The 72,089-nt window shown below is 40.1% G+C and overlaps 1 protein-coding gene and 1 pseudogene across 2 annotated transcripts; one reads left to right on the top strand and one right to left on the bottom strand.

Moving 5' to 3' along the window:
* Positions 1-16,494: 16,494 nt before the first annotated feature.
* On the top strand, positions 16,495-70,917 carry NDFIP1 (Nedd4 family interacting protein 1). The gene is made up of 8 exons (XM_080804197.1): positions 16,495-16,779; positions 48,237-48,324; positions 52,333-52,463; positions 55,937-56,024; positions 56,946-57,070; positions 59,822-59,888; positions 62,743-62,848; positions 69,840-70,917. Exons 1-7 carry the CDS (start codon positions 16,717-16,719, stop codon positions 62,844-62,846), a joined length of 666 nt encoding a protein of 221 aa, XP_080660323.1. The 5' UTR covers positions 16,495-16,716; the 3' UTR covers positions 62,847-62,848; positions 69,840-70,917.
* On the bottom strand, positions 40,253-45,448 carry LOC308342609 (tubulin beta-4B chain-like; annotated as a pseudogene). Its single transcript has 2 exons — positions 45,424-45,448; positions 40,253-41,481 (listed from the first exon to the last, which is right to left on the bottom strand). The product of its transcript is annotated as a tubulin beta-4B chain-like (transcript).
* Positions 70,918-72,089: the final 1,172 nt, after the last annotated feature.

Below are 72,089 nucleotides of genomic sequence, written 5' to 3'. Positions count from 1 at the left end.
TTTTGCCATGAATAGGGTACTGATTAAATAAATTATGGCACCTCCCGATATTGAAAACCCATGTGCTGATAAAAGGAACAAGGTGTATCAGGGAAGAATGGCAAGATGTATTATGTGGTAAGAAGAAAAGAAAGCAAGGTGCGGAACATGATGTAGAGCATGACCTCACTTTCTTTTCTTGGTAAATTTTTTTTCTGGTGAATTTTATTTTATTTATGTTTTTAAAAGATCATTTATTGGAGGGAGTGGAGGGGCAGAAGGAAAAGCAGAGAGAGTCTCAAGTAGACCCCATGCTCAGTGTGGGAGACCAACATGGGGCTCTATCTCACAACCCATCAAGATCATGACGTAAGCTGAAACCAAGAGTCGGATGCTTAACTGACTGAGCCACAAGGCACCCCTTTTTTCGTAAAATATATATATACATAGATATATACTTTTTCTGGGAGGACCCGTAAAAAACTATTAATAAATAGTAGTTGTTACCATTCAGAAGGGCAGGAACAGAAGTTATCACTTGTTATTTGATACTTTAATGATTAAAATTTTGAACTTTATTCATGTACTACTATTCTAATGTTAAATTATCTAATATTGATGGGAACCATCTGGGCAATGAGAACATGAGCCATTAAATGTTTTCTTCTCTGTACTTCTCCATGCTTTAAAAACATTAAAATTTATTTTTAAAAAGATGTTTTCAGAGAGAGTCCCTTCCTCCTTATAAAGAACAAGGGGTCCTCTCACCTTATAGACTTTTGGTGCTAACATAGCCCTCTGTGTACTGGGAACATGATCTGGGCAACAGTATAACTGAATCCAGTTTGGGGACAGATTTATTTCTTCTTTTTCAATTATCGTAATAAATCAGGCAGGACTACCAAATAGCACCAATTAAGTTCAGTTGGTGATGTCTGCCCAGACTGCTCTTGAGAAGAGCCAGGAGGCTGTTTCTGGGTTTAGCTGCAATTGGCGAGCCATGGCTGCCCCAGTGTGAGGTGAGGGAGGCTGGGGAGCAGGCTCCATGTGGGCTGGTGTCACCAAGGGACAAGTTCCCGCCAAGTCAGCCCTAGCCTCCCTGCAACCCCCGGCATGTCAACACATGGCAATACGCTATTCACAATGTTCCAGCATCCCAGAGGGGGAAACAAGGTTTAATGCAAACACAAAAGGAAACACATCCTGATGGTGCATGAAATTAACAGCAAACACTGGGAAACATAAGTCACAGCTCTGTTTGTTCTGGGACAGGATGGAAATCACAACCATTTCATCAGAGTAGAAGATAAAACCAGGGGGGAAAAATGAAAAGACTAACCAACTGATCAAAAGAACCAGCACCACCACCTTTTCAGATGGTGGCTCTGCCCCCTCCTCATCCTTAGTGAGCTTCTGTAGCTAAGGAGAGAGAACTGGGGCACTGTGTGGGCTGAGACTGATAGCAGCTTCATCTCTAGGGCCTCAAGGTCTCTGTGAAGGGCTAGGGTAGTCCCCTCTGGGGCGGTGACATCTAAACTGATTATTGAGTAATACCAAGGAGCCAACTGTAGGCATGTCTGCAAATAGCTGTTTCTGGTCAGGCCTGAGTTTCTCCAAGCCCCGTGGAATTTTCTAGGCACTTCTAGGTAAAATATGTCACCTGTGGTGTGGCATGTCTAGCAAGGTTGAAGTAAGGAGAAGCAAAGAGGCCTTTGCCTGAAAGGGGCTTATTGGACATCCCTGCTGTTTGCCATCCACGTGTCTGGCAGAGTCCATGGCTGCCTGGGCCATGAAGGGGCTTCTTGCTCAATGTGGGCTATCAGCATGGGCTACCTGGACTTGGTGCTGAAAATAGCTGCATTGAAAGGTCTGCTTATTCTGTTTGTCCCCAAGCTGCAATGAAACTCCACAGAGGGGTCAGGAGGGAGCCCTGTGAGGAGGGCGTGAGGCTTACATCGCAAGGTCTGTTCGCTTCCACAGCCCCCTTTCAGATTTGGTCAAGCCAGTGTGATTTAGTATTTAAATTCTTTTCTGTGTTTTCATTTTTGTTTTCTGGTACGAAGTCCACAAAGTAGGAAGAAATTTCTGTCCTTTCAAAATTGGCAGATAAAGGATATAACCAAACAGGATCCATCTGGTTTTCTAGTTGATGTGGCCCCTTCCCTTCCTCAAAAATGCTAAAAACAGTCTTGAAACCATGCCTGCCTTAGGTAAATCCTGCTATGTCCCTTAGAACTGGGTGAAGCCCGGATCTCTGAGGGAGCATAAACAGCAGAGTGGGAGCAGGTGGGTGGGGCAAGGGCTAGAAATCTCATTCTGGATACCCCTTCCCTCACTCCTATACTAAACAAATACAGTATATTTATGGTGTGCCTACCATAAACAAAGATGCAGTCTTTGTTCTCAAGAATTTAGAGTCTAGCTGGGGGGTAGGATCTGTTAATCTGTGTCTGTTTGTTTTGCTTTGATTTATTTCACTGAAACTTGTCAGTGGTAAACCTGCTAATGGCAGGATTAACAGAGAAAATTTATTGAATGTTTAAGCTAGTTTAAAAACTGAACCTTGGAGCGCCTGGGTGGCTCAGTCAGTTAAATGACAGACTCTTGATTTCGGCTCAGGTCATGATCTCTGGATGGTGGAATTGAGCCCCACATGGGGCTCCTGCTCAGCCTGGAGTTGGCTCCAGGTTCTCTCTCTTCCTCTGCCCCTCCCCCCTTCCCTAAAATAAATAAATGGGATCTTTATTTTTTTTAAAGATTTTATTTATTCCTTTGTCAGACAGAGAGAGAGAGAGAGAGAGAGCACAAGCAGGGGGAGCAACAGGCAGAGGGAGAAGCAGTCTCCCTGCTGAGCAAGGAGCCTGATATAGGACTCGATTCCAGAACTGGGGTCATGACCTGAGCCAAAGGCAGATGCTTAACCAACTGAGCCATCCAGGCATCCCATAAATAGGATTTAAAAAAGAATAAAAATTGAGGGGCGCCTGGGTGGCTCAGTCCTTGAGGATTTGCCTTCGGCTCGGGTCATGATCCCAGGGTCCTGGGATCGAGCCCCACATCAGGTTCTCTGCTCGGCGGGAAGCCTGCTCTCCCTCTCCCACTCCCCCTCCTTGTGTTCCTGCTCTCGCTGTCTGTCAAATAAATTAATTAAATGTTTTAAAAAAAAGAATAAAAATTGAACATCTAGGTCATGAGTAAATGAATTAAATTATCTGGATCCTATTCTTTCCAAGAAAATAATGTTATTTAAAAATATTTTTATTTTATTATTTATGTAAATATTTAATTTATTTATTTTAGGGAGAGGACAGAGAGTGAGATAGCATAAGCAGGGGGAGGGACAGAGGGAGAGGCAGAGAATCCCAGACTCCCTTCTGAATGCAGAGCCCCACATGGGGCTTGATCCTATGACCCCGAGCTCATGACCTGAGCTGAAACCAAGAGTTGTACACTTAACTGCCTGGCCACCCAGGCATCCCTATTATTTATTTAAGTAAACTCTACCCCCCAATGTAAGATTTGAATACACGACTCTGAGATCCAGAGTTGTACACTCTACCAGCCTGAGCCAGCTAAGCACCCCGTAAAGAGAAGAACTTTAAAAAGTGATATTAGTGATTTTGTACATTTTGCTTCAGCAACACCTCCATCTTTATCACTGGATGCTTTGCAGCACCCACCAGTCGTGTTCTTTACTGGACTGGAGTTTTCTTAATGGATTTTTCCATTAATTTGACTTCATGGTGGTTCAAATTAGTATAGACTGACAGGATGAAGGCCTCCACAAGTAAAATTACATTTGGCTCTAAAGAAATAAGAGTATAAGGAAAGAAACTTTTTAATCATCCTAAAAAGGTGGCTCACAGGTCTAGTCTTGCAAAGAAGTATATGACTTTAGGCAAAAGATAATGCTCCTTTTTATCTTATTTTATTTTCTTTTTAAAAAAGATTTATTTATTTATTTATTTATTTGACAGACAGAGATCACAAGTAGGCAGAGAGGCAGGCAGAGAGAGAGAGGGGGAAGCAGGCTCCCTGCTAAGCAGGGAGCCTGATGCGGGGCTCGATCCCAGGACCCGGGATCACAACCCGAGCCGAAGGCAGAGGCCTCAACCCACTGAGCCACCCAGGCGCCCTTATTTTATTTTTTTAAGATAATGCTCCTCTTAAAAGGAGTGTATAATCCACATAAAAACTTGTACATGAGTGTTCACAATGATATTATTCATAATAGGCAAAACGTGGAAATGACCAAAATATCCATCACTTGGTAAATGGTTACACGTATATACATGGCATAGTACATCTATACCATGGATTATTCAACAATAGAAAGAGATGAAGTATAGATATACAGGCTATTATATAGCTGAACTTTGAAAAAATTCTGCCAGGTGAAAGAAGCCAGACATAAAAGGTCACACACTGTATGATTCTATTTATATGAAATGACCCGGCTAGGCAAATCTGTAGGGACAGAAAGTTGGTTAGTGGTTGCCAGGGACTGGCAGGGTCCCCAGTTGGGAGGAAACGAGGAATGACTACAAATGGATACAGGGTTTCTTTTTGGGGTGAGGAAGGTGTTCTAAAATTGATTGTGGCACATTGCAAATATACAGAAAAACTATTGAATTGTGCATTTTAAATGGATTACTTGTATAGAATGAAAGTTATATGTCAATAAACCTGTTATATATAAAAAGTATGCAAGGGCGCCCTAAGTGGGTCTGTCTGTTGAGCGCCCAACTCTTGATTTTGACTCAGGTCCTAATCTTGGGGTTGGGGAATAGAGCCCCAGGTTGGGCTCTGCAGCAAACATGAAGCCTGCTTAAGATTCTCTCTCGCTCTCCGTCCCTCCCAACATGCGTGCACACACTCTGTCTCTCTTTCTCTTTAAAAAGGTGTGTATGTGTGTGTATAAATACATACATATTTAAGCTCTTGAAATTGAGTCATTTCAAGACAGTTAGGGCAGCAGCCTGGAGAATTCCATTTCTTTAGATTGAATTTGTATGTGAGAATTTTGTGAATTGAGTTTTCTAAAAAGCAAGGACTCACAATAGATGAGTGACAATGAATCAGAGTTCCAGAAATAAGCTCATATATGTAAGGGGATTTTGTATATGATGGACACTTCTTAAATGATTATTCCGCAAATGGTATGAGATCTATCTACCCATTAAAAAAAAAAAAAAACCACAACCCTTGATTCCTACCATATTCCTTACCCCAAAATAAACTGAACTTGATCAAATATGTCCATGTAAGAAAAAAAAGTACTAGGAGAAAATGTAGGTAAATGTTTTCATGATCTTGGGGATGAGGAGGGTCTTTGTAATTTATAGGGAAGAGTCATTACAAAAAAGAAGAAGGGAGACATAGATTTGACTACACTTTTTTAAACTGCACAAAACTTCAGCACAGCAAACATTCTTCCTCTCTCCTTTTCCCTATGTGCCCACTCTACCCATTTTTGATGGATCCTACAGGATAAAGCTAAAGTTGCCTTCCTCTATGGCATCTTTCCCATCTACTCCTGCACCTATGACCATTTCTTCCTTTCCTGAACTTCTCTTGAACTTGGTAAAAAATACACAGATGGAAAGAGGAGGTAGATGGATTAGAATTTACCTGCTAGCTCCAGACACATGGCAGTGACTTCTCAGAGCCCTGTGTTAGAATTCTTACCAGCATCGGGATGTATGGGTGGCTCAGTCAGTTAAATGTCTGTCTCCAGCTCAGGTCATGATCCCAGGTATCTGGGATCAAGTTCCGCATCAGGCTCCTTGCTCAGTGGAGAGGCTGTTTCTCCCTTTGCCCGCTTCTCCCTCTGCCTGCCGCTCCCCTGCTTGTGTTCTCTCTCTATCTGACAAATAAATAGATAAAATCTTAAAAGAAAAAAAAAAGAAGAATTCTTACTTGCATCTGACCTCAGTGGGAGTGTTGTGATAGATTACTGCTCTCTAGATATTTGCAAACGACATATCAGATAAAGGGCTAGTATCCAAAATCTATAAAGAGCTTAGCAAACTCAACACCCAAAGAACAAATAATCCAGTCAAGAAATGGGCAGAGGACATGAACAGACATTTCTGCAAAGAAGACATCCAGATGGCCAACAGACACATGAAAAAATGCTCCACATCACTCAGCATCAGGGAAATACAAGTCAAAACCACAATGAGATACCACCTCACACCAGTCAGAATGGCTAAAATTAACAAGTCAAGAAATGACAGATGCTGGCGAGGATGCGGAGAGAGGGGAACCCTCCTACACTGCTGGTGGGAATGCAAGCTGGTGCAACCACTGTGGAAAACAGTGTGGAGGTTCCTCAAAAAACTGAAAATAGAGCTACCCTATGACCCAGCAATGGCACTACTGGGAATATATCCTAAAGATACAAACGTGGTGCTCCGAAGGGGCACGTGCACCCGAATGTTTATAGCAGCAATGTCCACAATAGCCAAACTGTGGAAAGAACCTAGATGTCCATCAACAGATGAATGGATAAAGAAGATGTGGTATATATATATAATGGAATACTATGCAGCCATCAAAAGAAATGAAATCTTGCCATTTGTGATGACATGGATGGAACTAGAGGGTATCATGCTTAGCGAAATAAGTCAATCGGAGAAAGGCAACTATCATATGATCTCTTTGATATGAGGAAGTGGAGATGCAATGTGGGGGGGTTGGGGGGAGGTAGGAAAAGAAAAAATGAAAAGATGGGATTGGGAGGGAGACAAACCATAAAAGACTCAATCTCAAAAAACAGACTGAGGTTTGCTGGGGGGAGGGGGGACGGGGGAGGGTGGTGGGGATATGGACATTGGGGAGGGTATGTGCTATGATGAGTGCTGTGAAATGTGTAAACCTGGCAATTCACAGGCCTGTACCCCTGGGGATAAAAATACATTATATGTTTATTAAAATAAAAAAATAAAAAATAAAAATAAAGGAATTAAAACTTAACAATCAAAAAAAAAAAAGATTACTGCTCTCTGTTCTGCACATGGGAAAGGTAGCATGAGTCAGACGCATCTCCCCTGCCTTTGGACATCCCATTATAAACACCCAAAGCCCTGAAATGAGTGCTTTCCAGGAGCACAATAGTTCCCAGGAACAGACAGTATCCTAAAAGCGACCTCTAGTTTATGGTGTGGGGCGTGGAGATGGCAGGGAGTGGATGCAATGGGAAAATGGCCCTTCTTTACTTTTCTTCTTTAAATAAAACATATTTACCTACAAGTTATACTCACTATATACTTTACATGGGCTTTACATGTGGGCAGAAAACAGGAGTTTTTGTTTTTTGTTTTTTGTTTTTAAACAGAAAGCTGCCTGTAGAGTAAGAATTAAATATGCATTTACTGAATGAGTGATTGCATGAATAAAATCAAAGACCTGCTAACACCTCTGTTCCATGACAAGATGTTCCACGGAGCTCAAGTAGCTTATGCACCCGGTAAGAAGCTAGTAAACATTCTTCGTATTAAGACAAGCTCCAGGTCAACACAGTGGCAGAGAATCAACTGGGAGATCCTCTCACAGTCAGAAGAGGCTGTCTCCCTGTTTCCTCAGTTCTGCTGACCGATTGCAACTCTTCCTGCCTCATTCATGCACCCAGCACCCTCCTGGAGCCCGCATGAACCCAGCCTCAGAGCGGCTTTTACAGTCATCCTAATCTCACATCAGCACACAAGGAGTTATCCACAGAAAGCCCTGCCCAGGAAAACTTCCTGGTTCTCTGTGGCTGGAAAATCTGTGTCACCAGGGGGATCACTAGATAGTTCATCCATTCCACTTCCTCAATTTTGAAGATCCAGGGAACACATGCAAAGGCATGTGGTATTCGCAGTTTACAAAGTACTTTTACCTGCATTGTCCCAATTAGTTGGTCTTCAGGAGGTAAGAGACCAGACTTTTTGCTTGAAATCAATCTGCCTCAGAAGAGCAATTGTTTCCCAAGAACTTATGAAAGGTCTTTTTTTCCTACTGACAATTGGCATTTCTCTCCACTCCCTAAGAAGTAAGTCTAGTTTGCAGGTGGGAGGAAAGCTTATCCTAGGGTAGCTGCCAGGTTGGGAAGGAAGGGCTAAGCCCCAGGCAGTGATGTCTGCTTTGAAAGGGAGAGGGAGTGACATTTTTAGGCGGCAAGTCTCTTCTGGGAGAGCTGGAGACAGATCTATTTTTGGATGTGTTCTGTGCCACCCACGAAACACTCGGAAGGTAACCAAGAACCTGGTGGGTTTCCTGTGGGGAAAGTTGTGAAGGGCCAAGAGCTTCAGCATGTTCTGAGTCATGTAGCTTGACTTCATCATCTATTGGTAGCAGAGAGAGCACAATACCGCCTCTCCCCTTTCTTCTGAACCCTAGTTTGGTTGCATGAGGACAGCACATTGGGGATGGAAAAAATCCTCGAATCACAAAAGCTTGGGCCATATGCTCTCAGAGTATAGGAGGCCAAGGTGATGTGTGTTAACCCAAAGTGGTAGATTGTCTGGTTCAGGGATGGAAGGAACCTTATGTTCCATAGCAGCTCCACCACGTCCTGGCTGTGTGATTACAGGCATATGACTTAACCTCTCTGAGCTCAGTTTCCTCATCTGTCAAATGAAGGATCAAACCAAATGATCTCAAAAACCCTTATAGCTCTTGTCTTCTATGACACACACACACATAGGCAAGATAATTATCATCATGCAACTTGTTCTCTCATTCAGAGGACAGGCATAAAATAGATTCTACCTCATGTGTTTCTTATGAACAACAGAAAAGATGAAAAATGTAAATTGCTTGGTTCAGTTCCTGGCATAAAGTAAGTGCTCAGTATGTGTGATAATTAAAGTAGTGGTCTTGGGGGCAGTGATATCAGATGCACCTTTTTTAGGACAGTGAATGATAACAAAATGCGTCTTTAAATGTTTGCGGTGAGAAACATCAGTGGCAATTTAAGCCAATGTTCTGGAAGACCTGTAGACTAGTATGTTGGCCATGTCTACTTACAGAGTGACACTGGCTTAACAGGTAAAGGAAAGTCGAGGCAAGAGAATGATGTTTCAAAAGTGAAGAACACAACTTCCATTTAGCCCCTGAGCCAGTGGCCAATTACTATTTAAAACTGAAATCTGTTTTGTCACCATCAGTTCTGGAAAGGCTGTGTGCCAGGTGCCATCCCACCTTGTACCATTACTCTATCACAGCATGGCTGACTCCAGGAGAGGAATTTGACATAGAAGGGGGCTTGTCTTTGCTCCATCTGTGGGCTTCAGGTACTGAAAATGTGAATGAGGGAGAGCCCCACACAGGGATAATGTTAGAGGAGCTCCTGAATAATTAGGATTTCAACACTGCTTTAAAATTAAGGTATGGGGGCAACTGGGTGACTCAGTTGGTTAAGCATCTGCCTTCAGCTCAGGTTATGATCCCCGCATTGGGGATCATAGCCCCGCATCGGGCTCCTTGCTCAGCAGGGAGCCTGCTTCTCCCTCTGCCTATTCCCCCGCTTGTGCTCTCTCTCTCTGTCAAATAAATAAATAAAATCTTTAAAAGAAATTAAAAAAATAAAACTAAGATATGATTTCCTGGTCCTCACGTAATCTTATTTAGAACTGGAGTCTCCCTTGTCCTTTGCCTAAGGGCTGTTCTGAGTCACCTGGGCAGAGTTCCCTATGTGCCTACAAGCTATGGCTGAGTTTAAGCCAACATCATCAGCTTCTTCCACTGGGGGCCCCTGTCGAGGGTGGGGGGGGTGGGGGGGGGAGGACACGTCTTTGTTGTCATAATTAGCATGAGTAGTATCTCCCCCGACACACAGCAGGCAGTGCAGTTTTAGTATTCCCCTCGTGTAATCCTGTTTCTTATGATACTCCTTGAACATAGGGAGAAAATTACCTGTTGGGGAAATGTGAGAAACCCTTTTCTTGTCTTAGGATTCAGCCTGAGATGGCACTTTCCCTACTCACCTTGTTTTTGTGTTCAAGACACTTAGTTAAAGCCATTGGTTGGTACGCTGGGTCAAAGATGAGAATTAGATGCTCGATTTCCTTGTGGACATGTTGCTGTTCTTCATTCCTCATTCCTTTGCCACCCCTAAATATATTGTGAGCCATTTGTCGGGAGGGGAATCACTTAAAGATTTTATGGGGACGCTTCCTGTGGTTGGATAGGCTGTTTGTTGCCCAAATCAGGGTGGGGGGAGTGTTGTTTTCATAGACTATAATGGTCTGGCTATTCCTGAACTGTGTCAATGTACTATTTATACAATAAAATGTGGCAGTCAATACACGGAAGACCAAGTTACAGCATCTCTCCTGGCGGGGGCTGGGCTCCCCCAAAGTTAAAAGCATGCATTCCATTTAGGACAGATGGGTCAGTTCAGCATCTTTTTTTTTTTTTTTAAAGATTTTATTTACTTATTTGACAGACAGAGATCACAAGTAGGCAGAGAGGCAGGCAGAGAGAGAGGAAGGGAAGCAGGCTCCATGCTGAGCAGGGAGCCCGATGCGGGGCTCGATCCCAGGACCCCGGGATCATGACCCGAGCTGAAGGCAGAGGCTTTAACCCACTGAGCCACCCAGGTGCCCCCAGTTCAGCATCTTTATAATTAAATGTTACTGAGGACTCTTGGAAGAAATTTCTCTGTTGGTCTTGGTATCCTATTTTATTTAGCCCAGGTTCCCTGTCAGTTGTATAACCAATCAGGTGTCCATTTCGTCGATGCACTTGTAAGATGTATATCTTCATTTTTGTATTAAACTCATTCCTGATGTTCTTTCAACCCTACAAGGACCTATTATATGCCGGGCTGTGTTCATATTGGAGATAACGGTGGACAAGAAGGCAAGGTCTTATTTCATGTTGCTATTTTTGTTCTGCTTTTTCCTTCTCATCTACTTCTAATCTATGATTTCTTTGCCATACTTCAGTCACTTAAATCCTTTTTGGATCAAGACAGTGTATAAAACAAGCAAATACTATAAATGTATATGTGCCTAACCGAAAAGCACTACACTATATGAAGCAAAACTGACACCCGTGGAGGGAGAAATAGACAGTTCTACAGTTACAGGTGGGAGACTGCAATAATCCACTTTCTTTTTTTTTTTTTTAAGATTTTATTTATTTTTCAAAGAGAGAGAGAGAGAAAGCAGGGGAGCAGCAGGCAGAAGGAGAAGCAGGCTCTCTGCTGAGCATGGAGCCCGATGTGGGACTCGATCCCAGGACCCCAAGATCATGACCTGAGCCGAAGGCAGACACTTAACCGACTGAGCCACCCAGGTGCCCAATAATCCACTTTCAATAATGGTTGGCCAGAAGAACAACTAGCCAGAAGATCAACAAGGAAATAGAAGACTTGAATTATGCTATAAGCTAACTAGACCCAATAGACACATCTAGAGAACACTTCACCCAACAATAGCAGAATAGACATTCTTTTCAGGTGAACATGGAACATTCTCCAGGGTAAACCATAAGCTAGGGCATAAAGCAAACCTCAATACATTTAAAAGGGTTGAAAAAATACAAAGTATGTTCTCCAATCACGGTGGAATGAAATTAGCGATCAATGACAGAAAGAATTTGGGGAATGCATGGATAAGTCAAAATGAGGCCACACACTGCTTAGTAACCAATGGGTCTAAGAAATCACAAGTGAAGTTAGAAAATAGTTAGAAATGAATAAACGTAAAGACAGAGCATACCAAATCTTATGGTATGTTAAATACCCATACTTCACATTTCTTAATTTCATTTTGGAGAATCAATAAGAAACTATTCTTTTGTAGTTCCAGGTTTTAGGCAGAAATCCACAGCAATTGCCCAGATTGGTGCTCAATTAATATTTGTTGAATGAATAAATCAATTGCATTGCAGGGGCAAGAACATAAGTCAAGGAATCAGAAATCTCATGATGAATCCTTAACTGACTAATAATTTTTCTCTGACTTACTTCTTTGCAGAAGCCATTTGTATTTTAAGATCTTTTATAAGTTCCCATCCTCTTCTCTGTTTCCCTTGCCTGTCCATTAGGCCTTCTGTGCTCTGTGGTTTAAAATTTACTCTGTGGTTTAAAATTCCTACTCAAGCTCTTAGTACATAAACTTTTTTTGTCCTGCCAGGAAGCTAGGGGTTGGCCATCTTCTGCTCGGGGGCCAAATCTAGCATACTGCCTGGTTTTGTATGACTTGAGAGTTAACTATAATTTTTACCTTCTTATATAGTTGAAAAAAAATCAAGAGAAACATAATTATGTCATGACATTTGAAAATAAGAAATTCAAATTTCAGTGTCGATAAATAAAGTGCTATTAGAACACAGCCATCCAGTTTGCTTGATATTATCTATGGCCATGTTGGTGATATAGTGGCAAAGTAGAGTAGTTGTGACAGAAAACTTGTGGCCCACAAACTCCAAAATATTTCCAATACTATCTACCCCTGTTTTAAGCTTTTGTACAAGCATACTCATGACTGGATGTGCCTTCCCCTCTTTCCATTCATGACAAAACCTTTTTCTCATTCAAAACCCTTTCTCTTTGGGGTGCCTAGGTGACTCAGTCATTAAGCTTCTGCCTTGGGCTCAGGTTGTGATCCCGGGATCCTGGGATCGAGCCCTGCATCGGGCTCCCTGCTCTGCTGGAAAGCCTGCTTCTCCCTTTCCCACTCCCTCTGCTTGTGTTCTCTCTCTCGCTGTCTCTCTCTCTCTATCAAATAAATAAATAAGATATTAAAAAAAAAACTCTCTTCAATCCTTACCTGTTTATCATACATGATCACATGATTCTCTTCATCGTCTTTAGTTAATATAACCCAAAACAGCGGTAATTAAATTGCAGTTTTTATAGTTGAAAAAATGTCTTGAGTCTGTGTTGACTATGTTCTCTATTTCACTGCAGAGACTCCAAGGATGAGGCTGGTTCTTCTATATCTTATACTCTCCTCTACATATAGCAGTCCTCAAGTTTTGTTATCAGACAGGTCTAGGTTTGCATTTTGGTTCCACCATCACTAGCTGAGCCAGTGATGTAATCTCCTGAATTTCCTTACTGCAGACTGGGTTTCTTATGAGAATTAAGGAGACAACAGATGGAAGGGTCCAAGATCCAGAAGGTGCTTCACAAACAGTAGTAATTATCAGTAGATAATTTCTTTATTTGTAATATGAAGATATCACCTTGCCTTTAACGAAACTCATAGTAATGTAATGAGAATTAAATGAAGGAATAAGTAAGTGGAAATGGAAATGCATGGTTCATTGGGAGCTCTGTAAAGATTAGCTGGAGACAGGGGTGCCTGGGTGGCTCAGTTGGTTAAGTGGCTGCTTTCAGCTTAGGTCATGATTCCAGAGTCCTGGGACGGAGCCCCACATCGGGGTTCCTGCTCAGCAGAGAGCCTGCTTCTCTCTCTCCCTCTGCTTGCTGTTCTGCTAACTTGTGCTCTCTATCTCTCTGTCAAATAAATAAGTAAAATCTTAAAAAAAAAAAAGATTAGCAGGAGACATTTAGGGCCTAAAATGAAATATTAGACCAATGAAGCTTTGTTTAAAATTTAACAAACCCTTTTTGGTTACTTATTGAGCTCAGTACTGCCGAGGACATGCCTCAGGTGGATGTGAAAGACTGAAGACTACATCTATTCTGGAGGAGATTTTTATCTAAAGGGGGTGGGGGGGTAGAGAAACGGACATGAGCTATGCTCTTACTTTCCATAATATTTCTCTTCTCTCTCAGGATGGATGATTCAGAGTCAGCAATTCACATAAAAAGTATTGCACATGGAAAGTATTACTGCTATTCTGTGGGGAAATAAGTTTCTAAGTGCAGCAATCTGAAATTAATAACTTTCTCTGTGGAAACTCTCTTTGACAACATCTTCAGATGAAGCCAAAGAGTGCAATTTTTATAGCCTTGGATTATCTTTGCTGTCTGCTTGGCTTGCAGCAGGCATGGATATGTGAGTCAGAAATCCAGTTTTCCCCTTCACTGTACAGTTTGCTTGCCAACTGGAGACCTTATACAGCGGTGACTCAGTTTCTCAACTTCCCAATTTACCCATCCATTGAATCAACACAAATCATCTGCACTTGCTTATTAATAAAGGCTTTGTGGGGAACTCAGAGAGAGAGAGAGAGAGAGAGGGACCAAGACTTCACTGTGAACACAAAACAATTTGGTTCGGGGTATCAGAAAAGGAGCAGGAAAGGGAGACTGGAAGCTGCAGATGAATTATTTTTTCTTTCAAGAGAAAATATTTCAGGGAGAAAGCCCAGTATTTATATTATGTTCATAAGCAGGGAGTGTATCGCTATTGAGGGAGAAAGTAATTTAGGAAAGAAGTAGATGGGAAGGGTAACAACATCTTTTCCACAAACGTCACCATGCCGCTGACGTGTGTAAAGATGGCAGCTGTTGCTCCCATAGCCATATGCGGCAGCACAGACATTTTTTTATTCCTCCTTACACGTAAATTTAGATATCTGGGCAAAGATATCTGGATTTCTACTTTTTACTGGTGAGATTTTAGAGCATTTCAAATTTGACATTTTTTCCCCCTCATTTAAGATCACAAGGTAGGACGTTATGTATAGAATGGTTGACTGTACCTTATTACATTTAAAGGTGGTTTCTCTGGATTAAAAGCAGTTAAGCGACAGAGTAAGGAATATACCACTTTGGGACTCTCAGATTGGCATCTTGCTGGGTTTGTTCACTTCTCCAAAGTGTAAATATGTGAGGCTAACACTTGGATTTTGGGACAGACATGTAGGAGTTTGGAAACTGGTGGAGAACTTAAAGTGAGGAAGATAAATATCTAGATTTTTTATTGATTACAATTAGCTCATGTATGGAGAAACCTCAGGGTAGGTTCAAAACACAGCTACGGTGAAAAAATATGTAGTTAAATAAACTTGAAAATCAGAGGCTAAAACAATAATTGTATTAATGCCAACTCTAGATGACTAACTTGGAAAGGCAATCAAGAAGAAATGGGAATTGCAACAAGCTTCAAATATCCTTCTCCCCTACATCCCCCCCACCCCCGTGTTGGACTTGTGGGTAGAAGCAATTCCAGGTGGCTGGGTATGACAGAAGGAAACAGCAGACCTCATATGTGTGCTGTGCTAGATGCTATAGGAGATATAAAAATATTTAAGCGATACATACTTTCATCTTCACAGAGTTTGTAATTTAGTTGCACAGTAATGGTTAACAATGCTGGTTTAATGGGTTTACATTCCAGCTTTCCCCCTCACTAGCCTTGGGTGAGATATTTAATCTCTTCAAGCTTAATGTCCTCATGTGGGAAACATTGGTAATTGTACCGCCTATATGGCAATTCTGCCTGCCTCCTTTCAGTTTTTCCACAAGGCAAGTTCTCAGTCCTGTCACAGCCTTTGCAAATGTTCCTGCTATCAGGAAAGCTCTCAGCATGGCTGAATCTTTGGATTTTGGCCCTTCATGTCCCCTCTTCAGAGAGCTTTGGTTCAGAAAAATATCATGGAGTGGGGTAACCCTCTGGGGTCTCCTCCCTCTTCCAGAGCTTTGTATTATCACTTAATAAACTTTGCTTTGCTGCCCACCAAAAAAGAAAAATATCATGTGCAGGCTCCTGGGTGGCTCAGTGGGTTAACAGCCCAACTCTTGTTTTCAGCTTGGGTGTTGATCTCAGGGTCCTGAGTTCAAGCCCCAGGTGGAGCCTTCTTTAAATAAATAGTAATTATAATTACAAATTAAAATATAATTATTTTATAATTATATATTATATATATATCAGAATATATATATACATATGTTTGTATAAGACGGAAAAATAGTATGTCTTTATCTACAGATGAGGGTGTTAAAATACTGAAGGCTGTATAAAAAGGAGGATGCTATTATTATCATCCATCCTAGGGTTTGTTTGAGATCTAAGGAGTTCTGGAGGATGTAGGTTAGGAAACTTTTCTGTAATGGCCAAATAGCAGGTAAGAGGATTTATGAGCTGTGCTCAACAAATGGGAACGGCATGGACAACAAAACGTGAATTTCTTACACTTTCCACGGCCACTGGACGGTATTTGGCCTCTGCCCTGCGGTCGACAGACCCCTGATCCACGAAGACGGCAGACAAGAAGGGACTTGGAAAAGAACCGAGATTGGGCAGCAGGTACCAGGGATCAGATCGCTGCCATGCCAGGCTGTCAACCTCCTTGCGCGCCAACGACCTCTTAGATGGGGCTGTGGCCCCTAGGTCGGGGTGTGAGACGAGGGTTAGAAGAGAATACACGGGGAAAGTTCAAAGCTCATACGAGGTGCTCCTCAGTGGGAAATTCTTTTTCAGAGGCCTCTCCGCGGAAGGCTTCAGCCCCCGGGCCGCGGGGCGGACGAGTGGCCGACCCCACCCCGGGCGGCGGCTCCGCAGGACTCCGGCCGCAGCGCCGGGCAAGGCCTGGCAGGGCGGTGCGGCGCGAGTCGAGGGCGGGGCGGCGGCGCAGCGTCGTCGTCGGCGTCTCCGCCTCCTCCCCAGGGGCCGCGTCGGAACCTTGGCGGCGGCGGCGGCGGCGGCGGCGGCGACGGCGACGGCGGCGGCGCGCACGGCCCGAGGAGAGCGGCTTGCCTGGAAGCGGCGGCGGCCATCGAGACCCACCAGAGGCGCGTCCCCCTCGGCCTCCCCGCGCTCCCAGGCCGCAGCGCCCGCGCCCCTTTAGCTCGCTCGCTCGCCTTCCTTCCCTGCGGCCGGCTGCGCCATGGCGTTGGCGTTGGCGGCGCTGGCGGCGGTGGAGCCGGCCTGCGGCAGCCGGTACCAGCAGGTGAGCCACGCCGAGTCCCGCCCCCCGGCCTCCAGCCCCGGGCCCCCGACCCTGCCCTGCGGGCCGCTTCGCGCGTCTCTACTCCAGCCTGTGGCGGACGCGACGCCGCGGCTGGACAGGCCGCGCGGGGCCTGGGCGGGCCAGGCGGGCCAGGCGGGCCGGGCGAGCCCCGCGCTCAGATTCGAGGCCGCCGCTGGCCCGGCCCATCCCTCCGCGACCTGGGGCGGCACTGGGGCGGTGGAAAACCTTTACCCCGCAGCGTTTCCCGCAGTTCCCGCGGCGGGCGGATCCCCGAGACAGCAGCCGCCACCCTTGGGAGGCAGCGACCCTGGGGCATTCAGTTTTTCTTGCTCCGCTTTTGGTTTGATGTCATTGGAAAGGGTGGAAAAAAAAAAAAAAAGGCAAGCATGAGGTGGGAAAGGAAACAAGGTGGAGAGAAAAGATTAAAATCGCTGCTACCGCGGCCGACAGCTCCCCGCAACGAGAGGATTGCTCAGGGTTTCAGAGCCTAGTCTGTTTGTCGAAACCCATCCACCTCGCCTCCGTTTTAAGACAGAAGTCAAAAAAAATGAGGCGAGAGGCAAGTCCGCAGTTTGCAGTAGGTTTGGAAAAGGCGATGTTTAATTGGGGCGATGCCCCAAAATGTCGAGCTTGCTGGAAGGCTGCAGTGTTTTAAAAGCTCGGTGTGTGTTTTAAAGCTTGGAAATGACGTTTAAGGAGATTTAATAGCATGGCTGGGGAGGAAATGTATAGGAGTATTATCCCGGTTATAATTTATAAATTGAGGCCCTGGGGAAAAGAGCTGCTTGTTTTACTTGCCTGTCTCTGTAGCTGGGTTCCCCTCGGAAATTCAGAGACAATCTGCAGGGTTTTTAGTGGTATTTAACCCAATACATCATAATTGTGGGAATTAAGCCAGGTAGGAACTGGTGTTGATTGGAACCGCAGATAACTGCTAGCGTTTTGTCGTTTCAGATGTTTTTGATAGAATTTTTATACAAATGTCAGGCGTGCTTTTATGAAATTTAAGTGTCCTATCATTGATGAGCTAAAGTTTTTATTTTAGAAATAAGGAAAAGCAGTATGATTAAAACATCTAGATTAACCCAGTGCAGCCAGTTACCAGTTTGTTTTGCTGTCATCAGGCCTGTGTTGTAATTTCCTCTCTCCTCCAGTGGACTTCTGAAATGACTGGTTAAGAATTTAGCTTCTTGGTTTCATAAACACACCCAGACTGTGGCAATGCAGTCTAGTCCTCAGATCTCTCACAGCCTGGGGTCTGGCACATGCTTTATTGTATGACCTTGGGCCAGACTCTGGGTTCCTCCCTGCTTTAATAAAACACAAATGACAGGTGTCACTTAAGTCACTTAACTGTCTCCGCTGTGTTTGGAAACCACACATATCCCACACTGTGATCTGATTCATTCTTTTCATCCTGCTTCGGATAAGGCAAACAAGCAAAAAGCTGTGGCTTTTCTTTGTACTGCCATCTTCTTGAGCTATCAGGTAATGCTGACATATTGCTGGAATACAAAAAATTTGATGGAGTATTGAAACTATGTATTCCTTCATGAAGTAGTTAATAGTTTTTAAAAAGCAGAATTGAGGTATGTCAGGGACAGGTCATTTTTATTTTTAAAAATCATTGTGTTTTAGAAATAACCTCCAAAAAACATGGAAAAAAAAGAAGAATCCTCCTAGAAAAATTGCAAAATATGTAAGCCAGCTCTCCCCCTAAAAAGCCCGACAGTAAAAATCTATCACTCATAGGTAACCAAAGTTAATATTTTGATGTGTATCTTTGTGGACTTATAGGTATGTAAATATACGTAAGTATAAATCAGTATACATGGGTACAGATAAGGAAAGCTAATATTGACTGAGCATTTACTATGTGCCAATCACGGTACTAAGTGCTTTATATCCATTATTTCACTAATCCTCATAAAACCCCCATGAGGCAGGGTTTGGTATTATTGTATACATGACAAAGTCAAGACTCCAAGAGGCTCGTTAACTTACTCAAGGTCACAGCCTCTAAGTAGTGATTACAAGGATAAATACACACTCATCTACTTAAAACACAGGCTCATGTTCCAAATATAGGCATATGCATTAACAGAGATAGATGTGCCTATGTATTTTCTCATGTTCCCATACACAACATATACAGGCACATCTTTGTACACATGTACCATTCCATGGGCCTCTGATTATACTTGTACACATTTGGTGCATATGTGTACATGTGTATGTTTACACACCCACTGTGCCCATGTGTATCTTGTTCTCACAGAAGTGCATTTGTGTATGTGTATTTGTTCACATGTATGCACAGAGGCAAACAATATAGCTATATAAGGTAGGTTACTATTTTCTTGTCTGCATAGCATGTAACTGGTTGTACTATAGTTCAAGTCAGTTGCCTCTTGGTCATGAAGTATGTTCATAATTTTTTTTCTTCACTGAAGTTTCATTTACATACATCTTCATCTCTTTTCCTTAGTATAAATTTTCAGATGTGGAAATGCTTGGTCAGAGAGTATACATATTTAAAAGGCTTTTGCATTATAGAATATCAGCGAATTTTCCAGGCAACTTGATAGAAGGATGATACTCTGGTTGTGACAAAAGGTAGTTCTGACTTCTGTTTGATCTGGTTAATCACATTGAGCTGGTTCTCTAGTAAAATAAATGCAATGAAAGACTGTATGATTCATTACTAAATACAAACACAAGTTTGCCTTTATGATTTTTTTATTGGTAGTGCAGTGTGTGCACAACTTGAATTTAGCATTATGACAGACTGCACAGAAAGCCTGGTCTCATAGGTTCCCTGTGGCTGTATTTTTTTTTGCCCTTTTTGCATTTTGAAGGTGAAATTGTATATCCAAGCCTTCAGAAGCACTGTTTCAGAAAGGTGTAGAGAGGCCCAGTGTCATGAAATTTGTAATACGTAGCTCTCTCTGAAGACGTTTATTCCTGTTCAACCATTCTAAGCCCTCTTTGCCTCAGTGGAATATATCTTTGCCTGTTTTATGAATTTCGCCAAATACTTCCTGAAATGTTTTCAGATCTTTCGATTTAGAATCTAATCTAAGGAGGCAACAATGACACTGCCATGTAGGCTTACAAATAGACTGCAGAATGTTTAGTTCTAGACTTACTGGCTGCTGAAGAAGTTGCCCACTTGTAAGCATCACTAATAAGTTTGTAATGCAGTCTGATGACATTGTAGAGCTGCTTTGGGAATGATACCTTTTGGGATAAATTCTCTCAGGATCGTGGAGGAAGGTTTTGATAGATCAGGGAAAGAATTTCATCTCTGTCAGGCCAAACCACGTTCACGCTAAAGTGTTAAATGAAGTCACGATCCTGGAGGAAGGGGCGAAAAGTGCCCATGTAGTTTATTTTATTTTAAATAAAAAATAAAAAATCTTAAAAAAAAATCATGTTACTACATCCATAAATATTTTTGTGTGTAACTCTGAAAGATGTTATAAGCACTTAGTATTACATGAGAAATAAATCATGAGACTCCCTTTTATAATCTGTTATGAATCTGGAAACAGAATTTGTGAGTGTCAGGAGCTGTAGATCTACAACTGTGATTCTTTTTTGACTCCCTCTTGGTAAGCAGTGACTATTTTTTTGTAGCAGTGATTGGATTCTTGCTGATCCATTAATTTTCTTGCCTTTTCCTACTGGTGGCCACTTGTTAGGGGAGATTTAGTTCGTTTTATCATTCTCTCTTTGCACTGAAAACAGGACAGAACTCCTTAGTTTGGGTAGGGACTAAGGCCCAGTTGGGGGAAATCCTGGCATCATCTCAGCTGATGCCACCCACTGGTTTGCCTGCTCATAACTTCAAATTACTTTCTGCTAGACACTGATTATATCACATTACTTTACATAAAATTACATTGTAAAATAAATCCTTCTGTGAGAGTGACTTTGTATTCTTACGAATAAAAAAAAGGAAAGGCTTGAAGAGTTTCAAGTGCCATCTTTTTTTTTTTTTTAAGATTTTATTTGTTTATTTGACAGAGAGATCACAAACAGACAGAGAGGCAGGCAGAAAGAGAGAGGGAGAGGCTGGCTCCCCGCTGAGCAGAGAGCCTGATGTGGGGCTAGATCCCAGGACCCTGAGATCATGACCTGAGCGGAAGGCAGAGGCTTAACCCACTGAGCCACCCAGGTTCCCCAAGTGTCATCTTCTGATTTATCTGTCCTTAGGGCTTTATAATAATTACTTCGGTTTCTTAAGAATTTACTTTTGTGTTGTCTTTGAACAAGTACAGCTGTTTATGGGGCACCTGGATGGCTCCTTGGGTTAAGGATCCTGGGATCCAGCGCACTCATTGGGCTCCCTGATCAGTGGAGAGCCTGATTCTTCCTGTCCCGCTACCCCTACCCCCTTCTTGTGCGTACACTCTCTCTCCGTCTCTCTCCCCCCTCTCCCTTCTCTCCCTCCATCGCTCACTGTCTATTTCAAATAAATAAATTCTTAAAAAAAAAAAAAACTACATATGTTTAGTAGAACATTCTCGTAGTAGTGGATGGTGCCCATTTAGATAAAGCAGCTTCTAACAGTTTAATTAGAGATTGATGCTGATAATAAGATTGATGTCTTATCTTTGTTCTCAAATTATTTTTGCCAATATAGACTGTTGGTAAATACCATACATTGAATTTTGAGCTTTACATAATCCAGTTGTAGTTGATTCTAGTGGCTGTCTAGATAGAAGTGCAGGATGTGTTGTTTTGCCTTCACCAAGTATAGTAATAAAGTGATTGTTATTAGACATCATTTAGCACTTCCTGCTGTTGAAATTAGGATGACTCATTTGTCCTCTTGAATAACACAGTTTATTAAAAGTTATACATACTGGTTCTAAATACTGTTCAAATTTAAGAATGTTTCTGGTCAAATATTTTCTTACTGATTAAAACAGTTCCTTTCACATGTATGTTTCTTACCTCCCTTAGCAATTGAATATTGCCTTTTTTTTCTTTTAATTCACATATTATACTAATATCAGTTACTAGTTAATGAGATGCTTGAATGTGATTTGGAGGTTTTTCTGGAAGTTGGATAGTTATGAAAAGAAATACACAGGTTTAGGGAACAATTTCTATTTAATAACAGTTTGATTTTATTTATTATTTAGTGCTTAAATGTGACATTTAAAATTAAACATTTCTTGTTAGGCATTAGTACACAGATACTCTTCATATACTCGAGTCAAAACAGTATACTTGTAAAGGAAAGCTTGATTTCCCTTCCTTTCCAGTCTCTTCTCAGGTGTAAGTGCTCAAGTTGGTGTGCATTCTTCAGGCCTTAATAATTTTTTCCCTTTCCTTTTTAAAACAAGTTAAAAAAAAATTTAAAAATAACCTTTAATATTTGTAACATTTTTAAACTTTCAGAAACATTGAGAAGATAGTAGTTTCTGTGTTCCCCAGATCCAGTTTTCTCTGTTAACATCTTACATTAGCATGATACGTTTATGACACTAATGAACCAGTACTGATACTTTATTATTAACTGAACTCCATACTTTATTCACATTTTTGTTTTTATTTTTTTAATACAACTTTTTAAAAAAGATTTTATTTATTTATTTGACAGAGATCACAAGTAGGCAGAGAGGCAGGCAGAGAGAGAGAGGGGGAAACAGGTTCCCCACCGAGCAGAAAGCCCGATGTGGGGCTTGATCCCAGGACCCTGGGACCATGACCTGAGCCGAAGGCACAGGCTTTAACCCACTGAGCCACCCAGGCGCCCCAGATTTTTGTCTTTTAATCTAATGTTCTTTTTTGTGTTCCACAGTCCCATACAGGTTACCACATAACATTTGGTTGTCATGTTACTTTAGGGTCCTTTTGGCTGTAATAGTTTCTCACATTTTCCTTGTTTTTGATGACCTTGACAGTTCTGAGGAGTTTTGATCAGGTGTTTGTAGACTCTCCCTCAAATGGGATTTTTTTTGTGTGCAGTTTTATTGAGAAATAATTGACATACATCACTGAATAAGTTTAAGGCTTACAGCATTGTGGTTTAATTTACATATATTGTGAACTGATTGCAGTAGATTTACCCATCATTCCTCTGCTCATACAGTCAGTTGGATTTGTCTGAATCTTTTTTCATGATCATACTGGGGTTGTGGGTTTTAGTGAGGAAGACCACAGAGGTAAAGTGCCATTTCCATCACATCATACCAGGAAAGTGTACAACCAATGTGACTTAACACTGTTGATGTTGACCTTAATCACCTGGTTGAAGTAGTATTTGTGATGTTTTTCTACTGTAAAATTACCCCCCCCCCTTTTCATACTGAGCTCTTTGGAAGGAAGTCACTATCTGTGTACAATATACACTTAAAAATTGAAGAGTTATGCTCCACCTTGTGGAGGGCAGAGTATCTACATAAATTACTCAGAATTTTTCTGCAGGGATAGTTGTCTCTTCCTGTGAATTTATTTATTCAGTGATACCAGGATGGACTCATTTATTTTATTCTTTGGGTTATAGTCCCATACTCATTTATTTTGTGGCTCAGATTTTTTGCCCTTTTGGCCAGTGGAACTCTTTCAGTTGGCACTTGTGTCCCTCTGACGGGATTCCATCATTTTGGGTTTTTTGAAGCACTTACTTTTTGGCACGAGGCTCATCGTGTATATTTCCTGCACCATCGTGGAATCAGCTATTTCTCCAAGGACACTTGCTCCGTTTTTTGAACAATGATACTGGAAACCAAGATCTGTGCATGTTGCTATTAGGAAGACACTTCTTCTAGGCCTTCTAAGTTAACAGAGTAAAGAAATACAGGTGGGTGTACCCATCTGTAAGCATTTCTATATGTAATCACCTATATCTGTATTAAACTAACCAACTCTGACCCATTACTACATGGATAACTCTAGCCTACTGCCTTGGCCTTTCTGAAAGCTCCCACTTCAGCAGTGAGAATCCTTGCTCCCACCACCCACCATCCATTTACTTAATTCTTCAGTTCTAATACACGTGTGCAGTGGTGTCAGAATTGTTAACCTACACCTCTGTGGGAAACACTTTTATCAACTAGAGGGTAAGACATTTACACAGTTTCTTTTGCTTTTAGTCTTGCAGATTGTACTGGTTTCCAAAGTTGCTTAGGTGCTTAGGTCAGCACCTTTCCCCTCACCTTCTTTAGTGGGGTTGTTTGATACTTAACAATAGTTAGATTGTTAAGAAGAATGGTTGGAGTGATTTCTCTTTTTTTCCCCAAAGTTGCTGTTAATAATCATGTTTTGCTTTTTAAGATTTTATTTTATTTATTTATTTGACAGAGATCACAAGTCGGCAGAGAGGCAGGCAGAGAGAGAGGGGGAAGCAGGCTCCCTGCTAAGTAGAGAGCCCGATGCGGGGCTCCATCCCAGGACCCTGAGATCATGACCTGAGCTGAAGGCAGAGGCTTAACCCACTGAGCCATCCAGGTGCCCCATGTTTTGCTTTTTAAAAAAAATCCCTTTAACAAACTTTCTTGGAAGTAGTTTCAACTTACAAGTTGCAGGAATAGTATAAAATAACATCCATATATTTATTGTTCACATTCACCTCAAACACGAGGGTCTGATTAACAATGAAATACAGTGCTATAAAAATTGAAAGTACTATCAGTAAAAACCCAAGTCCCTTTTTTAAAAAATTAACTTGTAATGTATTGTTTGCCTCAGGGGTACAGGTCTTTGAATCACCAGTGTTACACAATTCACAGCACTCATAGCACATACCCTCTGCAATGTCCATAACCCAACCACCCCATCCCTGCCACCCCCCACCCCTCCAGCAACCCTCAGTTTGTTTCCTGAGATTGAGTCTCTTATGGTTTGTAAAATCCAAGTCCCTTTAACCTCACAGTTCTTTCTCTGTAGAATTATGTGCTTGTTTTGCAATTTACTTTGTTAATAAATTATTTTTTTTAAAAGATCTTATTTATTTGAGTGAGAGAGAGAGAGAGAGAATGAGAAAGGGAGGGTCAGAGGGAGAAGCAGACTCCCTGCTGAGTAGAGAACAGATTGGGGACTCTGTCCCAGGACTCCAGGATCGGGACCTGAGCCAAAAGCAGTCGCTTAAGCAACTGAGCCACCCAGGCGCTCGTTAATAAATTATTTTTAACTTATTATGTCCTTGTGAAATTTAGCTGAAATTTTATGGACTAGGCAATCAGGAATATGGTGTTCTTAGTATTTTGAAGGTTTTGTTTTAGGAGTTCTATTTTATAGCATCCAAACTTTTCATACAACTTTGCGTTAATAAGCAGGGTTTGTTTTGTTTTGTACAGTAATCTCTGTCCCCAGCATGGGGCTCAAACTCAGGACCCTGAGATCAAGAGTTGCATGCTCTACCACCTGAGCCAGCCAGGTGTCCCAGTAAGCAGTTTGAAGCTTGTAATGTAGGCCTCAGTATCTGGAAGGTTCACTTTGGACATAGAGACTGATTCAGGAGAATGTAAAAGGACTTTATTAAAACATCTAATCAGGGGGCACCTGGGTGGCTCAGTGGGTTGACCTTTGGCTCAGGTCATGATTCCAGGATCCTGGGATCGAGTCCCGTGTTGGGCCGCTCTGCTCGGCGGGGAGCCTGCTTCCTCCTCTCTCTCTCTCTGCCTGCCTCACTGCCTACTTGTGATCTCTTGTCTGTCAAATAAATAAATAAAATCTTAAAAAAAAAATCTAATCAGTAATAGTCCATCTTCTGTCATGAAGTAAGAGTTTATGTGACTGTGGGTGAGAATTTTAACCTCTTTCTAGCCTTATTTTTTCTTTTGTAAAATGAAGTAGTTGGGCTATATCACTTTGATTCCTTCCAGCTTTATAATTGTTTTTGTATGTAGAAGCTGGTGGTTTTGATCCGAAGAGAGGGCATTCTCTTCATGATTTAGCAAACTTCTTTCATGATGAATAATTTTTAAAAGTGATATCAGTAAATATAGATGGTGAATGTATGCTAAAAGATAAAAGAAATTACGCATTGTTCAAGAATGTAGAAAATGTCTCTTTAATAGTATATTTTCAAAAAAATGGGTCACGGAGGACAGAATACCATTTTGTAATTTTTCAGTACTAGTTTTAAGTCTTTCCCTTTTCATCAGCGTCAAACATTGTATATCATAGGAAAAAATTAATAATGCTTTTAGAAATCAGGAAAAGTAATCAATAATTACAACTTTTTCGGGACGCCTGGGTGGCTCAGGTGGTTAAGCAGCTGCCTTCGGCTCAGGTCATGATCCTGGGATCAAGTCCCACATCAGGCTCCTTGCTCGGCAAGGAGACTACTTCTCTCTCTCACTCTGCCTGCTTGTGCTGTCTCTCTGTCAAATAAATAAATAAAATCTTTAAAAAAAATAATTACAACTTTTTCAAATGTACTTTTTTGGGGGGTTGGCGTGGGGCAGAGGGAAAGAGAATGCCAAGCAGGCTCCACACCAAGCACAGATCCTGACATGGGGCTTGATCCCATGACCCTCAGATCATGGGATCCGATCTGAAATCAAGAGTAGGATGCTTAACCAACTGAGCCACCCAGGCACCCCAATGAACTTTATTTTTTTAGAGCAGTTTTAGGTTCACTATAAAATGATCATCCACTGTCACATAATTTTATTACTTCATGACAGAAGCTGGACTATTACTGGTTAGATGACTTTTTGTTTGTTTGTTTTTAAAGATTTTTATTTTTAAGTAACCTCTGTACCCAGTGTGGGACTGGAACTCACAACCCCAAGATCTCGAGTCACACACTGTACCAACTGGACCAGCCAGGTGCCCCTGATTAGAAGTTGTAATAAAGTCCTTGTAAAAGTGAGAGAATAGTAATTTTAAAAGTTTTGTAGCTTTTTTTTTTTTTTTAAAGAAGCTGGCTCTTTGAGCTCTAGTATTCTCATTAACTGCTTTTTAGTAGTTGGATTTTCACAAGTTTTGAAATTCTCATGTAACTCTTGAAACAGAGTAAGAAGTATGATTTGAGGGGAATCTGCAATTGAGGGTCTTATACATGATTGATGGGTGATACTAGATTCTTTTCAATGGTTTGTCCTCCTGTGGCTGAATTGAATTTTCAGATGTAGCATTTTAAACTGTACTTAAAATCAGTTCTACTCAGTCATAAATGTGAGGGTAGGCAGCATTAGTTCTCTTAGACCTGTTGGCCTGGTTTCATTTTAGGTAGCTAAGTGAGGTGATCAGAGTTATGTGATCTTGTGAGTTTCACAGCCATCTTGCCACCTTTCAGTGGCAGCTTTCAGATGACCAGCTAAGGAGAAGGGGAGAAGGTTTATGGGGGGCATGAAAGGGAATCATTGGCTTATTATATTAACATCTGCTATTATTTGGAAGGTTAAAATATCTTTTCATGTATCAGGTTTGATGTAATCCAAATGCTATTTTAAGTTTAATTTCCTATTTCAGTGAAATAGTAAAGTAAGAATCTGTGATTGTGTTTGAAAGGTCTCAACAATTACTGGGGCATGCCTTCTAACACTGATTTTGCATTTCTCTTAGCAGATTGCTTTATTATTTAATTGTCCCTGGTTATTGCTGTAGATATTTCTGAGAAAGGAACTTTTTTTTTCACTTTAAAAAATTAAGACTGACTTAAAAAAATTAAGACTGACTTTCAGATATTGCAGTGTTACTACAATAGGTTATTTAATGAAGGAAAATTCCATCATGCAGTTAGTGAAAAGGTTATTCAGTTATTTGTATTCACTCAAAAGTCTAGAAGGCTATCTGAAAGATTGGATTGGTGGTTTTTATTTTCTTCTCTTTATTTTTGCCTATTGATTGATTCAAGAGAATGTTTTATGGTCTTGATATAATATGAATTATATTCAGAGAATGAGATCATAGATAAAAGATACCATTTTTTAAAAAATTCTTATTAACATATAATGTATTATTAGCCCCAGGGGTACAGGTCTGTGAATTGTTAGTCTTACACACTTGATAGCACTCACCATAGCACATATCCTCCCCAGTGTCTATAACCCAACCACCCTCTCCCTATCCCCACACCCAACCCTCAGTTTGTTTTGTGAGATTAAGAGTCTCATGGTTTCTCTCCCTCCTGATCCCATCTTGTTTTATTTTTTTCCTTCCCAACCCCCTAAGCCCCCCACTCTGCCTCTCAAATTCCTCATATCAGGAGATCATATGATAATTTTCTTTTAAAAGATTTTATTTATTTGTCAGAGAGAGTGCGCGCGCGCGAGCGCGCGCGCATGCGCATGTGCACAGGCAGAGTGGCAGGCAGAGGCAGAGAGAGAAGCAGGCTCGCCGCTGAGAAAGGAGTCGGATGCGGTATTCGATCCCAATGACCTGAGCCAAAAGCAGCCGCCTAACCGACTGAACCACCCAGGCTTCCCGATCATATAATAATTGAAAAGACATAATTTTAAGATGGAAGAGCTCGCCTGGTTCCAGGTAGGAAGCTTTTGAGAAGATGAATAGCTTGGCCTTGAAGGATGAGCAAGATAGTGAGGGAGACAAGGATTTGAGGGAAGGTGAACTCTTATGACTTGTTTCCAATGGGAAACATGTTTCAGGGCCAGGGCCTAGAGCACATCACCCTCTCTGGTCTGGAGGCCTTGTCTCCCTCTGTCCTCTCCCTGGAATGCTTTCTCCCTCCTAGCCCCCTTCTTGTTTAGGTAGTCTGTCCTAAGGGGAGTTTCAGTAACCTCCCCCCTACAGTTGGGTCAGTTTCCCCTGAGCACAGTGAGATTCCTCTTTTATGACACATTTTGTAATCAGGTTTTATTTTTTTTAACTTGTAATTCAGTTTTTATATCAAAATTACACATGCATATAGGTTAGAGTCAAATCTTACAGGCTTATTACTAAAAACAGTAGTCTCCTGTTTACTTGCCTGCTTCTTAGCTCTTTTAGCTGTTTCTTTTGCTTTTTTGTTGTTATCCTTGTAGCTAAAGAAAATTTTATAGTGTGCTACATCTTGATTTTTCAGTTTTCGTTATTGAAAAAAAATTGACTTTACCACTATGGGGTGTAAGGATTTGTCTTTTACCTCCTCCCTACCTTAGCTGCATATACTACTTCCTGTCTCTTCACTTTTCTGATATAATTATATCCATTATGTGGTTAGATCAATATTCAGGATTTATAGTAATTGAAAGTAATAAGTACTGTTCACAGCTGATATTTGGTGTCCTGTGGTTTCTTGTCCTTGCCTTAATTGTATTTTGTTTTCCCTGAAGTTAATAATTATTTTGAGGGTAGGGAATTAGGTAAAATAGGTGATGGGGATTAAGGAGTGCACTGTGACAAGTATGGGGTCATGTATGGAAGTGTTGAGTCACTATATTGTACACCTGAAACTAATATTACACTGTATGTTAACTGTACTGGAATTAAAATAAATTTTAAAAAGTAATTATTTTTTGTTTACTTAATTTCTGTGTACATATCATAAATTGCTAGTAGCACCAATTCATCCTCAGGCTCTTAAAACTAATACTACCTCATAGTTTTTTTTATATATTCAGATATATCAGGTATTTTATTGATATCATCGAGGGTGGGAAGGGGTCTTTCCTGGCCTTTTGACCCATTTTAGTATATGTGCTGCCGAAGCGAGCACCCTTTTGACCCATTTTAGAAGATTGCTCCCAAGGCCTGTCATCCTGGGGGTTTCCTTTCCCAGGGTTTTTAATTGAAGCCCCTTTCTTTGATTCAGTTTTCTCTCTTGGTTTATTGCCTCATATTCCTAGAACACAGCCTTCAGTATCCTTCTGAGGAAGAATGCATGGGAAGTTAAGCCCCCTGCCTCTGTTTTTTGAGACTTTGTACATTGAAGACTCTTTTTAAAAAAAAAATTATTTTTTTTTATTAACATATAATGTATTATTAGCCCCAGGGGTTCAGGTCTGTGAATCACCAGGTTTACACACTTCACAGCAGTCACCATAGTGAAGACTCTTATGTTACCTTCTCACTTAGACTTTTGGTCCAGAAACATTTTCCTTTAGAATTTTGAAGGCATTTACTCCATTGCCTTCTAAGTTCCACTGTTGTGCTCTTAGAACATGAAGCCAGTTTTGATGTCTGATTCTTCAGATGGGGTCTGCTTTCTGTAGCTCTCTGTCTCACTCCTGGAAGTTTTTAGGAGCTTCTTTTTGTCCCTACTACTATTCCTACATTTCACTGTGTCGTATCTTGAGATTACTTTCATCCATTGTGCCAGTCATTCAGAGAGTCCTTTCGGTCTGGAGGCCCATGTCCGTCAGTTCTAGTAAATTTAAAAAGTTTTTGTTTCCAGGTGCCTGGGTGGCACAGTGGGTTAAGCCTCTGCCTTCGGCTCAGGTCACGATCCTGGGGTCCTGGGATCAAGCCCCGCATCAGGCTCTCTGCTCTCTCCCCTTCCCCTGCCTGCCTCTCTGCCTACTTGTGATCTCTGTCTGTCAAATAAATAAATAAAGTCTTTTAAAAAAAAGTTTTTATTTCCAAACTATGGAAAGAGCCCAGATGTCCCATCGACTGATGAATGGATAAAGAAGGTGTGGTGTACACACACAGTGCAGTATTACTCAAATATCAGAAAGAATGAAATCTTGCCATTTGCGAAGACATCAATGGAACTAGAGTGTATTATGCTAAGCGAAATAAGTCAGTCAGAGAAAGACAAGATACTGTATGATTTCACTCATATGTGGAGTTTAAGAAATAAAAGAGATGAACATATGTGGGGAGGAGAGAGAAATTGTAAGAGATTCCTTTTTTTTTGAAACGATAAGAGATTTTTAATGATAATAAGAGAACAAACTGAGGGGTGTGGGAGGGAGGTAAGTGAGGGGAGGGATGGACATTAAGGAGGGCACTTAAGAGAACTACTGGGTGTTATATGTAAGTGATGAATCACTCATTTCTACTCCTGAAAACAACATTGCACTATGTATTAACTAACTAGAACTTAAATAAAAATTTGAAAAGAAAAAAATAAAAAGTTTTTGTTTGATTTTTCTCTGCTTTGGTTTTTTTTTTTTTCCTCTTTGGATCTAGTACCTACTTGTACTGATTCTTTAAAATGTTTTTTAGCCTCATATTTTTCATCTTTTTTTTTCTACTTTCTGTGAGATTTCTCAATTTTAAATCTTTTTTAAAAAACTTTATTTATTTACATAATCTCTGCCTAATGGGGGCTCAAACTTATGATCCCAAGATTAAGAGTTCTCTGCTCTTCCGACTGAGCCAGCCAGGCGCCCTGAGATTTCTCAATATTAGATTCTAGCTCTTTGATTAAAATTTTAATCTGTGTTAATGTTCAAAAACTCTAATCTCCCCTTCTCTTTCTTTCTTTATAGCACACCATCCTTGTTTCATGGTTCTGATGTTTTTCTCTCTTCTCTGAAATTATTGAAAACTTTTTCCTTTCTTCTAAGTTTTCATCCTTCTGCCTACTTGTTTCCTCCACATTGCATGTATTCTCTTTGTTTTGGTCTTTTGCGACTGTTAGAAGCTTTCATTAGGTGTGTGGTGGTCTTCACCTGCTTGGTTCAGAGTACATAATCAGTAAAGCAGTTCGGAAGCTCAGTGTGCTTGATGGAGTTTCTTACTGAACCTGACTAGGCTGTTGCTTCTTTGAGTGACAGTGTCTTTAGGTCTCTTCTCTTGGGTTGCTCCATTTCCCCCAGAGAATAGGCCTGGCTGCTGGTAAGAAGCAAGCTGAATGGGAGGAAGAAGGCTGAGACACCTCAAAATGGAGTACATAAACCTCTCTCTCTCTCTCTCTCTCTCTCTCTTTTTTTAAGATTTTATTTATTGGACAGAGAGAGCCAGAGAGTACAAACCAGGGGGTGAATGGCAGAGGGAGAAGCAGCCCCTCCTCCACTGAGGGAAGGAGCCCGATGTGGGTTAGATGTGGGGCTGGATCATGACCTGAGCTGAAGGCAGACAATTAACCAACTGAGCCACCCAGGCAGGTCAGTCATGTACAGTCTTTCAGTCTTTTTTTTTTTTTTTTTAAAGATTTTATTTATTTGACAGACAGAGATCACAGTAGGCAGAGAGGCAGGCAGCAGGGGATTGGGGGCGTGGTAAGAGCAGGCTGCCTGCTGAGCACAGAGCCTGATGTGGGGCTCATTCCAGGACCCTGGGATCATGACCTGAGCCCAAGGCAGTGGCTTTAACCCACTGAGCCACCCAGGTGCCCCGATAAACCTCTCTCTTAATCACTCATTTCTGATATGCTACCCTTTCTCCTAAACTCCGTGTCTCCAGCCCAAAACTCTGTTTTATACTCTCCAGCGAATAAATCTCTAGTCTTCTGATGGGTATCTTAGGAGCTGTGTGTTTCTGGCTACATCAGCAACCTTTCTGCTTTTAAATCTCATTGTCATTCCTACTTCACCAGTACCTGCTGCTACCACTGGAGCCTTTTGAGGATATAGGGCAAAATAGGTTGCTTTTCTGCTTTCTGGTTCAGGCTTCAGTTTTCTTGGGTCCTCTGTGGTAGTTGACACCTGTCATCCTGCTCCTGGCTTTCAGGATTTTACTGCTGCTTCCTCTCCTGGTGCTTGGCTCTGTAGTTTTTTGCCTTAAAATTAAAAACCTGGGTGCTTGGTCAGTTAAGCGTCTACCTTCCACTCAGGTCATGATCCCAGAGTCCCTGGATCCGGACCTACGTCGGGCTCCCTGCTCAGTGGGGAGTCTGTTTCTCCCTCTATCCCCTCCCCCGCCCCGGGGCTTGGTCTCTCTCTCTCTCTCTCTCTCTCTCTCTCGTTCACTTGCTCTCAAATAAATAAATAAAATCTGAAAAACAAAAAACAAACAAACAAAAAACCCCCGTACTGACATTTACATTTATGATGGCTTTGGAAGGGATAAGAAGTAAATGTGTGTGTTTAATCTTTAAGTGAAGAATTAAAATTGCATTTAATTCTTTTGATTGTCTTTTCTTTGGTAAACTACAGACTTGGGTTAAAAACACCAGTCACCTTTACTGTTGAGTCCTTTATCCCACACCAGTCATGGCCTTACTTCTTCATTGAGTGATGTTAAATTAATCTAGCAGTTAAACACTTGTATAATGGAACATTCTGTGATGGTGGGTTGGAGGGAAAGATATGAGAGGCTTAATGCATCTCTCTTTCTTGGCTCCCATTGTTCTTGAGGGAGAAGGGGACCTCATGGTCAAACCTAAGTTAAGGCAGACTCACTTGAATACATTTTCCTGTCCATAATCTCTGCCATAGTTTGCTCTACTCCAGGCCTAATAATAGTATAGTAATAAGCAGGCATAGCTTTTGGAACTTCTCAGCCTGAGGGAGCTGTGGTTGCTCATGGGGCTAGCAGAGCCAAGCAGGCTGTAGGCTGTGCTCGTTCCTGGCTTCTAGGCATGTCTTTCACTTTTGGTATCTGGACATTGACTTTACTGGGTTTTTAATGTAGACTATGCCATTTCTTGGATATACTATTTGGTTGTTTTTATTTATTTATTTTTAGCTTTTTTTTCCTTTAAGATTTTATTTCTCCATTTGAGAGAGAAAGAGAACATGGCAGGGTGGAGGGATTACAGAGGGAGAGGGAGAAGCAGATTCTCTGCTGAACAGGGAGCCCAACCCAGGGCTTGATCCCAGGACAGTGGGACCACAACCCAAGCCAAAGGGAGACACGCAACCAACTGAACCACCCAGGTGCCCCCATTTGGTTGTTTTTAGAAGAAAAAAAAAACATTCAAGGAATTACGGTGTGATTAAAATACTAATTTTCCGAGGTGCCTGGGTGGCTCAGTGGGTGAAAGCCTCTGCCTTTGGCTCAGGTCATGATCCCATTGACCTGGGATGGAGCCCCACATCGGGCTCTCTGCTCAGCAGGGAGCCTGCTTCCTCCTCTCTGCCTGCCTCTCTGCCTACTTGTGATCTCTGTCTGTCAAATAAATAAATAAAATCTTTAAAAAAAATACTAATTTTCCTTCATGTGTACCAGCTTTATTGAACACCTATTTATACCTAGTGTACTATGCTAAGTGTTATAGGTTGAATACTAAATGTTAAATGTTTCTTGTTTCTCAGGAGATAAAGGTTGAAGATGTCTGTTTCTCCTTTGTGCTTCTTAAGCTTTTGTTGCCATTTATTTGAAAATTGGTAATTATAGAATCATAATGTTCTTTTAATTTTTGTTATGTTTTGTTAATTTTGTTATGAAATACATGATATGTACACAAGGAATACATGTAATTCATAAGTTTATAAAGCCTGCTCGTAAATCAAATAACTATGAGTTTATAATCAGGTCACAGCAGTCTTCTGAAAGTTGTTATTTTTGTTTGTTTGTTTTGTTTTGTTTTTTTGGTTTCTCACCCCTCCTTGCTTTTGGACCAGTCGGTAAGAAAGAGTAAGCTTTGTTTCTGTTGCTTTGTAAAGCCTAGTTTCTCACCCGTTTTCTTCATGTTGATGTGTTCTTGGTGTTAAGTAGTCCTAGGAATGCCACCTGCTGTTAACGCTCACTCATGGACCCTCATCACTATCCCACAGAGTCGGCATTCATCTGCATGGGGCTACATGCCTTGCCTGTACAGGGATTTGGTGATTTGTAAAGTTAGGTGAATATTCGAGGTAAATGTGAACTGGTAGGTTAAGACTGCATTAAGATAAGCCACCTGTTTCTTCAGGTAGATTTCTGTTAAAGCTACACCTCCATGCCTGCTTGAGTCAGCACGTGCTAATAAGATAACCTGCTAGGCCACTCACTGTTGCGTTCTGAGGTGAATACAGCGATGAAGCGTGCAAACATCCCTGTCTGCGTCATCAGTACTCTTCCAGTCTCTTTTTCTCCTCTTCCTGAATTGTTAGTGAAGTATAATTTATGTATAGAACCAACAGAAATCATAGATGCACAGCTTAGTGAATATTCAAAAGTTGGATGTGCACTTCTGACTAGTACCCAGGTCAAGAAACAACATGACCAGCACTCAGAAAAGCCCCCTTCAGCTGCCCTTCCAGTTACCCCTTCCCCAGGGTAACCACTGACTGGCATATGAGGTTCATCTGGCTTTGATCTTTGTATAAATATAATCATACAGTAAATGCTCTTGTTTCTGGCTTCTTCTGCTCAGCATTTTTTTGGTAAGATTCATCCATGCATTGTATGTTGTTGTAGTTTATTTATTCGCATTGCTGTGTAGTAATCTATTGTATGGAGATACCACAAAATTAGTTATTCATTCTGCTATTGTTGATGGGCATTTAGGTAGTTTCCAGTTTAATTAATAGTGTTGCTTTAAACATCCTGGTGTGTCTTTTGGTGAATATATGTGTTTCTGTTGGATATGTAACTAGAATGGAATTGTGGGATCATAGAGTATTTATAAATTATCTTTAATAAGTACTGAGCAGTTTTCTAAAGTGGTTGTACATGGGGCACCTGGGTGGCTCATTTGTTAAGCGTCTGCCTTCGGCTCGGGTCATGGTCCTAGGGTCCTAGGGTTGAGCCCCACATTGGGCTCCCTGCTTGGCAGGAGGCTTCCTTCTCCCTCTCCCACTCCCCCTGCTTGTGTTCCTTCTCTTGCTGTATCTCTCTGTCAACTAAATGAATAAAATCTTTAAAAAAATAAAATGGTTGCAGAAATTTACAATTCTAGTTTGAGAGTTCTTGTCATATACCTTCATCAGCATTTGGTATTTTCTGCTTTTAAAATATCATCTGTGGTTTTAGTTTGCATCTCTGTGCTGACTAATGAAATGGAGCACTTTTTAATAAGTTTATTGGCCATCTGGTAACTTATTTTGTGAAATGTCTCTTCGGGTCTTCTGTCGGGTGGTTTCCTTTTTCTTTTTTTTCCCTTTTTCCTTACTGGTTTTTTTTAAGAAGTTCTTTATATATGCTGGTTATGAGTCTTTAGTCTGAAAAATGTATCTTTTCCCCACTCTGGGTTATGTTCATTCTCTTAATGGTGTCAGAGTTCTTAATATGAGAAGCACATGTGGGTGGACATCTTCATGTCTTTGGACATAAAACAGCTAACCATAAAGGAAGAAACTGGTAGTCTACTTTTTTTTTTTTTTAAGATTTTATTTATTTGTCAGAGAGAACAGAAGCACAGAGAGCTGCAGGCAGAACAGGAGAGCAGGAAGAGGGGAGAAGCAGGCTCCCTGCTGAGCAAGAAGTCCGATGTGGGGGGCACCTGGGTGGCTCAGTGGGTTGAGGCCTCTGCCTTCAGCTTGGGTCGTGTTCCCAGGGTCCTGGGATCGAGCCCCACATCGGGCTTTCTGCTCAGCAGGGAGCCTGCTTCCCCCCTCTCTCTGCCTGCCTGTCTGCCTACTTACGATCTCTCTCTGTCAGATGAAAAAAAAAAAAAATCTTTAAAAAAAGAAGTCCAATGTGGGACTGGATCCCAGAATCCTGGTGACCTGAGCCAAAGGCAGTGCTTAACCGACTGAGCCACCCAGGCGTCCCTGATAGTCTGCTTTTGAAGAACAGCAGTAAGATGGATATCTCCTACTTCTGTAAGAAATTGCTGATAAAAATATGCTGTCCCCTGTGATGACCCAAGCATGAAGATAATCATAGGGTAGAGAATATTGACATACACAAAACAAGTACAGCTTGGAAGAAACCAGTTACTGTACTTAAGAAACGACTTCTTTTGTTATTTTAGTATAATGGTATATAAGAATAGTGCTTCTGTCAACAGATTTAATGAAACAGTTATTTTGTCCTTGTTGACAGATCTTGATCTTAATAATTGTATATAAAGCAGCATTTAATAAATATCAAATTAACTTTTTAATATCCAAAATCATCAGCCTAAATAGTAGTATTTTGGCTTCTGCTAACAACCAGTGTTCTAGTTGATGGAAAAAATGGAAATGTTCTTTCAAGAGTATTAAAGGAAAAATAATCAAAAATTGACATCATGCTGGCATGTGTTAGTGCCTGATAAAATTTTTTTGAATGAAATATTGAAATTTCTGACTATCTCTGAGAAAAGTTGTGGGCTATGGCAGAAGAAAAGGCAATGGAGAGAATGGAAAGCTTGAATCACAATATATTTACATTTGATTATACTCCTCTAGGTTATATATCTACATTAATAGTGTTTGCATTTTATTTATTTATTTATTTTTTAAGGTTAGGAGCACCTGGGTGGCTCAGTCAGTTAAGTGTCTGCCTTCGGCTCAGGTCATGATCCTAGGGTCTGGGATCGAGCCCCACATCAGGCTCCTTGCTTGGCAGGGAGCCTGCTTCTCCTTCTGCTTGCTGTTCCCCCTGCTTGTACTCTCTCCCTCTTTCTCTGACAATAAATAAAATCTCTTAAAAAAAAAAGAAGTTTAGGGGCGCCTGGGTGGCTCAGTGGGTTAAAGCCTCTGCCTTCGGCTCAGGTCATGATCCCAGGGTCCTGGGATCGAGCCCCGCATCGGGCTCTCTGCTCAGCCGGGAGCCTGCTTCCTCCCCTCTCTCTCTCTGCCTGCCTCTCTGCCTACTTGTGATCTATGTCTGTCAAATAAAGAAATTTAAAAAAAAAAAATCTTTAAAAAAAAAAAAAAAAAAAAAGAAGTTTATTTAAGTAATCTCTACACCCACTGTGTGGCCCAAACTCACAACCCTGACTGAGATCAAGAGTCTCATACTCTTATGAACTGAGCCAGCCAGGTGTCCCAGTTGTGTTTACAGTTTAAGTACTCCGTGTGGTTTAGCTGTTTTACAGAAAAGTTGTACAAATCGAACTATTCTAAATATATTACTAGATAGGCATGTAGGTTTTTGTTTTTTGGGGTTGTTTTTGTTTTTGTTTTTGAGAGAAAGAGGAAGAGTGTGAGAGCATGAGCAGTGAGAGAGAGAGAATCTCAAGCAGAGTCCATGCTGAGCCTGAAGCCCGATGTGGGGCTTGATCCCATGACGCCGAGATCACGACCTGAGCTGGAACCAAGAGTTGGTCACTTAACCAACTGAGCCACCCAGGCACCCTGATAGGCATGTAGTTTTAATAATAATTTTGCATTGGACTGATTTAAAAGGGTTGAGTTCTTTTGTAATTTTAATATTACCTTATATAATTGTTTTACAAGTTAGGATTTGGGGAGACATATGTATGTGTGTTATACATATCCTTAATATGTGTATCTTTTTTTAAAAATTTTTTAATAAACATATAATGTATTTTTAGCCCCAGGGGTACAGGTTTGTGAATCGCCAAGTTTACACATTTCACAGCACTCATCATAGCACACACCCTCCCCAATGTCCATATCCCCGCCACTCTTAATGTGTGTATCTTAATAGATACATTTTTATATACACACATGTATATGTATTAAGTATATGTGTGTGTGTAAAATCTTAGTAGAGGCTAGAACTGTTCTTTATGCCAAGTCTGGAAATTGGACTTGTTCCTGAAGTCTAAAAGAATCCTTTATGAGATGATACCAGTTGTAGCCCATGTTCTGTTGGGACAACTTCCTTTTTTTTTTTAATTTCCCCGGAAAGCATTCTTAATATAGCGTTTTAAATGGTGAATAATTAGGAGGTTGTTTTTGCTTCCATGTTGGTATTTTATAGCTTTAACATATCTTAGATGAATACAACATACAGGGTTTTTATTTAAAAAAAAGCACAAACAATATTTACCACTCTTGCATTTAAATTATGGACTAGATTTTATGTATATAAATTATTTAAAAGTGAGTCTGTCTAGCTACTATTTTTATGTTTATTCTCTGAACAAAAGATAAATGGTTTCTACCATCCTGTTAAAAGGAGGCAGAACAAGCCAAGTGCTTACTGTCCATTTCGACTTGTCTTTGCTAGGACTTTTAATTACTTCTCCAAGTAGGCCCTAGAGCTCTGAAGTCTGAGTTTTCTTAAGGAATCACGAAGTGGAGAAGAGGTAGGACTCAGAATGTTACTGAGGACATGGATCGGTTAGTAAATAGTTGCTGCTTCTCAAAAGGTATGTTCAGAGGCAGAAAGACCTATCTGAAAATGTTGCATGATTACCCCTCTTATTTCCCCAGTCTTTATAAAATTATGAAGCCTAGGGAGGGCTTATCATTAACTTTGAAGGCTTTTGGTTATAGATTTTGATGAAGTTAAGTGCTAAAAAACACTAGGCATCGTTTACTTGACGCTGTCTTGGTGAAGCTGTCAGTGGTGAAATACTTGAACATAGGGCATGGATCCTTGGGGGTTGGCAGGTTAATGACAGTTTTCTGGTCCCACCCAAAAATCTCACAGTGCTGCTTTCATAGCCATGGTTGGCTCATTTAGTTTATCTGTGGTGGAGTGATTTCTCTGAGCACCTTGGTTTAGGAAAATTGAAGTTGGAGATGAGTGGCTACTATCTTGTCTTTCTCTTTTCTCTCTGGATGGTATTCCTTGTTACTTGGATCTCAGGTGAAGAAATAAGAAAACACATCAGGTTGGTAATCATAGTTTATAGCATTTGCTCTCACTTCTAAGGATTAAGATAAATACTGCAAGTATTTTTCTCTTTCCAAACCAAATTTTATTCATCAATTGTATTTATGTGTTTAACTGTGGTAACCACAAGAATCTTGAAAAAGCTTTATAAACTGATGGCCTTTTCTAAGGGATTTGCTGTGTATTAGAGTTTTCTTTTCATCTGTTACTGCATTGATTTTTTAAGGCATTATTCTGATTTCTTTTGCTTTGGTGAATTTTGACTTTTAATCGTATTTTTATTTTGGTATTAAGAGGATTTGCATTTAATTTTTTCTTCTGACATGAGACATATTGTTGGGGAAAGTCTAATTCTGGTGGTTTATTTTTTAAATTATCTTTAGGGAAGCTTTTGAAGTAGAAAAATTTAAATTAATGTGCTTATGCTCAGCTTTTAAAATAGGTTGTAAGCCAAACTATTTTGATTTCTGGATCCTAATATTCTTCTCATCAGTAGGGGAGAATATGAAGGGTTTGTTTTTACTACAATTAGTTTGCAATTCAGTGTGTTATTTTTCTTTATTTTTGTCCATTTGCAAGTATGTATTCCATGTTAAGCCTTGAGGATACTGGTGGGATGAAGACCATTTGCTCACATTAAGGGGCATAGGCATTGATTTAGCAAGAGAATGATGATTTGGAGCAGTAAATTTTCAGGGTTCCCACCCCCCATAAAAATGCTTTAAAGGGGGCGCCTGGGTGGCTTAGTGGGTTAAGCCTGTGCCTTCAGCTCAGGTCATGATCTCAGGGTCCTGGGATCGAGTCCCGCATCGGGCTCTCTGCTCGGTAGAGAGCCTGCTTCCTCCTCTCTCTCTCTCTCTGCTTGCCTCTCTGCCTACTTGTGAACTCTCTCTGTCAAATAAATAAATAAAATCTTAAAGAAAAATTAATTAAAAAATGCTTTAAAGGTGGCATCTTGCACAGTGTGCAATGTCACAATAGGAACAAGAGCAAGTGTGCACAGAGACATGGCTAAAGAGCTCCCACAGCTTCTGTGCTTTACTGGCTAGCAGCTCTAGGCCACCTCTTCCTCTGCCTCCTGCTCAGACTCACCCTCCTCCTTGGCTGTGGTGTCCTGGTCCTGCTGGTAGTCAGATACCAGGTCATTTTTGTTGCTCTCAGCCTTGGTGAAGTCCATCTCGTCCATGCCCTTGCCCGTGTACCAGTGCAGGGAGGGCTTGCACCAGAGCCTGGCTATGAACTGCTCTGAGATATGCTTGAACAGCTCCTGAGTGGCCGTGCTATTGCTGATGAAGGTGGCAGACATGCTCCCGGGGTGGGATGTCCCAGCTGTTCTTCTGTGGTTGGGGATCCACTCCACCAAGTTGCTGCTCTTCTTGTTTGAGATGTTAAAACATCTGTTCATCCACCTTCATGGAGCCCTTGGACGCTGGGGCCATAGTCAGGGGGAATGGCTGTGGCAGGGGTCACAGGCTGCCATCTTATTCTTGGCATCAGATATCTGCTGGGTGAGGTCTGGCACCATCAGGGCCTAGTACTGTGGCTGCCTCCACTGGTCATAGGGGCGAAGCTGGGCATGAAGAAGTGCAGGTGGGGGAAGAGGACCATGTTGACAGCTAGCTTGAACAGGTCAGCATTGAGCTGGCCAGGAAAGCCCGGGCAGGTGGTGACCCCATTCATGATGGCTGACACCAGGCAGTTGAGGTCCCCATTGGTGGGTGTGGTCGATTTTAGGGTTCTGAAGCAGATGTTATAGAGGGTCTCATTATCAATGCAATAGGTTTCATCTGTGTTTTTTTTTTTACCAGCTGTTGAACTGGGAGGGTGACCTTGTAGGGTTCTATCACTGTGTCTGACACCTTGGACAAGGGCACCACACACTGAATGTGTTCATGATCCTGTCTCAGTACTCCTCCTAGATCTTGCGGATGAGGAGGGTACCCATCCCAGACCCAGGCCCTCAACCCAGGGAGTGGGTCCGCTGGAAGCCTTGTACTCAGTCACAGCTTTCAGCTTCCTTCCTCGTTATATCCAGCACCCAGGCGACCAGCCCTATATCTTCTGTGTAGTGCGCCTTGGCCCAGGTGTTCCCAGCACCACTTTGACTTAAGACAAAGTTGTCTGGACTGAAGATTTGCCCAAAGGGTCCCAAGTGCACACAGTCTGTGGTGCCCAGCTCCAGGCCCACGAGCACAGTGCGGGACGTGTACTTGCCACCATTGGCCTGGTTGTAGCACAGGTTTATCCACTCCAGCTGCAGGTCGCTGTCGTGGTAGTAAGTGCCTGTAGTGTCACTGCCCTGCTAGTCTGATGACCTCCCAGAACTTGGTGACGATCTGATTGCTGCACTGGTGGGCCTGGTGGTGGTGGCGGTACGGGTGGAAGGATACACTGACACAAGAGCCCAGGAGCGGGTATGCAGAGTGCTCTTCCATTTGTTTGTTTGTTTGAGTTTTTGGTGTGTTGTTTGTTTTTTGAAGTAGGCTCCACGCCCACCATGGAGCCCAACACAGGGCCTGAACTCGAGATGCTGAGATCAAGACCGGAGATGAGATCAAGAGTCCCACGCCTAACTGACTAAGCCACCCAGGCACCTCTCTTCAGTTTCGTTTTAACTAAAATTCACATAATATAGGTTTGTGTTTTCAAAATTAGAAAATACTTTTTTTTTGAGATATAATTCACATACCATGAAATTCACCCTTTTAAAAAAGTGCTAATTTAGTAATTAGCAATTTAGTAATTTTTACTGTAATTTAGTAATTTTTACTGTATTCACAAGGTTTGGAACCATTACCACTGTATAATGGCGGAACATTTTTATCACCCCAGAAGAAACCTGGATCCTTCAGCAGTCAGTTACTCTCTCCTCCTCGCTTCCCCAGCACCTGGCAACTACCAGTCTTTCTGTATCTCTTAGATTTGCTGTTTCTGGTTATTTTATATAAATGGAATCATAAAATATATGGTCTTTTGTGACTGGTTTCTTTCACTTAGCATATTGCTTTCAGGGTTCATCTGCAATGGAGTATGTATTGGTACTTCATTCCCCCCCTTTTTTTTGGTAGGATGGATTATTCTTAGCCATCCTTTTGTATGGTTATACCATATTTTGTTTATCCATTCATCAGTTGATGAACATTTTGACTATTATAAGTAATGCTGCCATGAACATTCACATGCAAGTTTTTCCGTGAAACTATGTTTTCACTTCTCTCGAATATATACTTAGGAGTGGAATTGCTGGATCTTTTTATAACTCTCTGTTTAACTTGTTTTTGAGGAACTGCCAAACTTTTCTACAGTCGCAATCTTAAATTCCTGCTGGCAATGTGTGAGAGTTCCAATTTCTCTGCATACTCAGAAACACTTGTTACTTTCCTTTTTTATTTTCTTATGGCCATATTAAAGGGTTTGAAGTGATATCTCTCTCTCTCTTTTTTTAAATTAGGCATGACAAGCCTATTTTTTTAAAAGATTTTATTTATTTATTTGAGAGAGAATGAGTGAGAGATAGCATGAGAGAGGAGAAGGTCAGAGGGAGATGCAGACTCCCCAAGGAGCTGGGAGCCCGATGCAGGACTCGATCCTGGAAGTTCGGGATCATGACCTGAGCCGAAGGCAGTCGCTCAACCGACTGAGCCACCCAGGCGCCCCTGAAGTGATATCTCTTGGTTTGATTTTGTCTTTCTGCTCTTACTGCTAATGTTGAACATCTTGTGTGTACTGCCCATTTGTATGTCTTCTTTAGAGAAATGTCTATTAAAATTCTTAACCCATCTTTATTTTTATTTTTAAGATTTTATTTATTTATTTGAGGAGCAAGCAAGAGATAGAGCACAGAGGGAGAGGGAGAAGCAGACTCCCCACTGAGCAGGGAGCCTGCCAGGACCCTGAGATCATGACCTGAGTGGAAGGCAGACACTTAACCGACTGAGCCACCCAGGTGCCCCTCTTGCCCATTTTTTTTTTTTAATTTATTTTTTAAAAGATTATTTATTTATTTGTGAGAGAGAGAGAGCAAGCACGCGCACAGCAGGCAGAGTGGCAGGCAGAGGCAGAGAGAGAAGCAGGCTCCCGCTGAGCAAGGAGCCTGAGGTGGGACTCGATCCCAGGACCCTGGGATCATGACCTGAGCCGAAGGCAGTGGCTTAACTGACTGAGCCACCCAGGCATCCCTGCCCTTTTTAAATTAGATTTTTTTTTAATTGGTGAGTTTCTCTCTGTCAGAATTATTTACCTTATTTTAAATGTGATCCTCTAATTAAAAGCAATATAATAGAGAATTGTCCTTGAATGTAAAGAATTTGGTGATGTTAGAATAACACAATTTATATTCAGTATACAATTAAAAACCTACAGGTTATATACAGTAGAAAATACACAGTTCTCAGGGCATCTGGGTGGCTGAGTTGTTTAAGTGTCTGCCTTTGGCTTAGGTCTTGATCCCAGGGTCTTGGAATCGAGCCCTGCGTCAGGCTCTCTGCTCAGTGGGGAGCCTGCTTCTCCCTCTTCCTCTCCTTCTCCCTCTGCCTGCTGTCCCCCCTGCTTGTGCCCCCCCCCCGTCAAATAAATAAAATCTTAAAAAAAAAAGCCCCATAAAAATAAAGATTACTATTTAAAAAAAAAAAGAAAAGAAAATACACAGTCCTCACAGACTGGTTATTTCTGAATGAGAATAAAATGCACACTTGGTTGTTTACCTAAGGAAATGTGTGTGTTTACTTTCTGGTAATTATACTGTCTCATTTGGTGGGATTTAAAGAGTATGCAGAAGTAGTGGGTTGGTAATGAGAGGTTTAAAAATTGCATTATAAGGTAAAAGATTTAGGATTTAACTCTAAAATTATAAGTGGTAAATAACATTTAAAGCTAGAGTTCAGGCATCTATCCAGGATTTTTTTGAGACTTATTGTTAATAACTAAAGAAGGGATTTAAAACTTACATGATCTCTTGCTGTTTAAATAAAAAAAATGAATGGTGTGAATATTTGTAACTTTATGGATTTATTGGATAGTTCAGCATTATTTTCCACATGCTTGTTGTGTTTGTGTGAATTATGAGGTATGTTTTGGTACCTCTTGTCATTTTTAAGGCTTTATGGATTTTTTGTTTTTCTCTTTGTCGTTTAATAGGGTTTTTTGTTCTCCCAGTCTTAGTAAATAGAATCCAAGAATGACTTTTAAGAGCCTTAGGTCCTGCCATCCAACAGTTGTAAATGTTAGCCCTTAATTTAGGCCTAATCCTAGTCCTGGCTCTGTTCTTGATTAAAAACAGCTCATTTCTAAATGGAAGACCATCTTTAGAACTACTTAGGACAGAGGAGTGATGAGGCCTTCTTGCTGGGGTGGGAACTCAAATTTAAGAATTTAAACCTGCAGGATATAAGTGTCCTTAAACTTATTAAAATCTAGTTTGCTTTTATTAGAACTAGAGCTATGTATGACTTCTGTATGGGAGATTCGTTAAACTGTTGTTTAGGTAATATGTCATGTATTTGATTCTAATAGCAACAGTATTGATAGGACGCAGAGGAATGTAGTAAGGAGTAACATCCTTTATTTTAGATGTGCTGTCTTTCACTGGCTAAATCTAGAGGACAAGACATTACTAACATCTGTTTGTAGGTAAATAATAATTTTAAAAAAATTGGAAGTAATCAAGGCCAAGAGGTACCATAGCAGATTGTAATATACATAGTGGAAATGTGGGAGGGTTTTAGGGTTCTTCTGGAGAGCCATGACAGGATCTACTCAGAGTGTAGAGTGGAACATCAGTAATCAGGAAATTAGGGGTGAAAGCACAGTGGGGGTGTGGTGAAGAGAAAGGTCAGACAGATTTTCAGTTGATTGGATTATTCCTTTTTCAGGGATGGAGACCTGGGTAATTTTAGGTGATTTTGTACTAAACTCAGTACTTTATATGGCATGCATAGCTAATTGTGTAATTAATTACTATTTTGAAAAAAAAATCCCATTTAAATCTCACTTAGAGATAAGTGAAGTTGATCAGAATGGTTAAGAAAAGTTACATGGCAGAAAAGAAATCAGTCCCCAGTGGGTATTTATTATGTTATAGATAAAATCAAAGGATTCTCCCCACCTACCACAGCTAAGACCACAGCAGGGAGAGAGCAGCAGTTCTAACCTCTTTCCAACCCTGCCTCTCACACTGTCCCCTACAGCCAGCATTCTGTAACAGGTTGGACTCATGCTCCCACTGACCTTCTTGACAGGAGAGGCTGGGCATCTTTCCAACACCAGCCCCAGAGTGACAATGATCCTATTTCTCTGAGAGAGTCTCAGGAGAGAGCCTGAGCCTCAGAGATGTGGCAGGAAGGACTGCACAGGAAAGATTCCCAGGGACAGAAAAGGCAACATTAAAATTACACTTTGAAACCGAGTAACCAACTTTATAACCTTAGAGATATGTCCCACTGTAGTTCTAGTGTGCATTTCTGCCAGCCCCCTGCCCCCAGCCTTGTTAATGAATACCTAATTTGTTTGGTGGGCAAAGCCAAATTAATGGCCATAGATGGCTCCCAAGTGTAAAAAGATGTATACTTAGGGGTGGTGGTCACTAGATACTTGCTGCAGGTGGTGCCTCTCTTTTTTTCCCCACCTGGTAGTATTTTATTTCAACACATTTCTTGGTGAAGCCTAAACTTATAACCAGCATGTAGAAAATAGGGCATTGTTAGGCAGCCTGTAAAGTGCGGTCCTGGGATCATCCCAGCATGTGGAACCTCCAGAGTCATAGTGGGTGTTGTTTTTTTTTTTTAATCATCTTTGTTTTTGTTTTCAGTTAGAAATAGTACATGATTCTAAAGTCTTGAAGTTTAATGGAGGGAAAAAACTTCACCTGGAAATGTTTTTTCCCTCACCGAAGAGAAAATGGGGGTTTCTGAGACAGTTGGAATTTCTTGCTCTGTTATCTCTTACTGTGGCGTGGGATGATCAAATTGCACATCTCCAGGTTGCTAGGAGACAGGCAACCTATCTCATAGATGCTGGCACATAAGACCTCTTTATTCTCCGGACTTCTGTATTTCTCAGAATTGTCACACTTCCTTTCTAAACCCTAAATTATGCAGAGGTAACATGATTATTTGACCAAGCTCAGGAAATCTAAAATGGGTCAAAAATTCCAGGCTTGGTTTAGATAAAGAACATGACTGACTGCAGTATATTGAGGTAGGATTCTTATAAAGTCCATATTTTCCTCTGTTTTTGCTGCTGACTCTTCTGTGACATTCTCAGAGCACAAAAGTGGTTAGGTGGGAGTAGGCTGAGAATACCCTGTCTAGAGCTTCTTACAATGTTGAAAGAATTACAAGTGAACCATGGCTCCAGGACCTCTATTTAAATAATTAATCTGATTTGGTGTCCCAGGAACATGTGGCTTTGCTGTAGCTATTTTGCACTATATGCCATCTTTAAGAGGAAATTTATCTTAGGTTACAATACAGTTCTTTTGGGAGTGCCTTAAGTTTAGCATTAGAGTTCTAGGGTTCAGAAAAATGTGCTCAGTCGGTAGATGTTGATGATAATTTGGCACAAGAATTCCTTTGAAATTCAGTACATTGCAGTGTTCATCAGAAAAGTTTTGTTGGTTTCTGATTTTGAATAGCATAGGGATAGAGACTGAGATGGTTAATTAAAAATTTAAGGAATTAGGGAGCTCTGTTTCATGTTACAGGATGTCGAGCTCTCTGTCTTCCTGTCTCAGTTCAAGATAGAGATGTCTGTAGCAGTCAGTTTAAGGGAGGTGTGTATTTTACAAGTGGCTCTTGTGGCTCTGTGTATTATGATGGCATATGGCAGGACCCAGACCCCCATGTTATTTATGTCAATAAATACTCTTATTACTTTACAGATGGACTCCCATTCTCAGCCAATTAACCTTTTTTTTTTTTTTTAAGATTTTATTTATTAGCTTGACAAGAGATCACAAGTAGGCAGAGCAGCAGGCGGGGGTGGGGGTGTGTGTGGGGGCTGGTGGGAAGCAGGCTCCCCGCCGAGCAGAGAGCCCAACGCAGGGCTCCATCCCAGGACCCCGGATTCACGACCGGAGCCGAAGTCAGAGGCCCAACCCACTGAGCCACCCAGGCACCCCCCAGTTAACCTTTTTAAATGAGCTGTAGTTAATTGTCATACTAGAAAAGTTAAATCAGATGTTTTTGTTCTGTGAAGATGAGTTGGGTAGGCTCTCCAGACTGGCAGTCGCAGAAAGACACACTTTTCAGTGTAAGTTATTTAAAGTAACTGGGGCTGTAGATTTGACCGAGAAAATGGCTGAGATAGGGAAGAGGGAGATTTGTTAACAGAGGTTATATATGTAGAACTGTGTTGAATTTTATGTTTTTGTAAGTGTCTCAGTTATTTAAGATTCAGTTTTTCTGTGCAAACTGAATAAAGTGCCACACCTTGGTTTGTTGTGATTTATCTTTAACAGATTATTATTGGATTATTTTTCCAACTTAAAAAGTTATACAAGTGCTAAATGTTCACTACAAAAAATTCAAATACACATATAAACAACAAAATGGAAAAATTCCCTATGATTGTATCAGCTAGAGGTAAACATTGTAAACTGTAGATTTCTCTCATTCTAGACCTTCACATATCGGTCTTTCACAACCAGAGTATATTATGCATACTACTTGGTAAATTTTGCTTTTTTCATGTAACAATACAGCATAAATATCTGTTCAAGCCATCTCATTTTCTTTATTTTCATTTTTATGGATGCTTAGTGATCCTTTGTGAGATGAACTATAATTTCTTTAATAAGTCCCCTGTTGGTGGAATTTAGGTTGTTTCTGTTTTTTGCTGCAGTAACTTTTATATTTACTTTTTTTGCCTCTATTTCTTTAGGATAAATTCCTGAGAGCAGAATACTGTGTAAAGCAGTTACACATTTTAAGGCTTTTGAAACATGTTACCAAATAGTTTTCCAGAAGGGCTCTTCTAGTTTTCAGGTTCTTCTCTGTCTAATCGACTTTATACTTGGATTAAAATGTGGAATCTTTATTTAGTTGCAGAATGAGGAAGAGCCTGGAGAGCCAGAACAGGCTGTAGGCGACGCCCCTCCGCCTTATAGCAGCATCTCTGCAGAGAGCGCAGGTAGGTAACTGGGCAAGGGAACTCTTAGACTCTCGAAATGCACTTGGCCACTTGGCCAGAGGCTCGGCCAGCATGTATTTATTTGTCTTTGTCTTTGCTTTAGCTTTCCCTAAGAAATCTTTGATGTTTTTTGTAGTTTATTGCCAAAAGTGAAAAAAAACTCATGTTACTATTCTGAAAAACACTTAAAACTCCATTTCAGTGTGGCTTTTTTTTATGGAACTCAATTTCATTCCAACAGAATATAAAGGAAGAAATTCAGCAACCAGGTGATCATCTGATTTTTATTCTTTCTGTAGCTTCCTTATTGTTTTGCTTTTTGTGATTCTAGTGCTTGCGACCTGGGACCTGGAACATAGTACATTTGATTTCTTTTGTGCTAGTAAATTCTTAATAAAAAAAGCCTGGAAGTCTCTCAGCTCTTTCATGGTGTTCCTCATAGTTGAAGCCCTCCTTAAATAGTCTTTCATCTTCACGTCTTATGCCAGACTGTCTTTTACATTTTCACATGTTTATGTAGAAGGGATGGGGAAGAGAAAGAAAATATCAACAGTTGAGATCTTTGGGTAGCTTCAAGCTGCCTGATGAGCAGCGCTGCTTTAGTTGCTGAAAATTGACCGGTTGTGATCGGCCATCTTTCATTTTCTCTAAAGGAGAAGTGTGGCACAGTGTCAAGTATATGGCCCGTGGTGCTGCCACTGAACCCATCCTCTTCCCAGGGTAGATAGGCAAGTTGAAGACACCATTTATCCCAGACACAGCCTCAGAATCCTTTTCAATACAGCACTTGGGGCAGCTATTGTCACTTGATGTGGGATTAAGTTTGTTGGTCCCTGTTGGTCTCTGCCATTATAATGAAGAAGAACATGGGTCAGAAAGTTTTTTGCCTCCACTCTGACTTCAACCTTTGAACCCTGTCTCCTTGTATTAATTTTATTTAAAAGCATCTAAAACTAGTACTTTTTAAGGAAAGCTCTAAAATGGCTTAAATGGCCTTACCCACCCCTTGTTATTAAATTAACATTGCTTATTTTTTTTTAGATAAATGCTGACTGTAGGTACCAATTAGTCCATTTATGAGAAAAGTGGTTAGAAACAAAAATACACATGCATATTGGTAGGGAAAAAAGCACAAATTATTTTGCCTAACTATTTTAATTTGTGGTATATTAAGTTGAACAGTCTAAGAAGTATTGGGTTTTTTTTATTGTTCTGAATGTATTACATAAACTTGAAAGATTGTCATTAGACTTTTGATTGAAACTTAAAAGTATATGAGTATCTATATTGATGGATCCCATTTAAGAAATCTTTTGAAATAGGGAAATACACCTGTTGATTTTCTTCAACTTAAGGTAGTGGTAGGTATCAGTTTTATTCATGTATTCAGAATTAATATGGCAGCGGGCTTATTCATATTGTACATTTCAAGTTGTAATGACTTAGTTTGATTTGATGACAAATAAAGAGACTTGGTAGGAAATGATGCATTGGTTTGTACCATGTATGTATACATGTGTATGCATGTATGTAAAATAGCAATTTGACTTGGAAAAAACCACATTCTTTAATTTGGATTAGGTGGCCTCTTTAGTTTCAGTAACACATTTTCGTATATTTTCTAAAAGCTGTGGTATTTTATGTTTCACATTTAGATTTCTATTCCGTCTGGTATTGTTTTTTTCTGTGTACTGTAAGGTAGTGGTCAAGATGAATTTGTTTTTCTGTATGGATAGCCAGTTCTTACATCACGATTTATTGAAAACACTGTTCTTTCTCCACTGCTTCACGGTGTCACCTTTATTGTAAATCAGGTGGCCATATATGAGTGGATCTGTTTCTGGACTCAGTATACTGTTCTTTGGTCTATTTATTTATCTTTATGCCCACCCCCTACCGTTTTAATTATATCTGGTAATATGGGTCATTCAGACTTTTTGTTCTTCAAGATTGCTTTGGTTTTTCTTGGCCTTTGCATTTCCATATACATTTTACAATTAGCTTGTCAATTTCTGTAAAATGTAACAAAACAAACAAAAACTGGAATTGTAGTTGAAATTGCCCTGAATTTGGGGGTCAGTTTGAAGAGAATTAACAGCTTTATAATACTGCTTCCAGTTTGTAAACATGACTTATCTCTCCATCTAATTAAGATCTTCTTTAATTTTCTCAGTAGTTTTTTGTCAGTTTCATATTGGGGACCTGCATAGTTATTACTGGATTTATTCCTCATTCTCTTGTAAAAAATGTTCCATATATAATTTTATTTTCTATTTGTTGCTGGCAAATGGAAGTACCATTGATGGTTTATATCCATCCAGAGACTTTGTATGCAGAATCTTTGCTAATAAATTCATATATTAATTCTGTCTGTAGATACTCTTGGATTTGATATATCTATAATCATGTCATCCATGATTAAGGACAGTTATTTTGTCCCTTCTAATACTTAAACATTTTGAGTTTCCTTTTCTTGCCATATTACATCAACTAGTAGGACCTTTAAGGTAATGTTAAGACATTTTTGTCTGAATCTCTAAGTTTAGGGACATTTTTGTCTAAAATCTCTAATTTTAGGGGAGAAAACTTAAAACATTTACAATTATGATATTTACTGTAGGTTTTTCATAGATACCTATGATCAGATTAAAGATATTTTCTCTTATTCCTAATTTGCTAAGGGTTTTTATTATTGACAACGTGTTGAATTTTATAAAATGCTTTTTCTGCCCATGCCAATACAGTAGAATTTTTCTTCTCATTGTTAATGAGGTGAATTATATTGATTCATGATTTCAATAATATATTACAGTAAAATTGGAAGTTTATTACAATTAACCAGAGGGAAAAAAAAAAGAAAAATGTTAATCGTGATAAACTATAGGACTTTTTTCCCCAAGATGTTTGTTTTTTAAAAATTGTGCAGAAATTTAATACATTTTTCATAGCTCTTTTCTAATAAATATTGAGTTTCTTATAATAGGAGTTAATGAGAATGAAGATGCAGCATTAAAAAGAGAAAATAAAAGATTTAATTCAAATAAATAATGGCTTTGTAACTGATTTAGTTACCTTAGGCACATCATACAAACCAATACATGGTAAAATGAATGTGTAAGAATCAAAATGCTAAAATATTGTGACTTTTTTTTTAAAGGCATTGGTTTTTGACATTTTTATTTTATCTTATTTTTTTATTTTTTAAAGGTTTTATTTATTTGACAGAAAGAGACACAGCGAGAGAGGTAACATAAGGAGGGGGAGTGGGAGAGGGAGAAGCAGGCTTCCCGCTGAGCAGGTAGCCCCATGCTGGGCTTGATCCCAGGACCGTGGGATCATGACCTGGGCTGAAGGCAGACTCTTAAGGACTGAGCCATCCAGGCGCCCACACTGTGACTTTTTTATTAAGTTGGTTTACCTGTTTATAAATGGGAGGATACCATAGTACAGCTTACACATACAGAGGTGAGGTATTTTTGGCTTAAGTGTTGTCTTTATGCCACTATTAATATTAAATGCTTTTTGTGAACGTACCATGTAACAATTGAAAAAGTGTTTAAGGACATTTGGAAGGGAAGGCAGAGTGATTTACATGAATAAATTTAAATAATTGAAAGGTGGATGAATTTAAAAATCATTCTCAATCTCATATTCATACATAAACGTCAATTAAATTATTCCTTTTTTTTAAAGATTTTATTTATTTATATGACAGAGGGAGACACAGTGAGAGAGGGAACACAAGTAGGGGGAGCAGGAGAGGGAGAAGCAGGCTTCCCACAGAGCAGGGAGCACAGTGTGGGGCTCGATCCCAGGACCCTGGGATCATGACCCGAGCCGGAGGCAGATGCCTGATGACTAAGCCACTCAGGCAACCCTGAAGTCAATTATTCTGTATGTACTCTTAGAGGAATGGCTGTTTTTTTGTTTGCCAGACTTAGTGGAAATCTTCTTTTTCCTCAGGTCAGCTAATGGTCAGATAATGGTGATTTCCTTTTTATTCTGCAGCATATTTTGACTACAAAGATGAGTGTGGATTTCCAAAGCCTCCATCCTATAATGTGGCGACGACGCTGCCCAGCTACGATGAAGCTGAGAGAACCAAGGCTGAAGCTACTATCCCCTTGGTTCCTGGAAGAGTAAGTCCAATTTACCATGTTAATTGCTGGCTGCTTTATGGAAATTAGGTTCTTTTCGTTACTTACTTTTGATGTATTCCTTATGATTGTACTGATTAGTAAAAAGTACAGCTAATTTTTAAAAACAAGCACATTTTCTTTTGAGATAATAAATCTTACTCATATGGGAAATGATGCAGTAAAATGTACAAATCAGCAGAAAATCACTAATCAGACCAGCTTATTTTCCCTGTCTCTCTACTCTTACCACCATTTTCTCAACTTTCCTGCCATGACTGAAATGTCTTAGAGCAGGGGCTGATTTAGCAAATATACTGACTTTGCCTTAAATCTGCATACTTCATATTTTGGTGTTAGGTAGATAGCTTCTGGGCAGATCTATAGAGAGAATAAGTTCAACTTTATAGAATTAAACTTATAAAAGGGCCCCAGCAATTGTCTCGATGAACCTCATGCCAACTGCATTCCAGACCACTCCATCTGTGGGCACATAGTGAATTCAGATCCCATCCAGCCTGATGGTGATTCACGGTAGGAGACATTGGGTGTGATGAAAGCCAGGAGACTTTGGGACACACTTTGTTTTTGATGTCAGATCTGCAAGTGACTAGATATGGTTTCATAAATATTCATCCAGGTTGAAGGTGATGTAGGTGGGGTCTTAGGCCAGATATTGGGGAAAGATGGAGTAGGATCCATTCCCTAGGAATAGGGGCAGTCAGGGTTCCAGACTCCAGTCCTGAAAGGAAACCAGAGAGAACGATAAGAATAAAAACAAGTTTAGCCTGGGCAGTGCAGTGGCATAGGCCCCAGAAGTTCAGGACTTAGAGTAGTGGACTATTTACAGACCATACCTACTATGAGTGGTGAGGCTTCTGAAACCACTGCTTGACAGAAATAATAGTTTATAAGGCCAGTCTAGGCTGAATCCATATGGTAGTATGGGCTCGTTTCTTGCAGGTGCCAGGAAGAAACTAGCAACCTTCAAGGAGCTTATGGTCTAAGGGCAGAACAGTCTTAGGGTAATAACCTTCTGTTGGAAGCGAATGACATGCTTGGTACTGTGCTCAGTTTCCAGTATGTTATTTTAAGTCCTCATGATAACCTTACAAGATTGAGATTATATTATCCCCATTTTACAGATGCAAAAATTGAGGCCCAGAGAGATTAAGTAAGTAATTTGCCCAGAGTCATACAGCTAATAAGTAGCATTGGTGAGAGTCACACCCAGATAATTCTAGACTCTAAAATCCTATGTGTATTCTGTAGTCATGTTAGACTCTGTGGTAACTGCCCCATGGAAATAGATGAAGTGGTTAGCTCTGATTAATAGCAGGGCTTCTTAGAATACTTTTATTTGATGAGTATACATATTTAAGAACCTGTTAAACATTATTTAGCAAACATGTGTAGACCACTTTCTTACACAGTGTGCTATGTATTTTGCAGTGGGTGGGTAGAAAACTTTGAATAAGGGAATACTCCTACAGTATAAGCACTTAAATATAGCTGGGGAAAGGCCCACAAATACCAGTATCTAAGCAGCAGTACAAGTGCAGTGAGCATTAAGAACTGTGACTTTTTACTGTGTGATTGTGGGGAAGATGGGATCTGAAGTGGACCCTGAGATTTGATGGATAAGAACATTCCAGAGGGAAAAGGGCAGAAAGCAGATGCGAATCCGGCCTGGTGTGGGGTGGGGTCTGTGAATGTAGTAATTGATTTTTCTTGAGCAAAGAGTTTGTGACCACACTATAGGTTATAGTATGTTTTGAATGCTAAGCTGAGGCATTTAGACTTAAGCGTAGGTCACACAGACTCTTTCAACAAAGTTTTTCAGCAGGGATATGGTACGACAAGAATGGTGTTTTCGAAACGTTAACCCAGCAGCAATTTGTAGGAGAAATCCGGTAGTAGAGATACCAAGAATAGGAAGAACAGTTAGAAGGCACCTGCAATATTACTAGAAAATATTTCCATGTCCTTTTGTAGTATATCTTTGAGTATTTATGCAAAAAACCTATTAGTGTCTAATTAGGCACAAAGCCTTATTTTTCCTAATATGAAGTCAGAAACTGGGTATTTAGTATTTTAAAAAACATAAACACATTGTAAGAATTTTCTAACAGGAGAAGAAATGTGTCAAGTTAGAAATGGAAGCTGCCACTGACACCTTTCCTTTCTCTAATATCCCCTCCCCAGGCCTGTCATGGACTTCCCAGCCCTGTTTCTCTCTGTATAGAGAGAGTTTGGATTGTCCCTAAAGTTTTGTTTTTGTTTTTGTTTTCATTTGGGGAACCTTCATTGGACTGTGTACAAATCTAACTTTTACTTTTAAGTGTGTATTCATGTATTTTTCAGTATTTCAACACATAACCTACATCATTTGAAAAGGTGGGCCACATATATGGGCATTAATGTTGGTGAGGATTGTGTTCCTTCTGGACTTGGAGTATTATGTTTTCAGGGTAGGATGGAAAGGATCCTATCTGCCAGTAAGCATGGAAGTGAGGTTGTTTCAGACCTATATGCTAATGTGAACAAATAGTTATGGAGTTGAGCAGTGGGCAGCCCTGTGGCTCTTCATGTGTGATCATGCTCTCCTTTTTCTCCCAGGTCTCATAAAGCATTTGAGCTCCTTAATAGGTCCTGGAATAATAACATTATGGGCCCCCAGAAACCCCTGGGTTAGTGTTTTTTTTTTTTTTTTAAGATTTTATTTATTTATTTGACAGACAGAGATCACAAGTAGGCAGAGAGGCAGGCAGAGAGAGAGAGAGGGAAGCAGACTCCCCACCAAGCAGAGAGCCCAATGCGGGGCTCAATCCCAGGACCCCGAGATCATGACCTGAGCCGAAAGCAGAGGCTTAACCTGCTGAGCCACCCAGTTGCCCCTGGGTTAGTGGTTTTAGAATGTAAGCCAAATTTAAGCCAAATGTGTATCTTTCTTTGCTTTAGATGCATATGAGTTAATATATTTCATTGAACTTTATAATTTTTTTTTTGTTTTGTTAGAGGGATCACAAGTAGACAGAGAGGCAGGCAGAGAGGGGTGGGGAACAGGCTCCCTGCTGAGCAGAGAGCCTCATGCGGGGCTCAATCCCAGGACCCTGAGATCATGACCTGAGCCGAAGGCAGAGGCTTAACCCACTGAGGCACCCAGGCACCCCTGAACTTTATAATTTTTGAAGCTCATTGTTAAAGAACTTGGGTGATAAAATGAACAATTCATTTAGAAAACTATAGGGATGGAAGAAATATTTGTTTTTTCTCTAATTATATCTTTTACATAAATGACAAAATGAAATTTTTAACACATACTGAGCCCAATGCTTATAGTTTTGAATTGAGCCAAAGCAGTAAAATTTCTCCTGGTACTCATTTTTATCCCCTTCCTTATTTTTCTTGATGCCTTTCATTTGCCTATGATTAATTCATTGTGAATTTAACTTAATCTTTTTCTTTTCACTTAGGATGAGGATTTTGTGGGTCGAGATGACTTTGATGATGCTGACCAGCTGAGGATAGGAAATGATGGGATTTTCATGTTAACTTTTTTCAGTAAGTAACTACACATAGCAAAACAACCTCCCACAGACTGGAGTGCTTTGATTTATGAGTGAATCTGACTGAATTAAAATGAGTAGTTGAGCTAATATTTTAATACATTGTGTTTGTTTGATGCCTTTTACTGAGATGTTCAGAGCTTAGTTCACTTTTATCTTAATATCCTTTCTGTTTATCTTCTTTTTCTACAAATAGCTATAGAAAATATTAAAAAAGGCGATTTAGGGATGCTATATTTTTACATAAACTGAGCCCCATCTTTTAGGTTTGCAAAAAGACCCTTAGCATTGCTCCTACTCATACTTGACTCTGTAGAGTAGGAATTCAAAAGACCTTAGTCTGATGGATTTTTTTTTTTTAATGTTTCTATTTTCTGGCAGATGAAAGTCAACTGAATTTTTTTTTTTTTTTTTTGCCTAACTTGGTGTTATTTTGCATTCAGCTTTCTGTGAGTGTCACTTAGAAGTGAACAGCCATTTTTTTAATTTCCTGTAATAAAAATATATAAAGGAAACACAGTGCTTTTTAGAGGTAACCTTAATGTAAGCTGTCAAAATTCATAGAAGTAGGGGGATGAATAATTTGAATCAGATTTTATTTATTGAAGTGTAATATATAAAGGGTAGAAGTCATAAGTACACAGTTTGGTGAATGTTAAAGCATTTTTGAAAGTGAATAGCAGCAGACATAACAGTGTAATACCTGATATTCAGAGCAGATGGTTTCTTGGTTTTCTTGTGGGGGAAGAAAACAGAATGTATGTTTTTGGGAAGTAGGGCAAGGATTATGGTGGGTGGGCGGGACTGTCTTTTATCCTTGGAAGAAGCCATTTAAGCAAAAGCAAGTATAGAGAGCACTCTTGCTTCTTGGGTAACAACATGTCTGACACGGTTTTTTTCTTTTCTGCCTTTACAGTGGCATTCCTCTTCAACTGGATTGGATTTTTTCTTTCTTTTTGCCTGACCACCTCAGCTGCAGGAAGATACGGGGCCATTTCAGGATTTGGTCTCTCTCTAATTAAGTGGATCCTGATTGTCAGGGTAAGTTGTATACCAGAAAAGATAGACCCTGTAGCGCAACAATGAGTAGAAAAACTTGGAATGTTTGACTTTTTTTTAACATTATTTTTACGTTTAAAATGATTTTAGGTTTGTCTTCTGGTTTCATGAAGTTGAACCAAAAGCATTTGCAGGTGGTTGATGCATGAAAGTTACAGTTAAATCTAATGAATATTGGTGGTCCCAAGGCATCTATCCTACAGGTTGTTCACAAGTTGCTTTCTCTGCTTTTAATGTTTATGATATGATAATATGTGTTTTTGTTCTGAAATTAGTTCTTTTTGTAATAAAAAGAAAGATACCACTTCTTTGGTGTCTCAGCAAAAACAGGCATTCCTCACATTAATTCTGCTAAAGTTTTGGTCTGTCTTCTTCCTTCTTTTCTTCTCTTTGTTTCTTCCTCCTTCTTCCCTCCAGTAATCATTGGTTATGGCAAAATGGGAGCCGAAATGGTTTAACAAGTGCTGTTCCATTAAGGGGCCTTATCTCTAAAGTATATTAGAGAGACATCTTTAGTGATTTGGGAGTTATTAGGTAGTCAGGATTGCTGTAGTAACTTATACTTGAAAATATCTAGTCTCTTAAAGTACTGTGATTTCAGCTAAGTTTATTGCTTTTGTCAACTTGTTGGATAAAATCAATGTATTCATCATAAATAGGCATTATTAACTAATTGGTATTGACTGACCACTGGATTCTTTCAAATTTATTGATCTAACCAGTTGTTAACATTTTTAGGATTTTGAGTTCCTTTGAAAATCTATTAAAAGTTTTGCACTTTTTTCCCCCAGGCAGCTAATACATATCCAGCTAAGCGATGGGCTTGGGTGAAGAACCCAAGCCCTAAAGAGGTTTTTCATTCCTTCTCTAAATCTTAAATTGTTATTCTCTTAAGAAATAAAATACTGTATTTTAAAGCTCAAACTGTGTTAAACTCTTGAATATAAAAGCCCCCAATAGAAAGCCTATGACATTAGTTACCAGTCTTTTTTTTTTTTTAACTAAAATCTTCACTAAGCTGACTGAAATGTTAAAACGGAGTTGAATGAATCAGCTCATATCAGGATATCTTTGTCTGGGAGTAATAGAAAACTGAGCTCAAAATGGCTTAGAAAACAGTGGGGAGAATTTATTTCCCATGAAAACAAGTCCTGCCGTGGAGGATCGTGAAATCAGTGTTCCACTGACATCATTAGGGACAGTTGACACCCGGCTCAGCATGTTGGTAGAGCTGCTCCGTTAGAGTTCTAACAGCTCTGGCGGTTTCAGGCATCACATCAGAAGCACAACCATGCTCAACAAAAGAAAGAAAACTATTCTCTTCGTTTGCTCTCGAAGTACAAGAAAACTTCAGCAGCCCTGACTTCCCATTGGCCAGAGTGTACCATTATTTGGCAAAGGAATGGGATTATTGTGATGTAAAGCTTCCAAATTCAAGGCGTACCCGGAACAATAGGAACAAAATAATTGGTTTTGGCACTGGGTAGACAAAGTAAAAGTATCATCAAAACATATTTTTAGGAGCACCTGGGTGGCTCAGTCGTTAAGTGACTGCCTTCAGCTCAGGTCATGATTCCAGGGTCCTGTGATAGTGATGAAGTTCTAGAACCTGGGTGACGTTCGGTGGGCTGAGGTCCGGAGCCGATGACCAAGAAAGAATTCTTGAGACATCTTTGGTGCAAAATAGTGGTTTATTAAAGCACGGGGACAGGACCCGTGGGCAGGAAGAGCTGCTGCCCCGGGTTGTGAGGGATGGCAGGTTATGTACCCTGCGGTTGGGGGAAGGTGAGAGAAAGGGAGGTTTCAACGGAGCTTTCATATGCTAAAGGAGGCCTCCAAGGCGCAGGGATACCAGAGGCTTGATCAATGTTGTCTTTTGGCAAGCCATTAACATCAAGATGGTTGGGAGATTCCTGGTGGAATGTTATAATCCTGCTATCAAGCATCTTTGTTAGTGAGATTTAGGTATAGAAGAAACTTAACTTCCTTCTACCGCAGCCTCCTTCAGTTTTGTTTATGGAGGGGAGGGTAACATTAAGGCTTGAGGAACTGAGTCATTTGCCTCTGGAAATTGTGCTATTGATAATGTAACTTCTTTGTTCATAGATCTCTAGGACATTTGTAAACCAAGGGAGACTCCTGTCTTGCAGGATTGTGAGTTAACTATTTGTTTTGGCAGTCAGGGGTACCTGAGGAATGCCACACACATCACCGAGGGGAGCGGATGGAGAGGGGGTGCAAGATGCCAGCTTTTGCTTTGTCCTCAGCCAGCCTCCTGCTCCCTCATCAATAGAGCCCTGCGCCCTGTGTCAGATTCCCTGCTCAGCAGGAAGCCTGCTTCTCCCTCTTCTGCGGCTTCCCCTACTTGTGCTCTCTCTCTCTCTCTCTGTCAAATAAATAAATAAAATATTTAAAGAAAACCCACATATTTCTAGAAGGATGTATATTGTGTGGGGAAGATCTTTTAAAAAAATAAACAGACTTGAGCATTTCAAAACAAAGTCTATAAAGCCAAAATCGTATTTCAAGATTGACTTTCCACGAAAGGAAATGCATCTGCGTATATGATAATCATTTCGAGTCAGTAATATATAAAATATTTTCACTTAAAAAAATTGTGAGAGCTAAATGATAGCATTAGTGTACAAAAAGCTTGTGTTTTGTGTGCCCTTAAGTTAAAATGTGAAATTCTACCTGCTAAGCTACTTTAAACTAATTTGCTTTATTTTTCAGTTTTCTACCTATTTCCCTGGATATTTTGATGGTCAGTACTGGCTCTGGTGGGTGTTCCTGGTTTTAGGTAAGTGCTTTTAACATAGACAAAGGAGAGAAAAGATCATTGTTAAATTTTAGAAGTAAAATTACTTTTAGTAACCCCTCATTTTGCTTACAATACAGTAATATATTAGCAATATAAGTATAATTTTTAAAATATTTCTTAAAGATTAGTTTGTCATCACCATTAGAGGAACGTGCATATTAATAAAACATCTCTCAGTGGGGGTCAGTTTTTCCTAACCCATTCATATATACTTCTCGGGTTTCCCATGTGACCAGTGGGACACGCTAATAAGATGACTCTATGAGTTTTTTCCCCTGGAGAAGTATCACCACAAAAGGATTCACAAACTCCACCCTGAATTCTTTACGGGGATATTGTAACCAGTTGAACTACTCAGGAGTGTATGTGGCCAATGTTCAGTTGGATCTGTCAGCAGGAAACAAAATGTATAGCCCTGCTAGACATAACTTCTAGAAGAATCATTATTGGGTTTCCAGAATTCTTGGTTCAATACTGATGAGAATAAGAATGATTTAGCAATAAGGAGGAGACCTTTAAAAAAAAAAAGTGCTAGGCAATTTCAGGTTTTCATCTTAGGATTATCCTTTTTCTTATAAAGTATTTATTTTAAAATCTCTTCTTTCAAGACACTTTAAAGCAAAGAAATGAACATTGGGGTGAATAATAGTGGTTTCTTCATTCTTTGTATAAAGAATATGTATGATACAATAACAGACCACCATCACTGCTGTCATTTCTACAGAATTATAGCAGGGCCATCCTGTAGCTATTGAAGATGGTTAACTGCCTCTCCCGGCTTCTGTGATACTACTTTCTCCTGTCCCGTCTTGGGCCTACTTGTTGCCGTCTTAGTTAAGATCCTTGGTGGCAATGCTGCTAATGGGTCTAGTGAGTACAGTGTAGCACACATGCCCAAGAGTTGCTTAATACATTCAGGAGCTACCTGCTTTGCCTATGGTGATAGACCATGCATTGCTGAATCTATATTTTACTTGGAAAATATGGGTCTTACATCACACCACCCCCAGCCTCTCCAGTGGTACCATCTGTTCTGCTGATAGGCATTAGAATTCCATGGAAAGAGAAGTCATGATTCCCCCCCCCTTAATTATTGAGATACTTAATGATAAAAATGCCCCAAAGAAGAGTTACCTTGGGGGAATAGTTTCTTGGTTTGCTTATTCTCAGAATTGTATTTTTAAGAAAAAGGCTGACTGTCCTCCCCCACCCCCGCCAAGCCTAAATCCAAGCAGATCCTGAGTGGACCAGCCATTAAGCACATTTTCAGTGTTTTCACAGTATTTTCTGTGTTGATTGTTGACAACACAGATAACTTAAAGAAACTTAATGAATTGATTGTCTGCCTATATTAAAGTTTCATGGGAAATGAATTTGTAATACTTGTAATTAATCTTTCTATCTTACTATTTACTAGTAAGCAAAAAATGGTGAGGCTTCAGATATCATTTGTACATTTGAACCCAGTATTTGGGTCATTTTTGGAATTTCTCTTGCAGAAATTTTTGGGGTGTTTTGTTGCAGTAGGTACACACACAACTCTGAAGCTGGCAGCCCGTGAGCTACGCCTAGCCAGTAGTTGTAGTTAGTTTGTTACACAGTTATTTCAGAGGTTTTTAAATTAGCTATCATCATTTAAAAATCAAAAGTTTCCATGTAAAATGTCTGATTTTTTTTTTTTTTTTTTTTTTTTTTTTTGCTTTTCTTAAAAATTGGAATATCTAGCAAAACAGACCTCTATTTCCACATGGCGCCCACCCTTTTACTGGAGTGGAGCTATAGGTGTCCCCTCTATATAGGTTAGGTGTGTTCTCCATTTTGATAGGATTCAGGGACCCTGCTCTATAGTCACTTAGTGCTTTTGGTGCTGAACAGAATGGGAATGAGGAGTGATTGCCGAATGGGTACCAAGTTTTTTAGGGGTACTAAAAATGTTCTAAAATAAAAATAATAGTTCTTGGTTGTATAGCTCCATAACTGTACTAAAATTAAAGCCAGTAAACTGTGTACATTGCATGAGGGAAATTCATGCTATGTGAATTACATCACCATAACGCTGCTTTTAAAAAGTCCCGTAAGACTCAGGGACCAGCGCTAATGGAGGAGGACCAGGAGCGAGTGAGGTGTCATAGGAGGAGCCCATCACCTTCCCCACAGATTGTTAGAAGAGGTGCCAACTGTGAATGGATAGCTGCTGGCATAGACACACAGAATTAGTCTTATTCCCTTAGTGCCTGGTAAATAAATGGCCAGGTGGACCCTACTTGTCTATATTTTTTAAGAATAGAGAAATGGAGTTCAGAGTTGAGAATACAAGCATTGGTGTTAAGGGAAAAAAAAGAACTGTAGTAGGTAAGGGGATCCTGACATCTAGTGGACAGCATATGTACAGTTGACAGAGAAAATGATATGACAGGAAGGGATGGATTTTTTTTTCTCTTTTTACTTCAGAGAAGTATTTTATAACCTGTTCTTTTTGGCAGGGGTGAGGGTGGGGGGTTAATTATCTTGAAATACTTTTTGGGAACCCAGAAGGTAGGTTTTGATGATGCGTGTCAAGTTGCCAAATGTACATGTTTAACTCCATCTTATTTTTTATTTCCCTTTTAGATTTAGGTTCTTAACGTGCAAAAAGACTTTTATTTGGGCTCTTGAGATTATGTCTTCTCATTGAGAAATGGAAATCTTCGGAAATTTTTGGAGAAAATTACTCATGTTTTGATAGCTTTTAGCAGAAAAACAATGAAGTAGTGCTATCAAGAGGGATGTTTCTGGGGAGGGGACTTAATATGGAAACTATAAATTCATTCTTGATTTTTCTTTTTTAAATCAGGCTTTCTCCTGTTTCTCAGAGGATTTATCAATTATGCAAAGGTTCGGAAGATGCCAGAAACTTTCTCAAATCTCCCCAGGACCAGAGTTCTCTTTATTTATTAAAGGTATTAAAAAAACAAAAGTTTATTTTAGTCCCAGAATAATCACATAATACATTGCAGATTGCTGTTCAGGTTCAGAGTAGAGTATACCCCCTGTAGTAGGAAATACAGAGAAGGTAAGGAAGCCACAGTCCTTGCCTTTTAGCAGTTTCTAGTTTAGTAAGGGGTGTTTCCATAAAAAGCTGTTGAAAGGGCAAGTTAGAAAAACTGCCATAGGAGAAAACATCATCTCATATTCTGACAATAGAGAAGAGGCCAGTGTCTTAGTAGTCATCGGGGAGCTAGGATATTTGCCTACAACTATGGGGTCCTAGATCTTTGAGTCTTGAATCCTGAAGCCACTGCTTATTGTTGTACCAGTTCCAAAGGAAAATAGTGGGAAGGAGCCTTTCAGGCCTAATCACCAAGCTTTAATTAGATCCCCTAAACTCCAGAGTTCCACTGTGAAGAAACTCCTTTTGTCTAGTTTACTTACAAGCTCACCAAGGCTTCTGTCTCTTAAAATTAGTCAGGGAGACTTTCCTGGTGCCCTTCTTTAGGTTCATACCCTGATATTACCACTCTGGTGCTAAGGAGGGTCAAATGCAAGGAAAGGAGGGGGAAAGGGCCTTTTCCTCTGCCTAGCTAGAACAGAAGGTCTAAGCCCTGATTTGAGGCTCCTCTTTGATTTCTATGTAGTTTTCCCCAGAGCTTGTTCCATCTTACATCAGTAGCTACAAAAAGGAAGAGCTCTGGAATCTTGGGAAAGAGTACACCAGAGAGAGAGATCTCTGGTACCAAGATACAGGACTTCTTGAACTTAGCTAATTGTTACTTAAGCCTTTTGGGGATGAGTGGGTCATGGAGGGGAGCCTTGCTTTACATCTAGGGACTAGGCTAGTTGAAGATCAGGCAAGACTTTTTTTGTTTAAGATTTTATTTCAAAGTAATCTCTGCACCCAGTGTGGGGCTCGAACTCAAACCCCAAGATCAAGAGTCGCATGCTCTACTGACTGAGCCAGCCAGCTGCCCCCTGAAGAGCAGGCAAGGTTTTGTAAAGGGTGTACTGGTTGAGATAAATGTTAAGTGGTAGGTAGAATTTCTACTAGTGAAAACTGGATAAGGTGGGGAAGATTTCAGAATCACTTGAAGCAGAGTGAGGAGTGTAAATAGAGGCAAGGAAGAATGGAGCTTGCTCAAGGGACAAGAGTTTGATTATAGCATAAAGGAATATTGAAGGCCAAGGCGGGAAGAGGCAGGTTGAGACAGTGTTCTCAAATATCTAAGTATCTTAAGTACTGAAAACTAAGCCCATTTGCAGTGGAACTATAGAATTCATAGAGCAGCCTTAAAATCCAGTGACATGTTGGCTCACGCAAGGCTAACCCTTCATGAACATTAATTTGTTCTGTATTTTCTGTAGGGTAGTCACAGTTTGCGTAGGTAATCATATGCTAAGAATGGAGTTCCCTGTTTTGAAGATACATGGTGGTATCAGGATGTGTGCTTCTAGGAAAGAAAGTAGCCACCATATTTAATTTGCCAGGTGATAGGGGACAGCATTAAAAGTTTGTGAACAGCAGAGTAATATGAGAATTTCTTGAATATGATAAAAATTCTTTCAAGCATGATATGATAACATTTTTCAGGTTTTCTGTATATCGCATATTACATTAAGCAGCTTATATGTATAATTAAGTATCCTTATGTAAATAACAGACAGTTATAGTGATAGGTAAGTTCAGATATTTGCATGATAGCAGAGTATATTCATAAGGCATTTCTTACAAAAGTTAAAGCATACAAAGAACTTAAGCTTGTGTTGTTAAAGTAAGTTTCTTCAAGGGAGTATGTACTTTTATTTGAAAGAAAATTGTAATCATCAAGATTATCACGTGTTGATTTTTTTTTTTTTTTTTTTTGAGAAGGGGAATGTCTTATTGCATACTTGAAAGTGTGTGGCATATCCTGAATTTGAGTTAGGACACAGGTGGACGTTAACATTGTCAGCCTAGCCCCTAATGCCCATGTCTTTGGGTCTAGGACATCCTAACTTTAATAAGAGACTTAACCACATGTTCTCTGCAGTTTTAAGAAGTTACTGTTGTCATCTTTTTTCTTTCCTCTCCATATCTCATTATAATTGGTAATTATTTCTAAGCCTTAGGTTTAACTCTTACCTACCAAAGATTCAAAAGTTTATTCTTTTGGGTTGCCATGGTTCTCCTTGTTAAAGAGGGTGCCGAAGTTACCTAATCTTTTGGTGCCCAAAGTATCCTGAGGGACAGATTTCTCTCTCTCTTCTTTTAATATTTTAAAATTATTTTTAAATAATCTCTACAAATTGGGGCTTGAACTTAGAACCCCAAGATCGACTCACATGCTCTACTGACTGAGCCAGCCAGGTGCCCCTTCTTTCTCTTTTTTAAAAATAATAGATTCCATTAGTCTAGTCAAGTGGTAGCTTTGGATTTCTGAATGGACTGAGATCACACCTTTGTCTCTTCTCTTCATTCTTCAGTTAGAAGGAAGTTTCAGTATTTAGTAGGGGATTGCACACCTTCCTCATCTTGTTTCTTTCCTTTTTTTTTTTTTTTTAAGAGATTTCACTTATTTATTTGACAGAGAGAGAACACATGCACAGGCAGGCTCCCTACTAGGCAGGGAGCCCGTTATGGGGTTCAATCCCAGGACCCTGAGCTGAAGGCAGACTCTTAACCAACTGAGCCACCCAGGTGTCCCTTTCTCATCTTGTTTCTAATACACAACAAGTAACAACCTGGTTAGGACAAAGCCTGAACTTCTCGGTTTTCCTATATTGTCAGAGACTGTATTGAGGGGCTTTTTTTTTTTTTGGATGGACAGAGATCACAAGTAGGCAGAGAGAGAGAGGAGGAAGCAGGCTCCCCACTGAGCAGAGAGCCTGATTCGGGGCTCAATCCCAGGACCCTGGGATCATGACCTGGGCCGAAGGCAGAGGCTTTAATCCACTGAGCCACCCAGGCACCCCGAGGGGCTTTTGTTTCTAAAAATTGTTACTGTTCTGTTTGGATTTTTTAAAATTCTGAAATGTTTTCTAGGAGTATTCTAAATGTAAAGCAAAGTGTCTTTTTTGGTGGGTTATGATTTGAAGTAGGCAGCCGTTAGTACTAATGCTCCTGGAGCTGTGAAGAGACATGATAAGCCTGTGATTCTCTGTATTTTGGAGTCAGAAGGCTTTTTGTGCTTTAGGAGTTGTCAGAAACTTCAGGCATCCCCCAGTGGAGGGCATAGTAGGTTTCTTTCCTTTTCTGTCTGACTTTGCTATTCTAGTCGATTTAAAATCATTTCTGACATGCCCAGAGGATTCAGACCTCTAAATTAGGGGTTTGGGGACTTAGAGCAACATTTAGAATTCTAATGACTTCCTTACTAATTGTCAGTATCCCCAGAGTGAATCTGAAAAGCTGTAATATCCCATGGGACTGAATTTCCTTTGTCCATTGACAGGGGTAAAAACTGTTCATCTAGATCCAAATGTAGAATGTTTCTCCAGTTCAGAGGAAATTTAATTTAGTTTCGAGTTGTGCTAGCAAACCATCTTGTGAAGAATGAAGATTTTATTTTCTTTCATTGAGACTTCTTCATTTAATGTAGTTGTGGCTAGTTGAAAGCTAGCTGTAGGTTTACCTTTTGCTGGAAAGACACAGGTAGGGACTTTTAAAATAGCTTTGCCGTAACAGAAGAATAACTTAATTCCCATGCGGTCCTAAGATCTGGCGTTTTACTGGAAAAAGGTATAAGAATAGGGACTTTTCTTTTTTTTTTTTCTTTTTTTTTTTTAAAGATTTTATTTTATTTGACAGAGAGAGAGAGAGAGAGAGATCACAAGTAGGCAGAGAGGCAGGCAGAGAGAGAGAGGAGGAAGCAGGCTCCCCGTGGAGCGGAGAGCCCGATGCGGGGCTCGATCCCAGGACCCTGGGATCATGACCTGAGCCGAAGGCAGAGGCTTTAACCCACTGAGCCACCCAGGCGCCCCAGAATAGGGACTTTTCTTTTCAGGCGACCCAAAATACAGTACACGCAAAAAGACCTTGAAATGACCCCAGAAGCCCTCTTTCTAATCAGCTAAAGTAGTTGTTACAAACACTAAAGCTCCTGTACTACTATCTCAGGGGCTGCTTTCAGATTCCCTTTTGGGAGCGCATTTAAGCCTATAAAGGAAACCTGGTTTCCTACCCCACAGCAAGAAGAGCCAAAAGGAACTGCTAGAGGTGGGGCCCGCAGCACCCAAAGGGCGTGACCTCAAGGAAGCAGAAGAACAAAATGCAAATGCTCCTGTAGTGTTTAAAAAGAAACACATCCCTTTCAGAAATCTCTGTATCTGAAAGGGTCAAAATGCTTGGTGGTCATACTTTTTCTTATTTACCAGCTACCTGGAAGATAAATGTATGTGGAGTACCACTTCCAGTGATACTGCCAAGTAGTTGAGGATTTAGCTACAGTAGCTGGAACGTGGTAACGCAGTTAACTGTAGCCAGCACTACTCTGAAAGTACTTGCATGTATAGGCACAGTAGATTTTAAATTCTGTTATTTTAACCACCTGTGAAATAGGAGTAAAGAAAGTTTTGGGGTTTGTTTTGCTTTGGAGAGAGAAAGCACTCTTACCCTTTGGCCAAGGGGCAAAGGGAAAGGGAGGAGCAGATTCCCAGCTGAGCAGGGAGCCTGATGATGCGGAATTCAATCCCAGGAGCCTGGGATCATGACCTGAGCCCAAGGCAGTCAGTCAACTGACTGAGCCACCCAGGAGCCCTGAGGAAAGAAAGTTTTTTAAGCCCTGACATTAATGAGGTAGAGCCCTTCATAATTAAATGATTCCTATGACCTGGTAAGCTGTCCCTATTAAACACCAGATATTTAAGTTTTCCCCCATATGATGTTAAGTGCTTTGATTTGTCTCATCATATAATCTTCCCCTCTTTAGTAACTCTCTCAATTTACTAAAGGAAGTTTACCTCAAAGTAAAGTTTGGTTTATTGGACTATGTTAGAAAGTGGCAAGGTAGTAGAAATTTCAGTGGAATTTTTGCTTAAAAATTTCGCATAACATTCAGGAAGAAATACTTGTCTTCCTCTTGAAATTAAATGATCTGTAGGCTCCTGGTCCCTTTGGTTTCTGAAGTGATCTGATCTACAGTTTAGTAATAAAGCCCATAGTCCCTAAAACCCTTCTGTCCTCCAGTTGTGTGCCACCATTGTTTCTGTTACAACTTGTGAGTCAAGTCCATCTGAACAGGCCTCCGGGTCTTAGCAGTGAGCTCCTCTCTAGCGGTCGTTTTCCTCTGGAGTCTGTACAGTGATTGAGATCACCCGTTGCTAACCTGTCTAGGCACTCTTAATGGAATTGGAATGTTTGCTAGGTGGCGCTGACTTTGATAGAGCTATTAAAGCTAATTCACCTCTGTGGAAGCAGCCTGGTCTAAGGAAAGTGGCCAGATAGTTATCTGGACTGTGTTCTTAAAGTCTAGTGTTGTGGTGAATAGGAACAATTACATCAGTTTTCAGTTGTTAATGGAAACAGCTAAAACTGAAGTTACTTAAGTTTGTAGGAAGTCTAGCCTCCTGGCAGAAACCTCCCATTTGATGTCGGCCTGCGGATAAGTGTTTTTGCTTCTTGGTTTTTCGAGTTCCTTGTGTTCACATGTCTTTGTCCCTGCACATCTTGAGCTTTCTCAATCTAAACAGAAGTTGCTCTTATGTCAGTGGTACTGGTCACCTTGAATACTGACTGAATTTGGGATCTGGGAGAATGTTAACAGTTTAAGAAAGTATATGTTGATTTCCTCTTTTGTTATAGCTCCTCTGCATTTTATCAGCCTTTTAAAGATTGTTGCAGTTGTCTAAGCAGAAAAGATAGAAGAGGGCTGCTTGGAGCTTTTACAGGAATTTGGAAAGGTGGAGAAGTAAGCTAAGGGTCTACATAGTAACTCATCCAACTCTTCCTTGGTGCAGGGTACCACAAGGTATTTTCTCAAATATTTATTTGGTAGCATGTATCTCTTTAGTGGTTTTCTTTAGCATGAATATTGGGAGTTCCTTGTACTTCTCCCCATTATTTCCATGAAAACCAAAACAATTAGACCAATACAGAAATTCCTCAAAATATGGGGTAAAAACTGGACTTTACAATATATGGACATTATTTTAAGAGTGTTTATTTCATTCATATCCTTTTTTAAAAAAATTAGTTTTATTGGGGCACCTGGGTGGCTCAGTCATTAAGCGTCTGCCTTTGGCTCCAGTCATGATCCTGGCTTCTGGCTCCCTGCTCAGTGGGAAGCCTGCTTCTCCCTCTCCCACTCCCCCTGCTTGTGTTCCCTCTCTCTCTGTGTCTCTCTGTCAAATAAATAAATCAATCTTAAAAAATTTTTTTATCAACTTTTTGTCAGATATACGTGCCCCCAAATACATTCTCTTTTCCTAATTGATTAAAAAGAAGGATCTGTGATACCTGTGAGTTTACAATTGTTTTTAACTTTGCCATGCCGCAAAGTACATAGTACATGGTACAGCATGACATCATTGGCATCCTTATCAGAAATCTTTGTGTGAGATCTGGCAGAACTGGCAGGGTTTTAGGTGTATCAGGAAAATCACCTCTGCCCTTGGATTCTGCTGTGTCCTGGCCCCCAAGTTACAGTCATTGCTGTGGCAGTTTGGTGCAGGGTGAAGGAAGTGGTATTTGCATTTCATTCTTTGGTGAGGAAGTTTGGAGAGAGAGATTCCTGGCCTCATGGGCTTTAGAGAAAGCATTCACGCACGTTCTTCCTTGTTCTAGAGTCCTTGGTAACTTTAAGAACTGAAATTTTAATGTTTATTGAATAGTATGATGTCAGTGTATAGTAATCTTAAAGCTATGTTAAAATGTACTTCTGGTGTCTCCAAACATCCTGCCTTCTTTTGTGACTACATCCTTCTCTTGGCCAAAATAACAAGCTAACTAGAGTTTCAATATTCAATATCCTTCTCTCGCAGATGTTTTCTGGCAAAGGCCTTCCTGCATTTATGAATTCTCTCTGAAGAAGCAAGAGAACACCTGCAGGAAGTGAATCAAGATGCAGAACACAGAGGAATAATCACCTGCTTTAAAAAAATAAAAGTACTGTTGAAAAAGATCATTTTTCTTTATTTGTTCCTAGGTGTAAAATTTTAATAGTTAATGCAAAATTCTGTAATCATTGAATCATTAGTGGTTAATGTTTGAAAAATCTCTCGCAATCAAGTATGTGATGTATTAATAATGCCTTATCTATTGTTTGTAGTCATTTTAAATAGCATGAGCCTTGCCCCTGTAGTCAGTAGGGGGCAGTCTTGCTTTATTCATCCTCAATCTCAAACTGAACTTGGAATTAAGTATTTTAGTGTAAGATATGTATAATGCTGGCCATTTTAAAGGGGGTTTTCTCAAAAGTTAAAACTTTTGTTTTGACTGCATTTCTGCACATAATCAATACTCGCTGTTAAAATTAATCTAGAAATTTATTCACTTGTACTGTGAAGACCTGGAAGCAAAATCATAGTGCAAAATACATTTAAGGTGTGGTCAAGAATATGTTCTTAATTGGTAAAAAATAAGCATTAATTTTTTTATAGTCTGTATTCTAAATTTTGCAGTACCTTATTGTTCTGTGTTATGAACCTAAAAAATTGTAAAGTTGTTGTCACCGTATAAAATAAAAAGGGCAAGGACAAATGCAGCTTATTTACTAAGATGGAATTCTTGACACTTTCTGTGTGATTAGAGTCCCTACCCCCACTTTTTCCCTTTTTTTAGGCGGGGGAGGGGGGTTCTCCTGATGATTAGGCTAGGGGCTGGGGTAGGGAGGGGAGTAGGTACTTAGGAGCAAAGAAAGGATTAGTTTGGAACTTTTGAGATGATCCCTAACATACTGTAGTACTACTTGCTTTTACAATGTGTTAGCAGAAGCCGATGAGTTATAAACGTAGAATGATGTGCTTTCTGCCAAGTGGTAATTCACCTTGGTTTGCTATGTTAAAACTGTAAATACAACAGAACATTAATAAACGTCTCTTGTGTAGCAACTTTTGCTGTAGATTAGTGTTTAATTTCTTGGTTTGCATTTTTTCATTGCCAAGGCAATTTTTTTCTAATCTTTATTCATACAGCTTCATGCAGAATCATTCACTAAATACAAAAAAAAATTGGTTTGGGGCCAATTTTTATTTTTTTTTCTTTTTTTTCCCCAGCACAAGAAGTTCCTTTCCCTTAGACTCAATACATTCCTGAAGATGTATTTGAAAATGGTTCTGCAAAACCTCATGGACTAAATGGGGAGGAGTTGTAGCGATCTAAATCATTCCAGAATTCCCAGTTTTGCTTCATTTTTTAGACATAATCTTAGATAATTTATTTCCAGTATTTTCTGCTTGTTCCTCCTTGCCTTTGCTCTTTTTCTCATTCTAATATAGTCCACTGTTTAAGTCCTGTGAGTACCCAGCTGAGGTGAAAGATTACTCATTCCTCCTGATTTCTATTCTTGTCCCAGTTGTGTTAAATTTAAAGACCATTGGTTTGTATCATGTCAGCCATTTGATTTTTTTTTTTTTAACCTCCTCCACTTAAATAAAATACAAAGAACAAATGCATCAAGATGGTCAGATAACTACACAAACCAGCACCAGTGAGGTATGATAGCTACAAATGTTAGTTATCTGCTGCATGTGAGTATCTGGGATCAGCTTAGGAAGTCTCTTTAGGGGTGTCAGTATGTAATGCACAGAAGGGTAGGTTATTTGAAAGACAAATAGGAAAATTGAGGGCCTCCTGGAGGGACATTCCAATGATCATTCTAACTTATTTATTATAACTAGTAGTATATGTTCTTGTTCATGTTTCAGGTTAGAATTTGCAGTTAGATAAGCAGGGGGTTTTAATGAAAGTTGCTTTGGGTCTCTTTGGAGACTTTTAAATTTTGAATCAGATTATGCCAACAATAGAATTTGGGAAATTTTAGAGCCTATTGTGTTCTAAAGTTTCAGAATGAATGTATCTCTAACAGTCTGGGTAAATTTGGACATGTGCAACAGAGAGAACTATTTAAATTATCTTACAGGACAAAATAGAAGGGCCCTAAGTCACATAAGCTGAAACATTATAAACTCACTTTGGGTTTATTCTTTAGGTCCTTGTGCCTTATTTGGTTTTGTATATTCAAAGAACTGAGATACTTGGAATTCCTATTTCTACATATTTGGTGGTCCTTA

Source organism: Martes martes (genome assembly GCF_963455335.1).
Source record: "Martes martes genome assembly, chromosome: 5".
In the NCBI taxonomy this organism is placed as follows: Eukaryota; Metazoa; Chordata; class Mammalia; order Carnivora; family Mustelidae; genus Martes; species Martes martes.
Note: the sequence above shows the minus strand (reverse complement) of the source record. Positions and strands in the feature narration are given on the sequence as shown.

Bases quoted from the DNA above. Each gene is read 5' to 3' on its own strand.
- NDFIP1 (XM_080804197.1), top strand. From the start codon at position 16,717: ATGGCGTTGGCGTTGGCGGCGCTGGCGGCGGTGGAGCCGGCCTGCGGC. The intron at 52,464-55,936 runs GTAAGTCCAATT...CTTTTCACTTAG, and splicing joins TCCCCTTGGTTCCTGGAAGA to GATGAGGATTTTGTGGGTCG. The intron at 57,071-59,821 runs GTAAGTTGTATA...TTTATTTTTCAG, and splicing joins AGTGGATCCTGATTGTCAGG to TTTTCTACCTATTTCCCTGG.